The following is a 72089-nucleotide window of genomic DNA, read 5'->3' on the forward strand; positions in this document are numbered from 1 at the left end:
TGAGTCTAATTCCTCATGCTGCGCACAACCTAGCCTAAGCCCTACTTTTACAGCCATGCTTACTTGTTCCATGGCTCCCGGCAGACCTATCATCATGGCTCATAACTGTGCCAATCTTGCACCATGGCTCCCGTGTCGATTTTGCCATGTTGCTTGCGTCAACCAAGCCTCAAAAGGGCACATGAAGAAACACCTAATGATGGCGCAATAATTCTGGGAGCAGCTCACTGTACTTACACCCTTACGTGGGTTCCACAAGCAGTTCAACGTCTCAAGCAGTTCGCCAAACAAGACCTCGTAAGGTGAGGATTATTTCAGTTGTCCAGCAGTTAAGCTTTCCTCAACTATTGTCCACAACAACTACTCAAAACCTTTTATTGGTCTGCTTTCCAGTGTGAGAGGATAAACTAATTGTTCTCCAGTGCAAGAGGGTAAACCAATTCCCCGACATCCATATGGGTTTTCTTTCTAATGCGAGAGGATAAACTAATTGCTCTCCAGTGTGAGAGGGTAAACTAATTGCTCTCTAATGTCTCCAATGCGAAAGGGTAAACTAATTCCCCGACACCCATCTGGGTAAGCTCTCCAATGCGAAAAGGCAACATGGCTGAAAAGATCAAATGCTTAAAGATCAACTAAGCAGCAAATGGTTAGGGGCAGCAGCCACTTTTACACTTAACAGTTCGCTCATCCGACACTTCATCTTTAACAGCTCCGATCTTGGGAGCTCTATCATTGACTGCTCCATCTACGGCAGCTGAGAAATCAAACTGAAGCAGTTTCCTCATTTTTGGCAAGCAGCCCAGACATGGCAGCCCAAACGGTTACCCATGCCACGCCACTTCCTCGGCCCATGCCGAGCCAATCCTTTGCTTTAATCAAGCCGAGCAGCACAAGCAATGACCATTGCCACACTGCCTCCTTGGCCCATGCCGAGCCAACTCCTGGCCCTTGCCAGCCGACGTGCCACACCACCTAACACCTCCAAAGAAGAAGACAAGGAGAATTAAGTTTTTCTTACATCGGTGCGGAGCGAAAAAGACAAAGAAATCAACGGAAGACGATTCTTTGCACGGGTAAGCAAAGAAGAGTGCTAGGGGAGGGGGAATAAATATCCTCTAGCTTTCTCTCTTTCTTGTAGGGATAAATAATTGTCCTTCGAAGTTGATTTAATTCCTTACTTAAGGTAGGCTTAAATAGGCTTTGGAGGTGATTTATTTCCCTTTCCTAGAAGAATCTAATTCCAAATCCAAGAGATAATCTGCATCAAAGTTGGAGATCTCTACACCTGCTGCCCTTTCCTGCGAGCAGCCTAGTAGGTGTGGGGGAATTTGTGGAGCCAAAAATAATCAAGAGACGATACGTGGATTTTTTGGCAGAAAGGACAAAATTACCCTAGAGGAGCATCGGAATTCCCACGCGCGAGCAGTGGACAATCATCCCACAATCAAGTTAAAAGTGCCCAAAATAGGTATTTATTCAAAACCTATTTCATCCATCTTCTCCACAAGGTAGCCCCCAAAACATTCCTTTTAAATTATGTTAATTAGCTAATTAATAGATTTATTACCTAATTAATCTATTAATGGCTAATTAAATTACCAATTAACTACAAAATACACTCAAAAACACCAAAGGGCCGGCCACCTTCTCCCCTAAGGAGGCCCGCCATGCCCTATATACACTACCCTATTTTCTCTAAAAACCTAGGTATACACTCTTGCTAAATACTCAAAATTCTCTAAACAAATTTCCCTCAAAATTCTAACTTTGGCATCGGAGGTTCTTCGGCGAAAGCCCCCCCCCCAATTCATCTTGGGCACGTGAGGATATTGGCCTTGACCTAAGGTGTTATTTGTTTTGTAGGTGCAATTTTGTCCAAGCACAGGGAGGAAGAAATTTTCATCCACACCATGCAATTCACAAAAGCTTACAAAGTTATGTGAGTTAAATTCACACCATGATCTGTACGAAGGATCTGAATGTACTCGCTAGATTCTTTTTCAACTCGAGCCTTAAAGCTTTTAAAAACAATGAAAGCTTCAGATTTCTCTTGCAAGAAATAAACCCATGTTTTTCGACTATAATCATCAATGAAGGTAATGAAGTACCTTTTGTTTCCATTTGATGTTGGATTGATTGGTCCACAAATGTCTGAATGAACCAACTGTAGGATTTGTTCAGCTCTCCATGCTTTTCCTTGTGGGAAAGAATTACGATGTTGTTTACCAACAATACAATCTTCACACATTTTTGTAGGACAATTAATCTTAGGCAGTCCATCCACCATGTTCTTTTCATGTAAGGTCTTCAAGCCTTTGAAACTCAAATGACCATAACAAAGATGGCACAACCATGTTGGATCTTGCACTCTTGTTGAAAGACACTTCTGAACATCATACCGAATGTGTAGAGGGAACATACGATTGGCTGTCATTTTTGCTTCTGTTATCAGGCCCTTCTCTAGATGATGAATTTGATACCGGCTTTGTTGAATGATGATGATATAACCCCTCTCTTGCAGTTGGCCCATACTAATGAGATTGCTTTTCAATTATGGGATATAAAACACACTAGAAATTGTCTACACAGTGTTGTTTTTCATATTGGAATTTGATATCCCCTTTCCCCATGACAGAAATGCAAGAGTTGTTCCCAAGCTTCACAATTTCTCTGAATGTCTCATCCAAAGTAGAGAACAAAGACTTGTTTCCACACATGTGATTGCTGCAACCCGAATCTAAATACCAAGTATTACTTGATGAAATCTTCATCTTGTCGATGTAAGCCATCAAGAGCATTTCTCCTTCAGTCTAAGTGAAATTCACCTTGGTTTCCTTCTCTTTGTCAGGGCATTCATACTAATAGTGGCCAAGCTTGATAGCATTCCACACTTGCCTTGTCAAACTGTGCTCCTTGAATGTAAGAAAGTTGGCGTCCTCTACCTCTACCTCTTCTTCGAAATCCCCCACTTCCTCTACCTCTTCCTGGAGAAGTAGTTCATTCATAAGTAGTGACCTTTTAAGGCTTGCTCCTCCATAACATGGCTAGTCATCCTCTGCTCATGAACTAACAGTGAGCTTTTCAACACATCAATCGAAAGACTATCAATATCATTCGATTCTTCAATGGAACATACCACATAGTCAAATTTGCATGTCATTGAGCGAAGGATTTTCTCAATGACTGCAACATCTTCCAAATGTTCGCCATGAATGCACAACTAGTTTACAATTGACAATGTTCTTACAAAGTAATCATTAACTGACTCTCCTTCCTTCATGTGAAGAATTTCAAACTCTTTGCGAAGAGCTTGGAGTTGTGCACATTTCACCCGTGTAGTGCCTTGGTACTTCTTCTTCATCAAATCCCATATGTCTTTAGCAGTGTCATTCTTAAAGATGGTTACGAGAATGGCACGATGTATTGCTTGAAACAAATAATTCTTTGTCTTCAAATCCTTCAATCTCTGATCCTCCAACGTCTTTCTCTGTGCTTCTGTCAAGACAGTCTCACTAGCAGGCTCAGCGATGCCAGTTTCCACGAGAGTCCAGTACTCCTTGGATCGCAGAAAAATTTCCATCAACATACTCCAATGATCATAGTGACCATCGAAGCATGGAATCGCAAGTTGCACAAAGCTGTTTTCAGAAGCCATTGAATATCTTGCTACGGCAAGAATGAAAGCTGCTGCTTTTTCAAGTCAGGCCCCAGTGGAGGGCTCTGATGCCAATTGTTATAAAACTAAAAACTGTGTTTGCTGCAGAATGAGTAAAAGGAATGCGATACTGATTCATTGACTTGAAGTCTAATTAAATACAAATGCTAATAACTGAAAGCTAGAAAATAAAGCAACATCTAATCTCACGACTAACAACTCCTAATAATCTGGGATTCTCCTAAGGAATAGGTAAAAGCAACAGACTTCCTAACAAATAGGAATTTATTGAAAACAAACAACTAAATATCTTAACAGGAAGGTGGTGGCATGAAGAGCCGAAGCTCTATGCACTTCTCGAAAGAATCGCTTCAAAACGCGTTGATAGATTGTGGTTACAGATATGAAAATATATGGGAAAGCCAAAGCCAATTTTAAAGAGCAGGAAGAGGATGGAAGAAAACCAAGGAGATGGAAGATGGGAGAGGGGAGGGAAAACTAACAATCGGAAAAGAAAAAGAAAGTAGGGGAAACTGATAGCCACCGACCTTGGCCTGAGCTAGGGCTGGTGGCAGAGAATGGATGATTGATTGGGAAGGTGCTTCACACACAGGTGAAAAGAAACTCTCACACTAAGGGAGAAAAGACCTCTCACGAATGAGAGAAAAAGCATATGGGGAGTGTACTGCACTTTTCATGTTGAGACTTTCACATGCATGCACACCCTCTCCCTCTTTCATTGTGTCGCTGTAGCCACCGTCGCCCACTTTCTCACTTCGTCACCAACGCTTTCACCATCGTCCACTCTCTCGCATCGTCTGCCACCATCGCCTTCACCATCTTTATTGCCATCGTGGATCTATCTCTCTCCTCTTCTCTCATACTCCGAAGATCGCCATTGCAATCTCGTCTCTCTTTCTCTCACATCTCTCACACAACCATAGTTAGGGCTTTGGCATTAGTTACTGATATTTGAATTGGAATTAGGGATTATCTTTATAAATTAGGGCTTGGATTGGATTTGTATTATTCGCTTAGTTTGTTTAATCCTATTCTATCAGTGTTTTTGCGGCTATAGGATTGAATTTATAATTTTGTTTGATGAATTGAAGGTAGTCATTCAACTCACAGTTGCCAATTACAATCATAATTGAATAATCGAGTTTGCAATTACAATCACCATTGCATGCAATGTGAGATCACAATTCTCGAATTGCATGCTCCTTCATTGTAGTTTTGTAATTTTTATTGTTATCGAGCACGAAGCTCGTCCAGTATCTTTAGTTTTATTGTGATCTGCAAGGTAATTTTTTTACTTGAGCTGACGAATAGGTTATTTGTGGGTTAGTTTTCACGATGAATCTGGAAAACAGGTGAAGAGTGAGATCCGATGAAGAACGACAGTAGGTTTCATATAGCTTTTAAGGTATTTTCTTCTTTGATATTATCTTGTGTTTTAAGTAAGGATTTAGAATGCATTTATTTATTTATTTTGGGCGCAGAGCACCCTGGTCCTAGATTATGACTTGGTAGTATGAATTGAACGGCCCATAGATTATGACTTGGTACTTCTTTGGGTCTTTGCTCGGTCATTGTTGATTCAGATTCTCTTGAATCTATCTCTTGTCTTGCGGGTTCTCTTGATAAGGGCAGTTGGGAGGCTTTCCCTTCTTTGGTTCGGGTCAGGCGGCTAAGTGGGGCGTTCCAGAACTGTCGTTGGTCTTGGGTGCCAAGATCAACTAATCTGGCGGCGCATTGCCTTGCGTCAGTTGGTTTTTCGGAGATGTGTGACTGTGTTTGGGTCGACCGGCCCCCATCTTCAATGGTTCATATTTTGAATAAGGATAGTCTCCCATGTCCTCATTGAGAGGTGGTGGCGGTGCTAGGGGTGACGCTAAACTTGGTTGATGTGTCTTTACTGGTATCCTCTTCATCGTTGTTCTTTTAGTTGTGCCTTGCTGGGTGTTTGCCTCCTTATAGGCTTTCTTGTACCTTTTGGCTTTGACCTTCGAATGCAATTCCTTGTTCCAAAAAAAAAAAAAAAAACAGGGCCCATTTTCTCTCTTAATTTTTTCTTTATTAATTAATGGAAACATTAGGAGACTGATTGCTAATCGGACTTGGAGCCTATAGTAAAGCCAATAAAAACAGTTTCAAATGAAAATTACAGAGAAATAGCAAAAATCATCATTTCTATATGATAAACATATAACAATAGCCCGTATGAAGAAACAAATCATTTTTATATTATAAACGTATATCTATAGTCCTATAAACCACAATGTCAATACTGAAAAGAAAACTATTGTCTACCAGATGCCGTTCAATTCATGCTACCAAGTCAAAATCTAGTACCAGGCGCTCTGAAGCCAAAAGAAATAAATAAATGCATCCCAAATCCTTACTTAAAACACAAGATAATGTCCAAGAATAAATAAATGCATTCCAAATCCTTACTTAAAAGACAAGATATTGTCAAAGAAGAAAATACCTTAAAAGCTATATGTTTCCCTCGAATAGTTTTATTTCCAGTATTGACATTGTGGTTTATAGGACTATATATATACGTTTATAATATAAAAATGATTTATTTCTGCATAAGGGCTATAGATATATGTTTATCATATAGAAATGCTGTTTTCATTACCTTTATTATAGAGCTTCTGGCCATAGACTCCAATCCCAATTAGAAATTCATTCTTGTAGTGTTTTCATTAATTAATAAAGAAAGTTTTAAGCAGAGAAAATGGGCCGTTCAATTCATACTACAAGTCATAATCTAGGACCAGGGTGGTCTGCACACAAAAGAAATAAATAAAAGCATTCCAAATTCTTACTTAAAACACAAGATAATGTCAAAGAAGAAAATACCTTAAAAGCTATATGTGACCTGCTATCGTTCTTCATTGGATCTCACTCTTCACCTAATTCCCGAATTCATCGTGAAACTAACCCATAAATGCCCTATCGTCACCTCCAGTAAAAAAATTACATTACAAATCATACAATTAAGGGAGGAGCATGCAATTTGAGAATTATGATCTCACCTTGCATGCAGTGGCGATTGTAATTGCAAACTCGATTATTCGATTATGATTGTAATTGGCAACTATGAGTACTGTGAATTAGGGCTGGGCACGGGCCGGGGCGAGCCGGGCCGAACCTAAGTTTGTAGGAACCGGAGCTTAAACGAAACGGGCCGGGACGGGGAGGGGATTGGATTTTCTTGTATAGGAACCGGACATTACCCGGCCCGGTTAAAACGGGCCGGTTCGGGCGGGTCCACGGGTACCCATTTTTTCTTTTAGCCATAGAAGGGACGACCTCAACGAGGTCGTCTTCCCCACCACATACGAGAACAAGCAGCACAGCTGCACATCAAGCAATAAATGAAAGCCCAGATGCAAAAACAACAAATCAAACCCCTTTAATCATGCACACAGACAAAACCAACCACCAAACAATGATCAAAACATCAAAATTGAAAAGAAACAACAATCAACATATAAACAGGAAAAAAAAAACAGAACAGAACCCAGAACTCGCAAGGATGATACTGTCCTCGATAGTGGTGGTGGGTGGTGGTTGTCGCGTCATCTTCGTCGATCTGGAGCCCACCATCATCGACGAGCTCGCTATCGTCGTCGCGCCATCATCGTCCATCTTCTATCTCTACTATCCCTCAGGTCCCTCGGAGCATCTCCGATCTGGATTCTGGAGCCTCATGTCATCGTCGACGCCATCTTCGACGACCGGAGTCGGGAGACAGAGACATCAAGTTGGGATTAGGAGAGATGAGCGAGAGAGATAGCATCGCCGACACCGCCTCAGTGTAAACCCTAGTTCTCAGGCCCACCTCGCGGTACCCTAGCTCATCGACGGTGAAGCCTCAGTGTAAACCCTAGATCGAGGTCTGATGATGATGGTGGCGGCGATAAAGGAGATTCAAGGAGATTTTGCATGTTGGAAGGTTGAAGGAGATTCAGGGAGGAGAGATCGAGGGAGGAGAGATTGAGAGAATGGAAAGTTGAGGAAGTGAGTCTGAGAATGAGAGTCTTGGGAGTCTCGGACAAGAATAAGAGAGAGAGAGAGAGAGAGAGAGAAAGAGAGAGAGAAGGTGAAATCAATGGTAGGAAATCAACGTAGGAAATCAAGGTAGGAATTAACGGTCCGGGCCGGGGGCCCGTATTTTCCCATTTCTGTACCCGCCCCGCCCCGTTATTTACCTGTACCCGCCCCGCCCCGCCCCCTTTTGAATTTACAATATCTGTACCCGCCCCGTACCCGCATTACCCGCCCCTACCCGCGGGTCCAGGACCCGTTTGCCCAACCCTACTGTGAATTGAAGTCAACCAAACTTATAAAATCAATCCTATAGCCACAAAAACACTGATAAATATGATTAAACAAACTTAGCGAATTATACAAACCAATCCAAGCCCTAATTTATAAAGCTATAATCCTTAGTGCAATTCGAATCTCTGCAACCAATGCCAAAGCCCTATATATATTAGATGAAAATTACAGAGAGATGACTGAAATGAGCAATCTGACCTTTTGACGATTTCAATTGAGAACACGGCTGTTAAGGTTTCAAGTTTATGATTGACTAGATACATGACTTAAAAAGCTAATAGATGATTTCCTTACAAACAGTATGTTTGGATTAAAAGTTAACTTTGGGCTCAAGAAAGGAGTTGGCCCAAAAGGAGGCCCGAAAGGGAAGATAGCCGAAGCCCAGTCGAAGCCCAGAAGGCAGGAGAAGGCCTTTTCTGGCTTGATGCAGCTCATGAAGACCACTTGCTTACCTACCCAAAGGCCAAGTGGTGTAGGCTGGTCAGCTACACAGCCCATAAAGTACTTTATGGTGGCATTACATGTAAAATAGCTGATGAGTCATCACCCTCAAACCGTATTCGGGCAAAGCTGCTGCTACCAAAGGCCAAGCCGAGTTGTCTATATAAGAAGAAAGAAAATCAAGGATTAAGGACACTCAATCAAACAAACAAATGCAAGCACAAACTCTGCTCAAAGCCAGATTTGCCTTCAAAACAAAGCTGTAGTCAGCCTTCATCCCTTTCGGGATAAACCTCCATCCCTTTCGGGATAACCCTCTCTTCAACCTTTTGTAATAGCTCTGCTACCTTGTTCAACCTTGCTGTAGTATCGATTCATCTTTTGTAATCTCTCTCTCTACCCCTCTAAGCTTTCAGACCTTTGACAAAACTACAAAGATAGGGACCTGCAAGACGAGCAACCTTACCTGACCTTCTTTGCTTTAGTTTTGTCTTTTCAATATGTTGTATACTTCCAGTTATATGCAAGTTATTTCTAGCAACATGATTATTAAGAGGCTTTCTCAGTACTTGAATCCGATTTGAATATATCGTCAGTGTTCAAACCAGATCCAAGTCCTAAGCCCTTGGGCATGTAAATCTGATAAGTTAAAAGTCCTTGGCCTCAAGGCATAAAAAAGAACCTTATGTGGACTTAACCCATCCACGACAGTCCTTGATAAACGAGAAGTCCGAAGTTACTTGGGGCGCAAGTAATCAACCTACCTTCTAGTTTTCTTTCTATTATGCCATGATTATCATAGAACGCTTGAGCATGGATGGATTCTAATGGAAAGCCTCAAGGCCTACACCTAAGGCCCCACAAAGGCATCCATTTGGATTCATTCCGTTCAGCGACCTAAAGAGTCTAATTATAAGAATGAACTCTGATGGGAAGCCTCAAGGCCTACACCTAAGGCCCCACAAAGGCACCTATTTGGGTTCATCCTACTTCTTGGATTCGGGTAATCAGAAGTATAATAGTTAGAAAACTCCTACAATCACGAGAATGAATATGATGCGTTCGAGCACTGGTTTAGTTATTTATGGGAAGCCTCAAGGCCTACACCTAAGGCCCCACAAAGGCACTTGTTATAACTAACACGGTTTCTTGGATACATACATACATACAACTAAAGCACGACTGCTATTTTACATCTGCCATGCTAAAGATGGCAGTGGCACGCCTGAGCACCTAAATGTTAACCTTGATTGTGAGCCTCAAGGCCTACACCTAAGGCCCCACAAAGGCACCTCTCAAAGTTAACGATGTCCTTCTCTTTCAGCTTTGCCCGAAGAGTCTTGCCCGAAGAGTCTTGCCCGACGAGACTTGCCCGACAGCGAAGCAGAAGCCCGACAGCAGCCCTCAACCGGCGCCAACCTCCAGGGGAGCTGTGTGCTCGTCGGCCAGGAAACATCCCCGACGGAAATTCCTGCCACGAACATAGTTTTGGCATGCCCGGTGGGATCTCAAGCTTCTTGATCTTGCATGTCCAAAAAGAAAAGATAAAAAACTTGGCAAAAACAATCCGAAGGAAAGTCTTCACAAATGGCAGATCAATCAGAAAACCCTTCCTCCCCATCAGGACAAGTGGTCCTAGAGAGCCCAACTGCATCTGAGAGATCAGAAGGAAATGGAACTAGTGAAGAGCTACAGGTTACGATGATCCAAGTGCTGAAGAGCATGGAAAGAATCTCCTTGGAAACCAAAGGGGAAGTAAGCAGGCTCTGTACACTAACAGGGAATCTCCAGAGAAGACTGGATTTGAAATTCTCTACTCCAAAAGGGGCTCAAGGGAGCGGGATGAGCCAAGTAGTTATGAGAAATGAACCAATCATTCCTTTATTCCCACTGTTAGAAGAAGAAAAAGATAGGGGAAAGAAAAAGGTAGCTCCTGAAGGGAGCCAACCGGTGATAGAGCCAGTTCTGGAGAGAGAACTTCCCAGCTTCCCAGTATTATCATTCAATAATAGGAAGCCAAGCGAGCAAGAGAGAACGAGGTACGGGATGCCAGCTACGATGGGCGAAACTAGCGGAAAGGAAGGCTCCAGTACTGCAGATAAACCCCCACCTTATCGGCCACCCCCGTTGGTGAATAAAGGTAGAGGAACTAGTTTGAGGAAGCCCGAACCAAGAAGGGAAGCAAGTGCGGGCAATGACCGGAGTCCAAAAATCGAACCTGCTCTCTTTGGTCATAATGATACTCTAGCTACTCAGCAGCTGAGGGAGGAACTACCTGAGTTGAGAAGGGCGATGGCTCAAAATGCTCAACCACGAGCTCGCCCAGTATTCAGGATTACTTATCAGAAGCCTTATCCTGAATATGTTGACGAGTTAAATCCATTCCCTCTCAACTTCAAGATGCCCGCATTCCCAATATTCACAGGTGAAGATAGCAGCGTGTCCTCCAGAGACCACATCTTTAAATTCTCCAATCATTGCGTGGCGTATGAGGACAACCCAAACTACAAGTTGAGGTTGTTTGGGAATTCATTAGCAGGGTTAACATCTCAGTGGTACTCTCTATTGCCCCCTAACTTTATCGCCGACTGGGGGCAAATGGAGATGGCCTTCCATGAACAATTTTACAGAATAGAGCCAGAATTGATTATCAACGACCTAGTTGAAGTCAAGCAATACGATCATGAATCTACTGAAGACTTCATGATGAGGTTCAGAAGAACAAGGATGAGATGCCAATTCCCCGTCAACCAAGCGCAGCTCATATCGATTGCTCAAAGGGCTTTGAAATTGCCTTTGAGGAAAAGATTTTATGATGCACAGTTTAATGAGCTGCAAGAATTGATGATTGCTGCCACGAAGTATGAAAGGTTGTTGCAAGAAGAGCAACAAATGAAGCACACTTCCAAAGTTCCTCATTTCTACAAAAGTAAGGTTGCAATTCATCGGGTAGAAGTGGGAGAAGCCAGGCCAGAGCATGAGGATGGCCGTAATGAAGAGGATGTAGATGTGTGTGCCGCTAAGATGACCACACCTTTAAAACCATTGACGGTAAAGGGGCTAGTCCAGCCTGTTAATGATCAGAAGGTCGTAATGAACGATGGTGGTTTTGTCCCCATAAAACCACCCAAGTACCAGAGCTATTCGTTCGACCTATCTAAGACACCTGAGATCTATGAAGAGCTGGTACGGGCAAGAGTAATCTTACCCGACAATACTAAGAAAATGCCCAAGCCGGAAGAACTCAGGGGGAAAAAGTATTACAAGGAACACTATACCTTCAACCATTCCATAGTTAATTGTGTCCAGTTTAGGGACTGGATACAAGATCTTATAGTGAAGGGAAAGCTGTTGCTTGATTTGCCCCAAGCCAGTATGATGGTGGATACTAACCCTTTCCCTAAGGCTCCTATCAATATGATCAACCTCATTTTACAAGAGGCGGGGTCACCATTTGGTATTGCAGGGAAAGAGAATGGCCCAGGGTGTCCCAGCACCTTTGCATGAATAAAGTGCCACGAAGGGGATCAAGGGACTAAGATCAGGTCCTGAGATGGGTATCAGCCAAGGCAGAAGAAGAAAGAGGATTAAAAGGGGGCAAAGAATTGCCCAATACAAGCAGTACCAAATAGCAGAGCAGGAAGCAAATTACATGTTCATTCCAATAAAAGAGGAGTTACAAATCATCCTATTCTAAAAAATTTACATCTTCACATAGGGTGATTATTCGGGAATGATATGTTTGCATAATGGTAAATATCCTACTGGGTTCGGCCAAAACAGTATGGATATTCACAAGTTGAGACCGCGCATGCTCTAACTCCGAATTTGACTTCTCCACCCCCTCAATTTGATTTTCAAGGGTATCTAGAAGAGTTGCTTGTTCTGCTTTGAGGGCAACCAATTGTTCCTCCAGCTCTTGGATTTTAGAAGTGACAATTCTGACCCTTTCTTTTGTCTATAAGCTTTCTGCCATCCTCCGATCAATTTGGGCAGAGGTGCTTGATTCTTTCTCCATGAAGCATTTTGCCCGATTAGCCTGTCTGTCCGCTCTCTGGTATTGTTCCCTAAGGGCTCTCAAGTTCTCAAAGAAGGATAGAAAAGAATCATGTTGAGACTTTGATAGCCGACCGGTTTTGAAAGACTCGGTTATGATCTTCTCCAAATCACAAAGAGCCTTGAGGTTGAATGAAGCAGTGAAGTCCTTCCTTGCCCATTCCTGAAGGACTCGCTTTTGCTCTGAAGAAATAGGGGTAGCTGAAGATTGTCTTGAGGATTTCAACCGCGTCTCAAGCCGTCCAAGTGCTTCGAACAGTCTGGGCAACTTAGCAGGGCGTGGAGGTGTGAAAGAAGGAGAATCCTGCACTGCAGCTTCCTCTAATGAAGGAATGCCCATTGAGGGGGCAATTTCTGCCTGCCCGACCTGCTCAATTCCAGAAGGGGGAATCGCAGTACCTCCAGAAGAGTAAGGATGGGAGCGCTTTGATTTTCAGACCAGATGGGGGGGAAGCTTCTCGTGAAGCTTGCTGTAGAAAGCCAAAAGACCAGGTCAAGACATTTTGAATATGGTTTGAGGCAAACGAAAATTTGAAGAGATGAAATATACCTAACTCAGCCCTGGGGTTTCACCAGGAAGAGGACTAATTTTTGGTTGGAGTGAAGGTTCCTCACCACCAGCACCACCAGCAGGAGAATGATGAGCTGCACCTGAACATGTACCAGTGCCCTAGAGGTACCCAGAGATAGCAGTAGTTGTCAGTAAATAGAGCCTAAGAGAGAGAACAAGGGGAGAATGCTCCCATACCTGAGGTTGGTCTTGAGGAGGAGAAAGAGGTTTATCAACTGTCGGGCAAGCAAATACCCGCGAGATTGCTACCTCTGAAGCTACAGGGATCTCAGGGACTATGGGTTCATCATCTGGAACCACTATTGAAGGGGGTGGCTCGTATACTGGAGAAGGCTGTGGAGAACATAAGTAAAAGTTAGTTGGAAAGCAATGCGCAGAAGTTCAATATGGAATATGCGACTCACCAATTTACTATCTTCATCCACGAAGTGCAGCATGACTCCTGTGGATGGATCAAATTGAGAAAAAACGGTTGCATCTAGAGCAGTAGAAGAGGTCATGGACCTCAGAGGAGGGCCATGACAAGGCAAGGAAGCGGATGCTCCAGCCTAACAATATTCAGACATTAGGTCCAGAAGTTAGAAAATTATCCAAGAATCAGAAGAGAAGAAAAATCACCTCTGCAGGGTCGACCTGAGAAGGAGGTAGGCTTGTCTCTCGGGCCAATTGTGGAGAGGCTTCGGGCGAAGAAAGCTTTTTCCTTTCTTGCTGCATAAGTCAAATAATCAGATTTAGAGTTATATGAGAGCAAGAAAAGGCCTAAAGAGAAATATATAAATCATACCTCAAGCTCTCTGAGGGCAGTATTTCGCAGATCTTCGGCCTTTTTTAGCATTGCAGCTCTTAGTGGTTCCTCTTTAGAAGCAAGGATTGGTCTTTTAGATGCTTGGGGTCCTATTCACCGATGAAGGAGACAATCAGATAAGTGTGAAAGATAACAGTTTGAAGAAAAACAGAAACGTACTTGAGGATTGTTGCTTCTTTCTGCCGGCCTCAGGAACTGATGGGGCTGATAATTTAGGAGGAGCGGTAGTTCTTGCTCTCTTACTTTTTCTAGTGAGAATTGGTCGGGTGGTTTTGGGTAGAGGTACTGGATCAGGATCTGAAGTCTTAGTCACCGCCGCTTTCTTTCTCTTAGTTGCTTTGATAAGAGCTTCAGGTGTTTCTTCAGCTCCTGAATCCCCAAAGGATTCTGAGACATCTGCACCCTCCCCAGCTTCTCGTCTCCCAGCTTCTGCGGCAGCTCCATAAAGAATTGCATCATCAGCAGAGTCATCTTCGGATTCAATGACTTCCGATTCAACATCCACTGGAGCTGCAGAATTCAGCAAAAGTAAGGATAGAAGGACTTCAGAAGGGAAGCCAAATCGAGTTGAAAGAGAAATACCTATTAGAAGTGACCGATTCTTCTCTTGAATCATTTCCTTCCAATTTTCAAGTTCGCCCGAGCCAGGGTATGACTTAAGAGAAAGTTGGTTGAAAAGGCGATCGTGAGTTTCTTTCAAATCTCCTCCATACTTCTTAGTCCATTTGTCTTCCCACCAAGAAGAGAAGAGCGAGGTGCACTCAAAATTGAGAATAATGGACTTTCGGGCCGCTTGACTCATTACGTCAAGACTGCGTCGGGCAGCCCGGAATGCCACTTCAGATGGAGTTGGTAACCGGAAGGAAGTGCCACAATGGACAGAGTTGAAGAACGGGACAGGAATGGCCTGTCTAAATCCTAACTGCCTGCTGCAAAAGTTAGGATGGTACACTTCCAAGCCTCGGTCATATCTATTGCCCCGAACTCCCCAGGCCAGGTCTCTTGATTGAATGCAACTAATAAATTTCTCCCTGCAAAAAGGGGTAGCATCCTCACCAGGGGCATCTTGAAAGACTTGGTCAGAAAACCAAGGATATCTTCTTAGGACCGACGCACCCCATTCTAAATCTGACCGAGTCCTGCAAACTCTGAAGAAATAGAAGCAGGCAAAAGTGGAATGATCTATAGGGGCAGCTTCAGCCAGGATTCGGGCAGGGGCCACACCCTCAGGGAACTCCAGATTAGCAGCCCGAAATTCCGGAAAATACCATTGAAGCCAAGTTTGTATCATCCATATTGGTCCATTCAAATTGGTCTCAAATGGCTCACCTTGAGTCATTTCAAAAAGAAGATGATAAAGGTGGGAAAGAAGGAATGGACCTGTAGCTACGTCATCAAAGTTGTGAAGAGCTTCTACCAAGGGAATCCATTCAACCCTCAAGCCTTTAGATTTGTTGGGGAAGATGTGCTTGTTGAGCCAGTATAAGAGGAAATACATGTGCTCCTGATCTTTATCTACCCGCGGTGAGCCCACCCCAAAATTCTCCTTTATGAAGGGGATGAATCCTTTGAAGGAAGTCTCGTAACTCTTGAAAGTTGCCGAGTTATAATTCAAAGAGAGGAAGGTAGCGGATGAACTTGAGCTTCTAGTGGCAGAGGATGGAACCCATTCTTGAGTAACGTCCACTATCCTGCCCGAGGGCCTTGAACCAAAAACTTGAGCCATGTCAAGAATGGTGGGAGACATAGGGCCCATACGGAAGTCAAAGGTATTTGTGCCCGAATTCCAGAAAATGAGGGCAGAAGCAAGCAGTTCGGGCTTGGGAATAATCGTAGTCTTCGAAAGCATGATTAACTCATAAATACCATTATTCATCCATTTCCTCTTAAAAGTAGGCTCCAAATCTTCAATCCATTGAGCCCAGGCAGGATCATTCATCAGAGGAAAACCCCGACGATATGATGACCATTTGGAGGAAGAGATGCCCGACCTAGCCGAATAGGGATTTGGGGAAAACCAGTTATCTCTAGGCATGTTGCTCTCCACCACTGAAGGGACCCAAGAAATCCAGGCGAGACCCAATGATTGTACTCCATGCACCTCAAAGAAAAGCTCGGAGTGCAGACCTGCCCGAGGGCGATGCAGCCCATTGAGTAGACGACGAAGAGTGGCGATTCCTTCGCCAGATTCGTAAGAGGGTTGGGTTTGGCTAGATTCCGCAGTCATTTGAAGGAATTCGAGAACGGAATACCAAGGAAGATGACGAGGGCGACAAATTAGAGAATGATTTCTTGCTATGAGTACAGGGTATCGAGGAGTTTAACCGCAAGGGATTCGCTGGTTTTGTAAAGAGCTTTTTCAATCAATATTGGCGCCTGGAATTCCAGGCTAAATATTGATTGAATGGGGCACTCTTTGGATTAAAAGTTAACTTTGGGCTCAAGAAAGGAGTTGGCCCAAAAGGAGGCCCGAAAGGGAAGATAGCCGAAGCTCAGTCGAAGCCCAGAAGGCAGGAGAAGGCCTTTTCTGACTTGATGCAGCTCATGAAGACCACTTGCTTACCTACCCAAAGGCCAAGTGGTGTAGGCTGGTCAGCTACACAACCCATAAAGTACTTTATGGTGGCATTACATGTAAAATAGCTGATGAGTCATCACCCTCAAACCGCATTCGGGCAAAGCTGCTGCTACCAAAGGCCAAGCCGAGTTGTCTATATAAGAAGAAAGAAAATCAAGGATTAAGGACACTCAATCAAACAAACAAATGCAAGCACAAACTCTGCTCAAAGCCAGATTTTCCTTCAAAACAAAGCTGTAGTCAGCCTTCATCCCTTTCGGGATAAACCTCCATCCCTTTCGGGATAACCCTCTCTTCAACCTTTTGTAATAGCTCTGCTACCTTGTTCAACCTTGCTGTAGTATCGATTCATCTTTTGTAATCTCTCTCTCTACCCCTCTAAGCTTTCAGACCTTTGACAAAACTACAAAGATAGGGACCTGCAAGACGAGCAACCTTACCCGACCTTCTTTGCTTTAGTTTTGTCTTTTCAATATGTTGTATACTTCCAGTTATATGCAAGTTATTTCTAGCAACATGATTATTAAGAGGCTTTCTCAGTACTTGAATCCGATTTGAATATATCGTCAGTGTTCAAACCAGATCCAAGTCCTAAGCCCTCGGGCATGTAAATCTGATCAGTTAAAAGTCCTTGGCCTCAAGGCATAAAAAAGAACCTTATGTGGACTTAACCCATCCACGACAGTCCTTGATAAACGAGAAGTCCGAAGTTACTTGGGGCGCAAGTAATCAACCTACCTTCTAGTTTTCTTTCTATTATGCCATGATTATCATAGAACGCTTGAGCATGGATGGATTCTAATGGAAAGCCTCAAGGCCTACACCTAAGGCCCCACAAAGGCATCCATTTGGATTCATTCCGTTCAGCGACCTAAAGAGTCTAATTATAAGAATGAACTTTGATGGGAAGCCTCAAGGTCTACACCTAAGGCCCCACAAAGGCACCTATTTGGGTTCATCCTACTTCTTGGATTCGGGTAATTAGAAGTATAATAGTTAGAAAACTTCTACAATCACGAGAATTAATATGATGCGTTCGAGCACTGGTTTAGTTATTTATGGGAAGCCTCAAGGCCTACACCTAAGGCCCCACAAAGGCACTTGTTATAACTAACACGGTTTCTTGGATACATACATACATACAACTAAAGCACGACTGCTATTTTACATCTGCCATGCTAAAGATGGCAGTGGCACGCCTGAGCACCTAAATGTTAACCTTGATTGTGAGCCTCAAGGCCTACACCTAAGGCCCTACAAAGGAACCTCTCAAAGTTAACGCTGTCCTTCTCTTTCAGCCTTGCCCGAAGAGTCTTGCCCGACGAGACTTGCCCGACAACGCCCGACAGCAAAGCAGAAGCCCGACAGCAGCCCTCAACCGGCGCCAACCTCCAGGGGAGCTGTGTGCTCATCGGCCAGGAAACATCCCCGACGGAAATTCCTGCCACGAACATAGTAGAAGCGCTTGCAGACATATAAGCTTCCAGAACCAGTTCTTTGCATAGGTGGAATTTTGCAGATTGAGCTTCTGGGTAGAGTTCAGAGACAAGAAATTGATGGCTTGTTCTATAAATGGTTAGCTCTACGTTTATTTTCCAAAGTGTAATTACCATCCCCGAAATGCTCACCCCCACTGACTTTTGTTGATTTGTTAATGACTATCTTGATGAAATTATTTAAAAGGTGTTTAGGCCCAAAATAATAATTTGGGTCAAGAGTAACAAAATGGGCCAAGACTCTTGGACTAACGGTCTTCCGGGGGTACCATGGGCCGGCTAGGCATCTTGTATAGTCGGTTTCAGTCAGATCCTTTTGCGAGAAATATTGATTTGGATAAAGACGAATGTTGAGTCCTTATATCACCAGGGTGTTAATACTGAAGGCATTAGGAGTCATGGGATGAATTTGGTTCATTATGAAAGTGGGTTCAAAGACCGGATTGAATTAGGATTAGCCGAGTCCTAGTTAGATTAGGATAAGGAGTCCAAGTCCGAGTGTGGTTCTAACTCGGCCAGGAGCAGGTTCACTGCTATAAATAGAAGAGGGAGCGCACCATTCTAAGCAGCTCCAATTCAACACACAAACTATCCTGCGCAAACTCTCGCTCTACGCGAAACCTCTCAACAACCTTGAGATTTTTGTTTTCCTTTTTTGCCAACACATATTCAGCTTGGATAAACAGCACTGTGGAGGCAACTGGCGACACCTTCAGTTTGGATAAACAACATTGGTGCCATAGAATCAGCCGACCGAAAAGCACCTTCAGTTTGGATAAACAACACTGCGTCGAGGCCAACTGATTACCTATCCAAGTCTCGGTCGAGAAGGATTTTCGAATCCTTATTGGTAGAGGTCATTTCATTAGCATTCTCGGTGAAGTGATGTGTTACGAATTTCTAAGCTCGGCACATTGAATGCCGAGTTGCTTATGATTGGTTATTCACAAGTGAGTTTTAGAGTTCGACATTCTGACGGCCGAACCACATTCACCATCAAGACATACATCTCTTTTGAGTACTTGTGTCCATATAGTTTGGTGCCAGTTCGGTGTGCCTATACTCTTACGAATATAATCAACATGACCGAACCTGATACCAACGATCCGTGAACTTCACAGAACTAGCAACCTTGTCTTCAAGCTCTAGAACCCAAAGGTTGAGACGTGTTCCTTCCTCGGCCGCATTCGCAAGATCAAGAAATCAGCAGCGCGCCCAATACCAGATCAACACATTTTACTCCCCGGCCGAGCTCGGCCGACAAGTTGGCACACCCCGCACACAACCGAATGACGTAATTAGCTCATTAGTTACTCGGCCTGTGCGCCACGTAGGCTTGGTAGTTTTTAGGGTCAACAAAAGGAAAAACTTAAAAAGAGAACTGAGTAGTATTGTAGAATGTTACAAGTATTTCTCTACCGAAAATATGTTGCAATTGTTTTGATTACAAATTTACGTTGGGACTCTTTTCCTTTAATTGGTTAAAACTTTTCTTTGACTGTGAGCCACGTTAAGCTTGTGATAATGCTGATTGAGTAATGTTCTGGTGATGGTAATAGCATCACTCTGTTTCTAATTATTCAATCTTACGTTAATTAACCCAACAATGACACGGATACTACTTGGTAGCTTGTGATTTTTAGTTTTTTGTCGAAAGCTTGTAATTTTACAAGCTTAATTTTGCAGATTTTGTATTATCGAGGGACCTAAAATGGTACACGACTTTGCCAAAATGGAGTTGCAGGAGATCCAAGATAATATACGAAGCTGATGAAACAAGATTTTCTTGCATATGGAAGATGTAAGCCCACTCTTTTCGTATTAGCACGTTGTTGCATATGATTGCCACTTTAGACAGACTTCGTTTTAATTTTTCTTGCCAGAAATTTGCTTTGTGTGAATCGTTTCCTTGCGATTGGCTCATTGTATGAACTCAATTCATCCCAAAGAGCCTTCAACTTGGTGTAATAGTCTGAAACAGATTGTTGTCCTTGTCGAATTTGATAAATCCTTGAATTATTTCCTTGTGATAATCGATCCTCAAGATCCTTCCATGCTGCTGATGCGGATTTGCAGTAGAGTATACTGCAAGCGATGTTGCCTTGCACAGACTGCCAAATCCACGACAAGGCCATGTCGTTGCATCTCTGCCAAATTGGATATTTGGCATCGGTGCTTGCAGGGCTTTTGAGTGATCCATCAATAAACCCAATTTTGTTCTTGGCGCTAAGAGCGATGCGCATAGAGCGGCTCCACTGACCGCAGTTGCGTCTATCAAGGAGTTGTGAAACTAAAACAAGACTTGGTGCATCTGAGTGGTGTAAGATGAGAGGATCGGATGTGTGAGGCACCACCTCTTTTGGTTTTTCATCGGCCATGTTGGCTGCGTTTGTTGGAGAAATTTTGAGTTGTGTTTGTAGCAGAAGTGGAATGGGCTTCTAGAGTCACCAAGATTGGTGATCTGATGCCATAAAGAAAGTTAAGGTTCTACCATAAAACCAATTGGTAATATGAGGAGTACCTCAACCTCTTATAAGCTCATGCAAGTTCCCTCATTCCATCAATGTGAGACTTATTCTCAACATTGTGAATTGTGAGTATGTTGGTTGTTTTATAAGATGTGTGTTCACAATGCTAACTTATGGAATATGATATCCTTATTCAGTATTTGGCTACTTGGGAATTGATAGTTTTGCAGAATGCGTTATCCGTACTTGGTTGCATTGTAAAAGATTGTGAATTAAGAAATGTGTTTTATTTCAAGATTTATGTTTCTAACACTATTGAAATATGATTTTAATTTCTATTGTTTTGGTTTATCTTGTGCTTTTCGTCACACTTGTTGAAATATCTTTTCTCTGGTTGTTTCCTTGTTTTTACAGTTTCTGTTGAGCGAAAAATAGTCTATTTGTGCTGATTATATGCTAGTTAAATATGATTTCAATTTATATTGTTTTGATTTATCTTGTGCTTGTCGTCCACACTTAGTGATATATCTTCCCTCTGGTTGTTTCGTTGTTTTTTTTTTTTTTAATAGTTTCCGTTGAGTGAAAAATAGTCTGTTTGTGCTAATTACATGTTGATTGTATATGTGGTCTGTTTTGAGGGATTTTCATCATTGAGTGACTTTGATTTCTACTATTTTCAGTGAGTAAGGGATGAAAGGGACATAGAAGAGAGTATATAGTGTTTTGCATCGCAATGAGGCTAGTGATGAACTGACAGAAGTGGGAGATATGATGTCGAGAATGAAACGGACCAGAAAATTATAAAGAATCGGAAAGAAACATTTTTAGTGTTTGCTTAGATGAATGTTGTGTAAAAATTGAGCGATTATATGGTTGTAAAGGATTGATTGATGAAATGACAACGTTTCAATGATTGTATGATATTTAATAGCATTTTGCAAGTGTTATGCAAAGATGCTTGTAGTATTTGGGCAATGCTATGGATTATATAGAAGTGCTAGGAGAAACAATAAATGCTATATAAAATACATTTCATAATATATTTTTTTATAGCAATTGAAAAATGCTATAGAAAGTGTAAACACAATGGTCTAGTATAGCATTGGCAAAAAAGGTGAACTGCCAATTTAGTCTTTAAATTATCACCTTATTTAAAATTAGGTGCCTAAACTATTTTTTTTTTTTTGAAAATTCTGTCATTGAATTATAAAAAACTGCCAATTACATCCTTAATATTATATTCGAAGCTATTATATTCAATTTTTCGTCAATTTAAGTCATGTTACTTGCAATGTGTACATGTTATACACATTGAAGGGTAGATTAGTAGTTTTTCAAAAAGAAGTAGTGTATGGAGTTAACTTTAGAGGGTAAATTGGTAGTTTTTCATAAGAAATAGTGTAAGTTAACTTTGGAGGTTAAATTAGATGTTAGATTCGCAACCTATATGAAAGGTGAAGGGCTCTTAGGCTAGAAAATGGCGGTATTGCACTCTAAAGTATGTCAAGTGACTTAAGTTGACGAAAAATTGGATAAAATAGCTTGAATATAATAGTAGGATGAAATTAGCAATTTTTAATGAATTTACGGACTTATTTTACCGAAAAAAATAATTCAAGGACTTAATTTTCATTGAGGTGATAATTCACGGACTAAATAGGTACTTCACCCTAGGAAAAAATATGAAACACTTTTTATAGCATTTATTGAATGCTATAAAAAAATGGTTTCTAATGTAACAACCAGTGGCGAAGCCAGGAATTTTCGGGGGAAGGGGCGAAATTTAAAAAATTTAGGGTCCCGAAAAAATGTGAAAATTCATTCGAGGTCTAAGTCCAGGATTTGCAAGAAGATTATTTGAACTACCCGTAATATTCATAGGAGAATTTGCACTAACTGAAATATTCGAAAGAGGATTTGGACTACTCAAAATAGTCGAAGGAGGGTTTGAACAACAATATTATTTGAAGGATGATTTAGCACTGTTTCTTGTTGTATAGTTCTATTATTTAACTGTATAATTAGCAAAGTTTTAAAAGATGATGAACATGACTTTACACTTAGGCAAGGACCTAGGCAAATTTGAATAAATTTATTATGTACCGTATAAATAATTGTCTATTTATTATATAGCTTATAATATCCATAAAACATTGATTATAAAACATATAATATATAAAAATATTGACAAATTTTCTTGATTACTTTGTTGAATTTGATGGTAAGAGGAAAAAAAAATTACGAGTTTGTAATATTTTACAAAGGGTTTTTATCACAAATAGTCCCTGACATTGGTCAAACACATCATTTTGGTCATTGACATTGAAAATCAATAGAAATGGTCCTTGACATTGATCAAAACCATCACAAATGGTCATTCCGTTAAAAACTTTTTGGGCAATTTTCAAAGCTTTGTAATTCAATCGTTTCTTAACCAAATTCGACCCATGATATATCAAAATGAAGATAGGAACGTGTACAACAAGATTATACCTATTTGGAAGCCCAATGGTTGCCAGAGATGGCCAGAAAATAGCCTCAAATGTGACTGGTCAGCAAAAAAACTGGAAAACTCGCCTGAAATGGGGTAAACTTTAAACATTCATAACTTCTTCAATAATCAACGAAATCGAGTGATTCAAAAACGAAAATCATACTTCTCGATGAGACTAAGAGAATAGTATCTATTTTGGCCGGAAAACAACTCGAAATTGGCTAACTCGAAAATGGTTAACCAAGTTTGAGCCATTTTCCGGTCAAACCACAGTAAATTAGCAGTCAATAAAGGTACCATTCTCTTTGTCTCGTTGAGAAGTATGATTTTCATTTTTGAATCACTCAATTTCGTTGAGTATTGAAGAAGTTATGAATGTTTAAAGTTTACCCCATTTCAGGCGAGTTTTCCAGTTTTTTCGCGGATCAGTCACATTTGAGGCTATTTTCCGGCCATCTCTGGCAACCATTGGGCTTCAAAATAGGTATAATCTTGTTCTACACTTTCCTATCTTCATTTTGATATATCATGGGTCGAATTTGGTTAAGAAACGATTAAGTTACAAAGCTTTGAAAATTGCCCAAAAAGTTTTTAACGGAAGGACCATTTGTGATGGTTTTGATCAATGTCAGGGACCATTTCTATTGATTTTCAATGTCAGGGACCAAAATGATGTGTTTGATCAATGTTAGGGACTATTTGTGATAAAAACCCTTTTACAAATTATTTTTTGAAGCTCATATAAATTTATAGTGGATTTTAAGATAAATAACAGTGTCAAACAAGTAGCTTAAAAAATATGGTAAGAGCGGTCAAATTAATTGGACAATAATTAAAAAAATAAAACAAATTCCAATATAAATCAATTAGGCAAGGCAATTTGATTGGCCAATATTAAAAAAAAAAACAAATTGTAATTCTCGAAAGTCACGTGAGGTGGGATGGGAGAGAGAGAAAGTCTCTCTCTTCTTCCTCTCTTCTTCTTTGTTAGAAACAAGCCAGAACTTCATTTCCAGTCTCCAGAAGCTGCAAAATGTAGATCTTCATTCCTCCTTTCTTTGGCCTAGGTTTTTTTTCTTTTTTTTTTTGGAAAAAAAGAGAGCCCGCGATCAGCATGTACTACGATAGAGCAGGGAAACCCAAAAGGCCAAAAAATCAAATGGAATTTCATCACTTCCGACGTGATCGGAAAGGTGGAACCACCCCTCCTGGGCTTGATTTCCGACAAGGGGAGGGGCGGCCGCCACTCCTCACCCTCATGTAGCTTAGCCACTGGTAACAACCGAACTGCCCGTAATGAATTTCTTGCTCTAGATAAAACCAATGAAAATAATCAGAACTGTACGTTGTCTTGATAGTTCACTAAATCTCACCAGGAGTATATGTAATGTAGTAATTCTTTAAATGATGTCGTTATTTTAAGGGAAGTACGGACCATATCGTGGAATGCATTCCCCAATATGCTCTCATGATCAAATTATCTATTTTTATGTCTCCTCTTAGTGACCGTAGTTGAAAAAGATTAGATTAATTGAAGGAGAGATAAAAAATGAATGGATAATATTTCTTCAGTAGTCATAATTTGATTGTATTTCTTGGTATTTTCAGGCTATTTTAATTGCAAAACATATTGCCACGACTTCTAAATAACTATTCGTTGTAATATCTCCCTCTCATTGTCAGGAGACAATGTTAACCTCGTATTTTTCTTTCCAGAAAGGAGATCAAATTACCAAGTTGCAGCAAGGAAGCTGTCCGATAAACAAGAGAACTTGACAGTTAGCTGAAGACAAGACTATACCGTATTAAAAAAAGGCGATTGGGAAGCAACCAGTCGCTTCTGGCGAAGCTTCCGTAAGCCCGACCACTACATGGTGGAGAGGTGTCTAACGGGCGGTGGCAAACTAATATATGCCTTTCTTTGATCGTATTAATTTGTAATTACCAATACTTTCAGGTATTGTACTTGCAACAAACCACCACTTGTCAGGTACCATAAATTTATCCAAATTTTTACATCGTATACAGGTTGTTTATCAAATGGAAGAAGATCAGAAGCCATTTGTTACTCAAAATTTGTATAGTTCATATATCATAAGTGTACTTTCTCAAACAACTTTCACTAGTCTCCTTTTTTATTGGTCAATCAATAACCACAAAAAGGTCGAGTATCAAAAGTTTTCCATTTCTGACATGTTAACTGTTAGAAAATCACTAGATCCTAAAAATTTAAACTGTCGGAAACTGGGTCAACAATGTTTATCAAACTTACACCATTTTCTTTTTCACTTGCATGCTAATTCTGCACGTGGTGTGGCAAAGCAATAGGGTAAGAGACATCTTCACTAGATCCTAAAAATTTAAGTTGTCATAAAATGGGTCAATAATGTGTATCAAACTTACACCATTTCCTTTTTCACTTGCATGCCAATTCTGCACGTGGAGAGGCAGAGCAATAGGGTAAGAGGTACAAACATATAAGTGCAGTGCCGTACCACCCTACACATTGCAAACAAACAAAGAAATTGCAAACATGAATTGAGCTCATGACCGACCGCTTGCAAAGAAAGCTCTGATACTATGTTAGAGCATCCCCAGTGAGAGGTTCTATATGTGTTAGACAATAGAATCCTAGTCAAAGTAATAGATATGATTGCAATCCTAATTGAGATTGTATTCCTAGTTTGTAGGGATTAAGCCTTGTAGAGCAAGGAATGTACTTGTATATATTTCTTATTCACGTATCAATGACATATACTTTTACCCTATACATCTTTTTCTACATGGTATCAGAGCAGGCTTCATAACCCTAGCTTCTTTTTAATATTTTTTTTTGGCAGCCTCATCCTCCTGCCGTTATTGTTCTTGTTCTTCCATCATGGGAGATTCCGATTCCAGTACTCCTTTTTATATTCACCATTGTGATCACCCTAACCTTGTTCTTGTTTCCAAAAAATTAAATGGAGACAACTACACCACCTGGGCACGCGGCATGGAGATCTCTTTGAGCGCCAAGAACAAACTTGGCTTTATTAATGGTGACATTGCAGAACCATCCTCCTCCGAATACCCTGATACGGACGCTGCCTAGCGTCGCTGCAACAATATGATTCTTTCATGGCTTCTTCATTCTTTGGAGCCTGACCTTGCCGAGTCCGTCCTCTTTTCCACTACTGCCAAAGTCGTTTGGGACGACCTCCGTGAACGGTTCTCCCAAAGCAATGCTCCTCGCATTTTTCAACTCAACCGTGACCTTGCCACTATCTCTCAAGGCACTTCATCTGTTTCCGCCTACTTCACTCGTCTCAAAGGCCTTTGGGATGAACTTGCCTCCTACAATGACCACTGCACCTGTTCTTCTGGCACCAAGAACGACAGACAGCAACTTATGCAGTTTCTCATGGGCCTTAACGAGTCTTTTTCGGCCGTTCGCGATCAAATCCTCTTGATGAACCCACTGCCCACCGTTCACCAAGCATGCTCCTCCGTGTCTTAGGCAGAGAAGCAACGTTCGATTGTTTCTCTCCGTTCAGCCGATCAACCTGCAGCAGCCATGACGGTCCCGTGCTTCCTCCGACCGTCCTCCTCTTCACTGCACTTATTGCAACTATGATTTTCACACCCGTGACACCTGCCACAAGCTTCATGGTTATCATGTTGGTCATCCTCTCCATGGCCAACCGTGGAAGCCACCCCGTCGTTCTACATCTGTTGGTTCTTCTCACAGCAACAACGGTGCTGCTCTTCCTGCCCGTCACACCCATGCAGCTAATCCTCGGCCCACTACTAGCTCCCAGGCCCACACGGCTTCAGTCCCTCCATCAGCCCACCACGTGCAAAGGCAGCCCACACTGCATGATGTTTAGCTTGCTATGCCACATCTCTCGGCCGACCAACACTCTCGAGTCCTTGCTGCCCTAACTAATGCTGCCGACCCTCCTTCGTCTCCTCAGGCTCATGCTGTTTTTAATAAGGACTTTGCCAAAGGTTTGTTTCCCGTAGCTTCTCGTCTTGGTCAATGGATCCTTGACAGTGGAGCTACAGATCATATTACTTCCTCTGCCTCATGTTTGGTTAATACTTCTCCTTCACAGTTGCCACCTGTTTCTTTGCCTAGTGGTTCTACTGCACCTATTTCTTTAACTGGCACTCTCCATTTAAATTCCTCTATACATGTGAAAGATGTCTTATGCGTCCCTAATTTTAATGTGGACCTTTTATCGGTTGGTAAGCTTACAGATGGATTATCGTGTTCCGTAACATTTTTTCCCACTTGGTGTGTTTTGCAGGACTTGGTTTCAAAGGCGATGATTGGTGTGGGTAAGCGACGTGGCGACCTATATTACCTGGTGGCCCTTGCCTCTTCCCTTCCCTCCCGTCACCCCCTCTGCCATGTCATCACCATCCCGTCTTCCCTGTGGCATAGGCACCTTGATCATCATTTCTCTCCTCGTTTGCAAGTTTTAGCTTCTAAATTTTTAAATTGTTCTTTTGATTCTAGTCATGTTTGTGATGTTTGTCCTTTGGCGAAACAAACTCGTCAACCTTTTGGTTTAAGTTCAATTTCAACAACTTTTCCTTTTGCTTTAATTCATTGTGATATTTGGGGTCCGAATCGTCAATCTTCCCTTTCTGGAGCTCATTATTTTTTAACCATTGTGGATGATTTTTCTCGCTTTACGTGGGTCTTTCTCATGAAACATAAATCTGATACTCAACAATTAATCAAGGATTTTTTTGCTTATGTCCATACTCAATTCCATACTCATATCCAATGCATTCGTACTGACAATGGCGGCGAATTTCTTTCTCTTCGTCCTTTTTTTTCCGCTAATGGGATTTTACTTCAAACTTCTTGTGTCCATACCCCTCAACAAAATGGCGTTGTTGAACGCAAACATAGGCACCTCCTAGAAACCGCCCGCGCACTCCACTTTCAGTCCCATCTTCCTCTCAAATTTTAGGGTGAATGTATCCTTACCGCTGCTTATTTAATCAATCGTCTTCCCACTCGTCTTCTGCAAAATAAATCTCCCTTTGAGATCCTCCATAACAAAGTCCCCACCTATGATCACTTCCGCGTCTTTGGTTGTTTAGCCTATCGTTGCATCTTCCTTGGTTACCCTCCTGCCCAAAAGGCATACAAACTATATGACCTAGCCACTCACCGCATCTTCACCAGTCGGGACGTAATTTTCCATGAAGATTCCTTCCCTTATACTCTTCCACCCACCCATACCGCTTCACCCACTCCTACCCTACCTCTTCCTTCTTCTCTGGACCTTCCTTATCCCCCACTCCCTGTCACTACGTCACACCCACCTACTACACCTCATGCCACTTCATCCCCGACTCCCTCTCCTGACGACACATCCCATGTCCATCCTTCCGCCACTATAGCCACGGCCCCACCTGCTCCCTCCACCACTTCCCCCTCTAGTTCCACCCACCTACCCCCGGACCCCACCACCTCCACGCTCACCTCTCCTTCTGACCTTCCCCCTACCCCTCGCCTCTCTTCCCGTACCCATAAAACCCCAACCTATTTAAAGGACTATGTTTGCTCGCAGGTGATTCTGCCACCACACCAATCTTCCACTTCGCAACCCAGTTCTATAAAAGGTACGCGATATCCCATTTGTAATTTTATTTCTTATCACCGTTATTCTCCCCAGCATCTTTCCTATATATATTCTGTCAGTCAGAATGTGGAGCCCTCCTCATTTGCCGAGGCTGCCAGTGATCCTCATTGGCGTCGTGCCATGACTGATGAGCTTCAAGCATTACATGCTAATGGTACTTGGACCATGACTACCTTGCCACCTGGCAAAGTTCCTATTAGTTGTAGGTGGGTTTACAAATTGAAGTATAATTCTAATGGTTCTATCGACCGCTACAAAGCTCGCTTAGTTGCCAAAGTTTACACTCAGGCTGAAGGTATTGATTATCATGACACTTTCTCTCATACTGCTAAGATGATTACGGTGCGTTGTCTTCTCGCACTTGCTGCTAGCCAGTCTTGGTCTCTTCATTAGCTTTCTGTTAATAATGCTTTTTTGCACGGTGACTTACATGAGGAAATTTATATGTCTCCTCCTCCTGGTCTTCGGCGACAGAGGGAGAATCTTGTGTGTCGCCTCCATAAATCTCTATATGGTCTTAAGCAGGCTTCTCGCCAATGGTTTGCAAAATTCACTACTACCATTCTTTCCGCTGGTTTTCAACAATCAAAGGCTGACTATTCATTGTTCACCAGAAAGTCCGGTACTTCTTTTACAGCATTACTTATTTATGTGGATGATATTCTGATTACAGGCAACGATGTCAGAGCTATAGATTCTCTCAAGACTTTTCTCCGTGATCGTTTTTCGGTTAAAAGACCTTGGTGAATTAAAATATTTCTTGGGTATTGAGGTCTCTCGATCTCAACGTGGCATTTATATTTCACAACGGAAGTATGCATTGGAGATTCTTAAGGATTATGGTTTTCTGGGGGCACGTCTCATTGCTTTCCCTATGGATGATACAAAATTATCTGATCAAGGAGAACTTCTCAAGGATCCTGAAAAATATCGGCACTTAGTAGGAAGGTTGATTTATCTTACCATAACTCGGCTAGATATCACTTATTACGTGCATGTTTTGAGTCGGTTTATGCACGAGCCTCGTACCTCTCATATGGATGATGCGCTTCGTGTTGTTCGTTATTTGAAATCTACTCCAGGTCAAGGTTTATTATTTCGTTCTGACAACCAGACCAAGCTAGCTGCATTTTGTGACTCTGACTGGGCGGGTTGTCCTATCACTCGCCGTTCGACTACTGGGTATTGTGTTTTCTTGGGAAACTCTTTAATTTAGTGGCGAACAAAGCGATAGAAAACCATGTCGCTTTCATCAGCTAAGGCAGAATATAGGGCTATGGCAGGTGCTTCTTGTGAGTTAGTTTGGCTTTGGCATTTATTGAAAGATTTGAACGTTTCTTTAGAAGGTCCTTCTGCGTTATTTTGTGATAATCAAGCAGCATTGCACATAGCCGCTAATCCCGTCTTTCATGAGCGGACTCGTCACATAGAGATGGATTGTCACTTCATACGGGATAAGATTGCAGATGGCACTATAGCAACCAAATATATGGGTACGGCACACCAGTTAGCAGATTTGTTCACTAAGCCTCTTGGGAAAGACAAGTTTACAACTTTGATGTGCAAGTTGGTGTTCTTGACATTCACTCTCCAACTTGAGGGGGAGTGTTAGATAGAATCCTAGTCAAAGTAATAGATATGATTGCAATCCTAATTGAGATTGTATTCCTAGTTTGTAGGGATTAAACCTTGTAGAGGAAGGAATGTACTTGTATATATTTCTTATTCACGTATCAATGACATATACTTTTACCCTATACATCTTTTTCTACAATATGGGACTGGAAAAGTGGTGGATATAGCCTATTTTAGAGCTCCGAGGAATTTTTGGAGCTTTATTAAAGAATCTCTCCCAATGGGGGGCTATATCTTTCGGGCTCCATATGTGGCTATATATATTTATTTATGTAGTAATTTAATTAAGCGATGAATTTTTTTTTTTTTTTTTTGTGTTAGCTTTTCTTAAGTTGATTTTTGGACGTGCTATCTTAAATTTTTTTTATGAACCTTTCAACCTAAAAAGTTCAAATTGTGACAAAGTTAGATTTCATTACTTATGAATCGTTGGTTAGATTAGAATCTCTCATCTCAATCTCATCTATTGAAAGAAACAAATCTCCACTTCGCCCTCTAAAATAATTTGATTTTCACGTATAACACAACAATTTATCTAGCACCAATTGGTAAATTAGTATCATACAATTTTGAAAAAAAAAATATTTGAAAATTTCACCCATCAATGCCTATGAACGTTAAATCAATTTGAAATTTTCATTCTTATGGAATTTAAAACAATCATTAATTAGCGAAATTGCAAGAAAAATAAGTAAGAAAAAAAGAATTAAAAAAAATAATAAAAGGAGAGTATAAGTGTATTCGCAAGTAGATGAAGAGTGATAGAATTTTGCTTACATAGGTTGCTACTTTTTTTGTGGGACCCCTGTTTTTTGGGGCTAGATGTAGCCCGATTTTATGTTACTCAAGAAAGGAAGTTGCTAGCCTCAGTAATGGATCTAGCCTCATTTTCCGACTCATTGGGGATGAAATTTCTCGCTAAAACTAGAAATGTGGTAGCCTTATAGAGGATAAGGCTCCCATTGGAGATGCTCTTAGACAACTAGACTTCAAAAACTAATCAGTTAAAGATGAACCACCAATATATTTCAAGCTGACAACATTCTCTTCCTCACTTGAACTAAACCTACACATGAAGAGTCATACCAATAGGGGAACAAAGACAAGTATATGGGTGCAACACCCACCATACACTGGCAAGACTAACAAACAAGTTGAAAACAAGAATCCAACTCTTGATTACTTGCAAAGAAGACTTTGATAATATATTAAACAACCCCAAAATGTCAACATTTTAGAGTCAAGTTACTCTGATACCAAGGGTTAGGTCAGAGTCTTGTTCACAATTGGAACGGTTGGGTTGGGGGAACGAATCTGATACCATGTCAGAATTTTAGAGTTAGGTTTGCAACCTTGAAAATAAACTTGAATCGTCAAAAACTCTCTAAAGCCAAAGTGCGTGTGTTCTCGCCTCTTTAACCCTAATGCCTAAATATCTTATTTATACTAATACAAAATAAAACCCTAAAAGGTCTTAGAATAAAACTAGGAAACATAATAAAATAATAAAACAGAAAATAAAAGGTTTCCTATTTGAACTAAAATTCAGAATTCTCAGAAAATTAGTCTTTTGACTGACCAAATTAACTCCGATTTGGTCCTAAAAGGTCTCTTTTGAAAGCTGAAGACGTCCCCTACAAATCCTCAGAAGGAATCTCCCTCAAAACATGCCATCTTGACCTTTAAAATGCCCAAAACATCCAAAAATATCAATCTGGGAAAGCTGTGCGCTGGGCCTTTATTTCATTGCCACGGTCAAACGACTTGGTAGAAAAATCTGAAATTTTGACACAATCATCTTGAAAGACTCACGAACATCCTCCAATTAGAATCACTACAAAATTCATCCATTTGATCAATTTTTGCTTCAGAGGAATTCGAATGTCCTACATTGAAAATATATAACAAAGTATCAAAATTCTATCAAAATAACCAATAAATTATAACTAAGATTAGGGTAAAATATATAGTATAATATCGACTCATCACAACCCACTATTAATAACACCGATTTTATTCTAACTTTACAACCTACACACTGTTGGCGTGAGTCAACCATTTAGTTTAGGAATGTAATCGTATAATTGATTCCTTGTATAATTGGGTTTCTTATTTCCTGTTATGTGGGATGTTATACAACTATATATTTACCTCCTAGAGAAAAGAATAAACATACCATTCAAATCCTAAACATTTTTATCTTGGCATCAGAGCAGGTTCTGACCTGTCTCTTCCCATAAACCCTAGAAACACTCAAATCCATGAAATCACAAACCCTGGTGTTCGAAAAAATCTAGAACCCTGAAACCTAACCTTTGTAGCTTTGGAAACAATAAAGCTGCAATAAAAACCAACAAATACAAGTCCATGCAATGGTAGAAGACAAGAAAATTAGTGAGATTTTTCTCTTGCAAACCATGTCTATTCAAAGTGATTCTACCAACATCAGCGGCCTCCCATTCGGGTTTCGATTGAGCAACTCGAATTTCAAAGGTTGGTCGAAGATGATGGAGGTCCATGTCTCGAGCCTTGACAAACTAGAGAAGACAGTACCTGGAATGGCTGTTGTGGCAACATGCCAAAATTGGCCCAAACCCAAACCAGAGGATGACGCTGCTGGAACTGGAAGAGCTGCTGTTGCAGTGGGCCAAACTGGGCCCAGGACAAATGTCTCAATCCACGGTCCAGAAGGAAAATCAGCCACTGCACCAAGTAAGGATACAAGCCTAATGTCATCTTTAATCAAACAGATTTTAATGGATGATGGTTATGATGACCCAAGTAAAATTGGCACTACATTCACAACATACACTAAACGAGATTCTAGCTAGATAATTGACTCTGGGACTATAGACCATATGACATATTATGAGTCCTTGTTTCACTACTTAACCGTGTCATCCAAGGAGAATGTTATCACAGCAAACGATGAAATTGCTCCAGTTACAAGAGTGAGTTCCATCACCCTTACTCCATCTCTATCTCTGTATAACACTCTTCTTGGTCCTTCATTGTCGAATCATTTACTCTTTGTTGGTCAAATTACTGAACAATTAGGTTGTGTTGTACTCATGTTTCCCACTTTTTGCATACTACAGGATATCCAAACATGAGTGATCATTGGGCATGATACTATGGGTTGGTTTAGTATTGTTGTGCTTTGAAAAAAGTTGCTTATGCTATGCTGTGAGAATAAGCAGCTGTGAAATAAAGTAGAAGAGTGTTTGGTAAACTTTTTTGTACAAATGCTTTTGTTAAAAATAAATAAATAAATAAATAAAAAACAGTATGATAGTGTTTGATAAACTTTTATGTAAAACAGTTATGATTGTGTGAAATGACCAAAAAGGGTATAACATTACATGTGCTATTAATTTAATTTTCTTAACAAATAAAGGTGATTTACTAAATGTACTTTATTTTTAAAAGAAAAATATTTATAAACTTTATCTTAAATATTAATTAGTATAACAAACTACTTCAATTGAAATATTTTAGACTGAATAGCTATGATTCATTAGTACAATATTGTTAATGTATTTGAAAGTAATCTAATTAGATGCATTCATCAAACTTGCCGCTATTCTATTTCTTAATGCCTCTATCTCATGTGATCCTTCAACTTGATAATTTTGGTATTATTCATCATCATCATCACTACTATCGCTCTCTTCACAAAAGTCCCTGGGGTCATCAAAATGACGATCACATTCAGAATACCTCCCTAAACATTAAGAATAATCCAACATTTAATAAGAAATCATAATCCAACATCCAATAAACACAAATTACAAGCAACATTCAACACATAATCTTAATGTAAAGTACAAACTGCAGATAGTCCTAGTTCATAGTTTTAGCTCCTTATTGTTGTTTGTTGAACATATATTTCAACCAAGTCAGCTGGACTTCAGGATCTTTCATAGTGGCAAACACCTCTCGCTTCTCTGCACTACAAAATAAACATGTATCAAACAACCATAACTCGCTAGGTGGCTCAAAATCAAGCAATTGTGCAATAGACGCTATCACTTCCGCAATACTACAGCCTATATGCAACGGCCTCATCAATGAATTTGCAGAACTCCTAGTTTCATAAGCTTCAACAAGACGGTCAATTTGACCACAAAGTTTTGTAGCACCTCCAATTTTTTTCCCTTTCTTATCAACCTTCTTCTTTTGCAATTCTCCTTGGTTAGCCGCTCTTTTTTTCCCTTCGTAGTAGCTTGCCTTAGATCCTGCATGGTCTCACTTTCTTCCTCATCATCTAAATCAATTTGTCCTATAGATTCCTCTCGTCTTTGGTGGTAGTACTCCAGATGAAGGTGTCCAAGCATGTTCACCAGTAGCAATTGTGTTCGAGAACATCCTATCTAACTTGTCCTCCATCTCAGGACTAATGCCCTTTTTTTCTCAATCTTCCATATTCTTTGTTTATCTACAAGTAAAGAAATAATATGGTTAATACATATTGCATGATATTATAATACATATTAAAAGATAAATACACAAACCTGAATTTTATTATTCCACCACTCCTCAGAGGCATCAATTGTACCTTTGCTCGAATTCCACCCTAGGCCAATTTCTTGATGCATACATTACAAAATATAGATAAATTGTGGGCATTCCATGTAGTTGTAGGATTTGACAAAGATGCCTCCTTCTTTGCCATCAATACCAACTAGTGATTTGTATATATATATATATATATTAAAACAAGAACAGATAATATTGTAATATAACCAAGAAATAACCAATCAAAGCATTATGTACATGAAAGCAGGAATGAGCATACACGGTACACATGGAGGCACCACATGCTTGGCCATAACGCCACTAATCAAATAAACTTGTCATTGAAATCACATGGAGCATAATGTTCCAAATTCCAAATTATTGCAAGAAGTAACCAACATGGAATTTTAGATTCACCCAAATCATAAGTCTGCAATCTAAGCAAATTCCAAATTAAGGCTGTTAGATTGAAGAATCTGACATGGATGAATATAGGGTATCTTGAACAATACCCTTGAGAAGCCAAGTATCTTTTTTCAATTGTTCCCTCCCCTACATCTCTTATCATTTGCCCTGCTTTTGTCTACTCAGAATATAAAGGCCAAATCCAGTCTACTAGTCTCTTTTTGCCACATCATTATACTGTGCTTTATCCAATGTGGTGGTTGACATGTTGCCTTAAGATAAATGGCGATTGGTCAAATAAAATCTGGCCTCGAATGTATCTTCCCAAAACGAAAAATGTCCATGTGTGAAAGTAGTGCGAACATTTTACATCACATTGTCAAAATTTGAACCACACTTCGAAAGCTTAAACTTGATCATTTTTCATGTTCTTAACTTGGTTTCACCCACATTTTCCCGGCAAACAAACAGCACGAATTGAACCCATGTGAAAAAACAAATCCACATTGTAGGAAACAGGTAGTGTGTTTAAGATAAAAACAAAGTACATAAACAAAAATTAAAAATAAAAAAGGGCAGAAAAAGAGGAGGAGATTTGGGTTCTCACAGTTCACCAGAGCAAAGTAGAAAGACAGCAACGGATTGAGATTGAGACTGAGAGATAGCAGTTCGGATGTTTATGCTGTATATGAGCTAAATGGTAGGTGGAGAAGGAAGTGTCTTGGAAGTTGGAACGACGAAAGCAGCAGCTTTAAGTAACATAATCCTAAATATATAATCCAAACATATATTTAGAGCAACACCATCGTTGCCAATCAAACCCTAAGAACTGAAATTGCTTCATGGATCTCATGATAATAATTAGAACCTTAATTCAAACCCCAAAACTGAAATTTAGAGAATTAATTCAAACCCCAAAACTGAAAATTAGAACATTAATTCAAACACCAAAACTGAAATTGCTTCAAAGATGGAAGGGTGGGGAGAGAGAGAGAGAAAGAGAGAGAGAGTTATGCTTACCTAATCGATGAGATCAAGCCTGTGGTCGCCTTCACTCGTTCGTTGGTTGCCAAATAAACCCTGTTTCAGAAAACCCCAAAAAAATCGGTTCATCATCCATGTTAGCTGCTAGAACCAAACCCTGAATTAAAATTAAACTACAAAAATAGAAGCAAATTGAGAGAGCAGCCAAACCCTAACCTAACTAAATTAAATTAATTAATTACAGCAAATATATTCAAGCAAATCGAGTACCTGGTTGCTCGGTCTGTGGCGTCGAGGCTGCCGGAGAGAGAGGAAATGGAGGAGGAGGAAGAGATGCAGCGCCAGGCAACAGAGGGAAGAAGGAGTGCGGAGATAGTGTTTTGCGAGAGAGCTTGCGAGAGAGAAGAGTCTGAAAGTGTGAGGAATCAGGAGAAATGAGAAAGGAGAAAGGAGGGCAATATTGGCAAATTGAAAAATTCATTAACAAAGTTACTGTACCTCCTTGTTTTTCACAATAAGCCACTTTTTGAAGCTGCTTTTTGCAGTTTTCATTTTTTAGCTTTTATTTTTTCATCTGAAACTTTGAAATAAAGCTGGTTTTGAATGTTTACCAAACACCAAAAATTCTCTCAGCTTTTTTTCATACTAGCTTTTTTTAAAATCATCTCAACCCCAAACCATACCTAAGAGGAGAGGGTTATATTATGTAGATGATGTGGTACCAGGCCAAGTCAACCAAGTGAGCAGTGGTCACAATAACAAGGTTAAGCGAATCTGGTTATGGTATCAGCGACTAGGGCATGCATCTTTTGGTATTTAAGAAAATTACTTCTGTATTTATTTAATGGCGTTTCAAACTCTGATTTTCAGTGTCATGATTGCATTCTTGCAAAAGGTCATCGTACTTCTTATCATTTAAGTTTCAATAAAAGATTAGTGGCTTTTGAGTTAATTCACTCCAATGTATGGGGTCCCTCACCAATAGCGACGTGCCACAGTATTCGATGGTTTGTTACCTTTGTAGATGATTGCACCAAAATGACTTGGCTCTATACTATGAAACAAAAGAGCGAAGTTAGGCAAATTTTCTGTCAGTTTTATCGGATGATTGGAAATCAATTTTCTCTTCCTATCAAAGTCCTTAGATCCGATAATGGTGGAGAATATCTTAATTCTGAACTATCACAATTTTCGCAAAGCGCGGCATACTTCATGAGACTACTTGTCCTCAAACTCCTCAACAAAATGGTGTGGCAAAACATAAGAACAAACATATCTAGGAAACTACACAAGCTCTTCTAATTGGGGCTCATGCTCCTCATGCCTCTTGGGCGGATGCAGTTACATATTCTATTTATCTTCTTAATCGAATGTCCTCTCTTGTTCACAACTTCCGAACTCCCATGGAAGTCTTGACGGATTATGTCACTCTACCATCTTCTCTTCACTTATCACCTCACATATTTGGATGTGTGGCTTATGTGCATCTTCACAAGAATCAACGAAGTAAATTGGATCTGTGTGCTGTTCGTTGTGTATTTCTGGGATTTAATAGCCAACAAAAGGTATATCAATGTTACCATCCACTTACTAAGCATTTCTATGTCACCATGGACGTCATGTTTTCCGAAACTAAGATGTTTTTCATCTCTGATCAAACCCACTCTACTCTTCAGGGGGAGTTGAATAGTAAAGACGAAGACGACAGTTGGTTTGATGTTATACATGAACGAGACAGTTGGCATAGTCCCAGCAGTACAAACGAGACCAAGACTGAAGACTTAGGTGTTATGAGCAACCCACCTAACTGCGTCTTACCAGAGGGTCGCGACACATCAATCCAAAGCCCAACAATAGGCCATGACATACCAGTTCAGAGCCCGGTAGTGGCCCACGACACAACAAGCCAAAGCTCAATGGATCTTAACCATGAAACCCCTGACCGAGAGACAGCTCATGCAGTAGAAAGTAATGGGTCAGTGAGTGATACCGAGACTATGCAAACAGAAAATAACCCTCATTCTCTTCCACTAGTACACATTCATGTCCCCGCGGGTACCCAAGAGGTACGTTCTCATACTCCAAATATTGTTCAAAATTCTTATATTTTACATCCTAGGCAAAACCGTGAGAAACCACCTGACAGGTTTTCTCCGGAAGGAAAAGTGAGATATGCAATTGCACAGTATTTGTCCACTCATCGACTGTCTCCCAAGTACCAAGCCATGGTGAATCATATGGTTGGGATTAAAATTCCAACAAAAGTGGAAGAGGCTTTGGAAGATCCCTATTGGGTAGAAGCCATGGGAGTAGAAATGGAAGCCTTACAAAGAAATGGAACGTCGAATGTAGTGTCACTACCACAAGGGAAGAGACCGGTGGGATGTAAATGGGTGTTCACCATAAAGCACAAGGTGGATGGATCCATTGACAGATACAAGGCAAAATTGGTAGCTAAAAGGTACACACAGACATTTGGAGTTTACTACCAAGAAACGTTTTCCCCGGTCGCAAAAATGAATACTATTCGATCCTTTTATCTTTAGCAGCTAACCTAGACTGGCCTTTGAAATAGTTCGATGTGAAGAATTCCTTCTTACATAGAGACCTGGAAGAAGAAGTATACATGGATCTTCCACCAGGATATGAAACACCGAATGAAGCAGGAAAAGTATGTAGACTCCGAAAGGCTCTCTACGGACTCAAACAATCACCCAGGGCATGGTTTGGGAGGTTCATTGAAGCAATGAAAAAGTACGGCTATAGATAGGGAAATGCGGACCACACCATGTTCATCAAATGCATATAAGGTAAAGTTACTTTGTTGATTATCTATGTGGATGGTATGGTAGTTACTGGTGATGACACAGAAGAGATAAAAAGGTTGCAAGGGTATCTTTTATTAGAATTTGAGATGAAGGATCTAGGAGACTTGAAATACTTATTGGGCATTGAAGTTTCTCGTTCTCGTGATGGTATTTACTTGTCTCAGCAGAATTATGTTTTTGATCTTCTCTATGAAACTGGAATGTTGGCTTGTAAACCAGTTGAAACTCCCATTGTGCAAAATCATCACTTGGTGATATACCCGGATCAAGTTCCTACTAATAAATAAAGATATCAAAGATTGGTAGGATGGTTGATTTACCTAGCACTCACACGTCCAGATATTGCGTATGCAGTTAGTATTGTAAGTTAGTTTATGCATGCTCCTAGTGAGGATCACATGGCAGCAGTGATGCGTATACTGAGTTATCTGAAAAGTGCACCGGGTAGAGGACTGATCTTCAGGAAGCATGGACCTATGGAGGTAAAAAGGTATATTGACGCTGATTGGGCGAGAAACATTACTGATCGTCGCTCTACATTAGGCTACTTCACATTCGTAGTAGGAAATATAGTAACTTGGAAAAACAAGAAGCAAAATGTAGTGGCTAGATCCACGGCAGAGGCATAGTAAAAAGGGATGGCACATGGAATTTGTGAGTTGTTATGGCTTAGGATTCTTCTCACTAAGATTGGGTTCAGGCCTCAAGGAGCTATGTTATTATACTGTGACAATCAAGTTGCGAGAGAAATAGCTAATAATCCCGTTCAACATGATCATACAAAGCATGTGGAGGTAGATAGACACTTCATCAAAGAGAAGTTAGATGTAAAATTGATTGATATTCCATACGTGAGGTTTGAAGAACAATTAGCAAATGTGTTAACTCATGCGGTTCTAGCAAGGGTGTTTTAAGACTCACTTGACAAGTTGAGCTTAACAGATATCTACGCACCAACTTGAGGGGGAGTGTTGGCATGAGTCAACCATTTAGTTTAGGAATGTAATCTTATAATTGATTCCTTATATAATTGGGATTCTTATTTCCTGTTATGTGAAATATTATACAACTATATATTTACCTCCTAAAGAGAAAAATAAACATACCATTCAAATCCTAAACACTTATATCTCACATGCTGACATGTATTAAGTTTTATCATTAAAGGCCTTAATATTATTAGTAGTGGTAACATTCATTTATAAATAATAATATATTTTATCAAATTTCCGATGATTGTATTCTTGAACACTAAACTCTTAAAACTTAACCTATCAGAGAAAGGGCCAACTGTGTGTACTAAGCTTACAATCACAATGTCCACATTCTAGAAAATTAGGTGCACGCTCTTAATTTGCTCTCAACATAAACAGAATTGACAGCACTTGCAAGAATAGAGAGAGAGTCTTCACTTGCAATTGCAAATGCCAAAGTTTGGAGCCAAGTAGGAAGCCCTCTCTGTCCTAATCTCATCCCTAATTCCTAGTTCCTAAACAAGTACTTGGATCCTTTCTTGTTAACACTTGGATCCCTATAGGCTACAGGTTACAGGCTACTATTTTAGATCCAATGATGTTAAGCACCACCACAGGCCAAAAAAGGAAGATTATTAACCATAGTCATTAGTGATGACATGGTTACTTAGTAATGAAGAATATAGTTAGTTGAAATGTGTTGGTAGGTTGTCATAAGGATAAGATTGGTTAGTATAGTTAGAAGGGTATTATTGTAATTAGGTTATATGGCTATATAAGGGATTGTATAGCTATCATTTTCTTAAGTTCTTTTGTATACATTTTCTCCATTTTAATCAATACAATCTTTCTGGTTTTTCTCTCTATCATCTTCATCTTCCTTTGTACCAATTCTTCATCTTTTACAATGTAGTTAATATGGTATCAGAGCCACCAAGGCTCATGCCATGGATCTTGGTGGTCGATTCTTCTTCTATCTTTCTTCATTACTTTCTTTCATTTTCGTGTATTTGATCGTTTATGCTTCCGTATTCATAGTTTTTTTACTTTTGGTCTCTGGATTTTCCTCTCTTCTTCCTTCACCTTCATATTACCCACCTTCAGCACACCGTTCTTCATCTCTGCCTTGATACTGTCAGGCTTGAACAAAGAATCATCGAGCTGCCAGAAAATACACATGTTCTTTTCTTCTGGGTTTTCTTAAATCTGTTGTGAAAAGATCCAAGCATTTCCATGGAGAACAGGAATCAAGAACCTCAATTTTTCGTCTGGGTTTCCCGAAGCAGCTTCTAGAAGCCAAGAAGGTCGTCGAACTGAGCGAAGCCGTGGATGGTGGTGGGCCTGCCGGATGTCGACCCTTGATCTGGGTGCCGCTGCATTCGTCCTTCCTTCTCCCTCAAGGCGCGCGCGATCGATGAAATCACTCTCTTGAGTAAGAAATCGACCTCTGTCGCAGCTTCCATGGCAGATTATGGCCGCGCCGATGAAGCTGAAGATTATAATCCCTCTGAAACCATTTACTGCAAATTTCGCAGACGAATCGGTTCGTCGCCAGACGGGTCTTCAGCGACAGAGCAATCACCTCCGCATCTGGATCTGGCATTCCTGATTTCTTGTTGCTTCCCATTTCTTGGTCTTGATTTCGACGTCAATAAATGGATTTCTTATGATCATTGTTAGCTGCAGTCAAGGTGTTTGACAAATTGCCCAGCTCAGAATTTTCACGAGAAGGATCTGCAGATTTTGGTTGTTGTATTTCTTTGTTTCTTCAATTCTGCACATAAGGTGTTTGTGTTTCTGATGATCTGGTGAAGACTTCCGCTGGTTTGGGTGTTTGGTAATCTGAAACGGCGTTGTGTGGGTGTTTGGAGAGTTGGTGGTGCGATTTTGGTAAATCAGGTGAATTTGTTTATTGGTTTTGTTTGATGCTTATTTCTTGAAGATGTGGTCTTTGATGTACTTTCGAGATTTAATTGAAGTGAAGTTGTGGTCTTGATGTGTTGATCTCTGCAAAGTATTAGTTTTTTGTATATTTCCTGCGAGTATCATTCTCTAAGGCTTGTCGATTTAAAGAAGAAAGTGTCATTCTTTCTATGAATCTTGGAGTTTCATTCTCCTAAGTTGCAGTATGATTTGGAGTTTCATTCTCCTAAGTTGCAGTATGATTTGTGTTCATGGAGTGTCAGTCTCCTTATTTGGTATTTTTAGTAGAAGTGTGCGATTTGTGTTGTGCTTTGAAGTGTCATTCTCCTTGGCTGATTTGGTTTCTTGGAGTGTCATTCTCCTTGGTAGATTTAGTTTCTTGGAGTGTCATTCTCCGTGTCTTAGGAGTGTCATTCTCCTTGGTAGATTTAGTTTCTTGGCAGTATCAACTATGGATTCTCAGTTCACAGTCAAAAATTTGTTGGGTATGTTCAGACCAAGACCACGAAGCATAGCTCTTTCTCCCGCAACCATCATGTACTTTGGAACATCTGTGCCATCACAGAACCACCACCAATAAATGAGAAATAGCCAACATGGCAGAATTGATGAACGATAACAGCCCCTGCAGTGTGAGCATCATCTTCCACCACAACATGGCCTGCCAACAATGTATTATATGATGTTGTTTCCGATCTTGCAATCGTGGGCAATATGACAAGATCCCATGATAAGATTGTTATTCCCAACAGTTGTTATATCACTCGACTTCGAAGATCGGTGGATCGAAGTATAGTTTCTTGCATTATACAAGAGCCATTGCAGGAGTGATTGACAAAGAAAAAGAAGTTGGGTGTGGAGAGAAGAAGAGTTTTCTTGTGGCGCAATTTTCAAGGGGAAAGGCAGTAATTGGCACCCGTTGGTATTCATTTGTTTGGGGTTTTTTGCAGTGTTCTTGAAGCATTGCAAACATCTTGGTCTTGCAGTTCCAGATCAGTTTCAGCATTCTAGCTCATTCAACCTTCACTTGGCTGCACCAAGTTCAGTTTGAGGGGGGAGTATTAACCATAGTCATTAGTGATGACATGGTTACTTAGTAATGAAGAATATAGTTAGTTGAAATGTGTTGGTAGGTTGTCATAAGGATAAGATTGGTTAGTATAGTTAGAAGGGTATTATTGTAATTAGGTTATATGGCTATATAAGGGATTGTATAGCTATCATTTCCTTAAGTTCTTTTGTATACATTTTCTCCATTTTAATCAATACAATCTTTCTGGTTTTTCTCTCTATCATCTTCATCTTCCTTTGTACCAATTCTTCATCTTTTACAATGTAGTTAATAAAGATAAGACACCAATGAGGTTGTGGTCCTCTATATTGGAAAATTATAGAGAGGAATGATCCCTGAGCCTAAAGTGGGGACCACATATGGGACCCATCATTTATGCATCTGACCTGAGAGAGCATTGTCACTCTTATGTTATTCTTTTGTTGGATTGATCTTGTGTGAAGCAATTTGTATCCTTAATTTTGCTTAAGCATGAGTTAGGATCCATATTTCATACTCTTGAAGAATGTAAAATACCACGTCGGAAATATGATAAAATATAATATAATATAATATAATGCCGAATTGTGAAGGTGAGTAAGTTGAAAACAGTGTCACCATCGATGTTGCTTAGTAGCCTCTTATGCAATAATTCAAATGAGGTGAAAGGAAGAGGGGACGCTCAAACTTTCGTCTTAGCATAGGATTAACGCTTTTAACCACCAGAGCTACAAACATAACCATGTAGTAGTACCAAATTATTCATAAATTATAATTTTGTTCCATTGCACTTCATACTTTGGCCATCATATTCATAAACATCAGTGATCACTAAACTTTAGTTTACTTCTAATTATAATAATTACAATTTTCTGGCCTGTTTCTTTTTCGGTTTCACAAGCTGTGAATCTCTAGAAACATTCTTAGGGGCCTGCAGTGTCTTCTTGCAGCTCATGATTCGCAAGCTCTGCCTTAATATGTCAATCTCTCTTTCCTTCTTAAAATGGCCATGCTCCATTGAAGCTATTTTGGATTTTAGAGAGGCAATCATTTCTTCCTTGGCTTTGAGCTCTCTCTTTAGCTCTTCCACACAGTCTTCTTCCTCTGCCTTCCAATACAGCCCATTTCCTGCAGTAAATACCAAATGTCCATTGTAAATGACATATAGGCCCTTTATCCAAAAGGATTTTCATTTTTTGGTAAAAATGGAGGCTAGTTGTAGGGCCTATTCCACGTCAAATTTCAACGATTGAAACCATTTATTTTGTACGTCTTGATTCATAGATCATCCTTACAAAAATTCATTTCAATCCAAAATAATTTGCCTATTTAATTATCACAATGAAATTTCTATGTTTCTTAGTAAACAAAGTATTCGTCAATTTTTTTGAACTCAATTAAATGTCTCAAATATTTCCGATTTAGCTAATATTATAGTTTGGATCATTAAAGTACAACATTTTTCATAAATATATTTATCTATCTATGAATTAAAAACACATTAATGAAGAATTTTTAAGATTATAATAAGTTCAGAGTTTGAATCTTTCAAATGTAACTGAAAACATATATTTGTAAAGAGGATTAGATTTAGTTATGTATACCTAAGAATCAAGCAATGTTGTAGCTAATTATAATGATGAAAAATTCAGTTTTTTTATGATTCTTTTTTCTTGTGATGAGAAGAAAAATAATCAATGTCTTCCGACGAAGGAAAAGCCAAAGACCCACCGACTGCTAAACTATGATGTTGGTTATCATTATCAATAATATAACTACGAAAATCGCCATCATAATTTCTTAGATACAACTGTTTTGTTCCAAAAAATTGAAGACTGAATGTCGCTGAAACAAATTGTAATATAGCAATTTTTCTGTAAGTGTTAATTATACAGTTTCCAGAGAGAGAGAGAGAGAGAGATAGAGAGAGAGAGTTACCAGAATGTGTCCTCTGAATGAGATCATCAAGCTCCACCTTAATAGCCAGATAAAGCTGCTTCCACTTCTCCACAGTCTCATCCCTCCTTGCTCTCTCCTCCTTCATTTGCTCAGCCAAGAAACCACTCTCCAAGAACACTTCCCACTCTTTACCATTATTCTCCCCACCACCAACTCCACGACCATCACCACCACTGCCGCCGCCACCACTACTCTTATTATTATTCCCACCTCCGACCACCATAACCCCACCACCACAGTCCTCCATTCCCCTAATCCTCTCCTCCTTCTCCTCCACCACCTTCCTCAGCATCTTCACTTCCTCCCTCATCTTCTTCTTCTCTTGCTTCCACTCAGCCTCCTTGAATGCAAACACCATCATGTCCCTCTCATATGCTGCACTCTCCTTCTTCCTCTCACACACCATCTCACTCATCTCCTCTTGAATACTCCCCACCTTTTCTCTCAACCCACCAGCATTTTTCTCACTTAAATTACCCTTCTTCTTGCTGAGAAACCCGCCCATCTACCAGTGATTTTCACACTCCCGCTTTCTTTTTTAGAGAGGATCCTTTCTGACATCGATTTTATCCAAGGGAGGGGGTTGTTTCAGAGGCTTCTCCTCTTGCTCTTCCACTTAATGAGAGCTGTGGTCTATTTTTATAAAGGGAGTTGCTAGTTAGGTGCGCACTCACTCTCACACAATGTTAATAATGTTTGATGGAAGAAGCATCAACGAGCCAATGAGTGAGGCTCGTGAAGAAGACTAGTGTCTTGTATGCTAACATTATTTGATGATTTTTACACAGATATGGGACACACATGATCTGTATGCAAATATAATTGGATTATTCCCAAAGTCACATGCAATTTTCTTATTTAGGAGCGTGGGTTCTTTATTTCAAAATCTATTATTGTTTGGTCAATATTTTGCCAGCTACTTTTAACTCAGCATTAGCCTCAGATAGCATCTATATACTGTTTGCATTAGTACCATTTCGTTCAAAAACTTTAAGCAATTATTGTGTGCATTGAAATACAGCCACCTGATATAGCATTTCGCTTCTGTTTTAACACGTGTTTTAAGTGCTCTTTCTCTACAAAAAATCACATAAAATTAATATTAGTATATCACAATTTTATCTCCACAATTTATTAAATAAAATAAATATAACAAGATAAAATACTTGTCTTTTGTAGGTGGAGAACACTCTTCGTCGATTCTTGATTAGAACAACTATGTAGGTTGAGGTGTGTAATCAATGTCCTTAAGAGTAGATTTTGCCTCTCTAAAACAATGTCTTGATGTAGCAGGTTATTACACCTTACACTACTACAAAAGGACCTTATTGTGTCGGTGGTTGGTGTCGCTTTTATAAAACATAGTGGCGCTTAAGACATTACGACACCTACTTTACATGGTGTCGGAATTACTGTTGCTTATAACCAACATAGATTTTAATATTTTTTAATAGTGGTGTCTCATTTAAAAAAACTATGTCACTTTTAACCGACATAATGTCAGCGTCGGTTAAAAGAAGACTGGTGTCGCTTTTTTCCAACATTAATGATAGTTTTTAAATATTTTCAAAGCTAGTGTCGGTTGTAGCCGACATAAGTTTTAATTTTTATTAAATATTTTGAAACCCGGTGTCACTTGTAATCGACATAAAGTTAGCGTCGGTTAAAAGAAAACTGGTGTCGCTTATACCCGACACTAGAGAAAGTTTTTCAATATTTTCAAAGCCTATGTCACTTGTAACCGACATAGATTTTAAATTTTTTAAAATATTTTGAAACCCAGTGTGGTTGTAGGTGACAGATTGGTGACCTTTATATAACCTCTAGAATAGGCTTGGCAAACGGGTTGTGTCTGTCGTGTTCGTGTCGTTTTCGTTTAACACATGTTATCTTAACGGGTTGTGTCTTGTCACACCCGTTATGACCAGTTATGACCCATTAAAAAAATATTTTTTTTCTTAAATTTGCACATACCACACATTGCCACATAAATATTACTTCAAAACATTAAAACACATTTGTTGTTTAAGTACTACATCTACACTCGAAAATAAGAGTCTAACATCCATACACTACTAGTCTATTACAAAATATTAAATGTGCAAGGATATGCAAAATGAAAGAGTTTTTGTTTTCAAGGTTGTGAAGCCTTTCTCAAAAGTTTAAACCTTACCAATGGAACTCAAAGCTTGCATGTTATTCCTCCTACAAAATCTCAATTTTCATCGATCATCATGACATAAGATTTTGTGGTATCCACTTATGTAAATATTTTAAATTGACGATCAAATTAGTTCATTGTATTCATATAGGATCAAGGAGTATAGCTGTAAAAATTCATCAAAATCAGAATTAAAATAACCGTTAAATTATGATTTTTCATTTATAACCGTCGAAAAGTTTTGTCAAATTACTTGATCTCTGAATGTTTGTTTTTTGCAATTTTTGGTGTATGCGATCTTGAAGTATATGGAAACATGTTTGATGGTTTGATCGTTGAAACTAGTTTCGTAGAATGCGTATCCCATCAAAACAATAGATTCACTAACACTTAAGAGTTTATTCATATTTTCATTAAGTATAACATAAGATTTTGTGGTATCCACTAGTGTAAATATTTTAAATTTAAGATCAAGTTCATTCATTGTATTCATATAGGGTCAAGGAGTGTAGCTGTAAAAAATCATCAAAATCAGAGTTAAAATAACCGTTAGATCATGATTTTTCGTTGATAGTTGTCGAAAAGTTTTGTGCGGTTACTTGATCTCTGAATGTTTGTTTTTTGCAATTTTTGGCGTATGCGATCTCGAAGCATATACAAACAAGTTTGATGGTTGGATCGTTGAAACTAGTTTCGTAGAATGCGTATCCCATCAAAACAATAGATTCACTAACACTTAAGAGTTTATTCATACTTTTATTAACTATGACATAAGATTTTGTGGTATCTACTTGTACAAATATTTTAAATTGACAATCAAATTAGTTCATTGTATTCATATAGGATCAAGGAGTGTAGCTGTAAAAAATCATCAAAATCATCAAAATCATCAAAATCAGAGTTAAAATAACCGTTAAATCGTGATTTTTCATTTATAATAGTCGAAAAGTTTTGTGCCGTTACTTGATCTCTGAATGTTTGTTTTTTGTAATTTTTGGCGTATGCGATCTCGAGGCATATACAAAAAAATTTGACGGTTGGATCGTTGAAATTAGTTTCGTAGGATGCATATCCCATCAAAACGATATATTCATTAACACTTAGAGTTTATTTATACTTTCATTAAGTATAACATAAGAATCCACTAGTGTAAATATTTTAAATTGAAGATCTAATTTATTCATTGTAGTCATATAGGATCAAATAGTGTAGCTATAAAAAATAATCAAAATCGGAGTTAAAATAACCGTTAAATCGTTATTTTTCGTTTTATAACCGTCAAAACGTTTTGTCCCATTACTTGATCTCTGAATGTTTTTTTTTTTTGCAATTTTTGGTGTATGCAATCTCAAAGTATATACAAACATATTTGATGGTTTGATCGTTGAAACTAGTTTCGTAGAATGCGTATCCCATCAAAACAATAGATTCACTAACACTTAAGAGTTTATTCATATTTTCATTAAGTATAACATAAGATTTTGTGGTATCCACTAGTGTAAATATTTTAAATTTAAGATCGAGTTCATTCATTGTATTCATATAGGGTCAAGGAGTGTAGCTGTAAAAAATCATCAAAATCGGAGTTAAAATAACCGTTAAATCTTGATTTTTCGTTGATAACTGTTGAAAAGTTTGTGCCGTTACTTGATCTTTGAATGTTTATTTTTTGCAATTTTTGGCGTATACGATCTCGAAGCATATACAAACAAGTTTAACGGTTGAATCGTTGAAACTAGTTTCGTAGAATGCGTATTCCATCAAAACAATATATTCACTAACACTTAAGAGTTAATTCATACTTTCATTAACCATGACATAAGATTTTGCCGTATCCACTTGTGTAAATATTTTAAATTGATGATCAAATTAGTTCATTGTATTCATATAGGATCAAGGAGTGTAACTGTAAAAAATCATCAAAATCGGAGTTAAAATAACCGCTAAATCGTGCTTTTTCGTTTATAACCGTCGAAAAGTTTTGTGTCGTTACTTGATATCTAAATGTTTGTTTTTTGAGATTTTTGCCTTATGCGATCTCGAGACATATACAAAAAAGTTTGACAGTTGGATCATTGAAATTAATTTCGTAGGATGCGTATCCCATCAAAACGATAGATTCACTAACACTTAGAGCAAGTCCACCCCTAAAGACTTTGCACCAGAGCACCCAGCCCATTTATCCACTCAAGTGAACAGTGATTGACTCTAATGAATAGTAATAGACCAATGCATCTTCACCCCTAAAACTAAATAGCCTAGTCAATTTTATTAAAATATTATTAATTTTTATTATAAAATAATAATTTGGTTTTTTATCTTCTTCTTCTTCTTCTGGAAATGAATCTCCTTATCCTCTCTCTCTCTGTCACGCACGCGCACATGGACACACCAAAATCCTCTCTTCCTTCCAAGCTTTTACTAACCTTGTTCTCTTTTGGCGTTTCATTTTCCAGACGTTCTGCTCAAAACCCAATTCAATATTTGACCGCCATGTTTTAATCTCTCGAACCCGGAAATCCCACCATGCATAACCCTTCAGTCGCAACCCAGGAACCTAGTCCGGTCTACGACCTCATTTCACAATTGGGTCGGTTCGCCTTCAGCTCAGGGCCTCATAGCAACTCCGGTTCTGATGGGCACTCCTCATTTTTGTCTAATTTCTTGTATTTCGACGCCTTTGGGGGTGCTTCAGTTGCCGGGAAGAAGTCCAAGGTTGGCGTTTCAGCTTCACTGAGCTTAAGCAGTCGCGGCGGTTTGGGAATTTGGAGGAGTGTGATGGAGTTTAATCGGGCTATACGGTTCCACTGTGAAAGAGAAGGGGGTTGATGGGGTTTCAAAGATCAGGTTCAGGCGTCGGATGGGGTTCCGGATGAGAGAGACGGTAGCCATGACGTCAACATGGCGTCAAATGAGCCATCTCATTCCTCTGTCGATTTTAGGCCGGCCTGTGGACTGGCTTGGGCTGGGTGCCAGTCTATTCCACGGGCTGGAGTGAATTGGCTGAGTCCCAGCTTGTTTTTTCCACTGGGTGCCGAGCTGTTCCACCTCCGGTGGAACTGCTCTTGGAGGTTATTTATACTTTCATTAAGTATAACATTCTAGTATAAATATTTTAAATTGAAGATCAAATTCATTCATTGTATTCATATAGGATCAAAGAGTGTATAGCTATAAAAAAAATAATCAAAATTGGAGTTAAAATAACCGTTAAATTGTGATTTTTCGTTTTATAACCGTCAAAAAGTTTTGTCCCGTTACTTGATCTCTGAATGTTTGGTTTTTTGCATTTTTTGGCGTATGCAATCTTGATATAAAACATATTTGACGGTTGGATCGTTGAAACTAGTTTCGTAGAATGTGTATCCCATCAAAACAATAGATTCACTAATACTTAAGAGTTTATTCATACTTTCATTAAGTATAATATAAAATTTTGTGGTATCGACTAGTGTAAATATTTTAAAATTGAAGATCGAGTTCATTTATTGTATTCATATAGGGTCATTGTATTCATATTGATGATTATGCCATACCTAATTTGGATGATCGGATACTTGACAATGAAAATTTCCATACAAGGGTTGGCATGGAAGAGACTCATTTTCATGAATCATTACCGTATGTGATGATATTAATTAGACTATGTATTAATTAGACTAAATATATTAATTATTTTATATATTAATTAGACTATGTTTCAATTCGTATGTGATGATATTTTATTACGTATTTTATTTATTTAAATCTTAAAATATTATATGAGATAACATTAAAAAAAAAAAAAAAGTGCTGGTTAATTTTTTTCTTTGGGTTAAACATTTTTTTTTCTTTCAAAATAGTTGTCGCTTTTATCCAACGCCATTTGTAAGATCCCACATCGCCTAAGGGAATGATCCTTATATGTATGTTGCCATCCCTACCTAGCATGAGGCCTCTTGGGAGCTTACTGGCTTCGGGTTCCATCAGAACTCCGAAGTTAAGCGAGTTCGAGCGAGAGCAATCCCATGATGGGTGACCCACTGGGAAGTTCTCGTGTGAGTTCCCAGAAACAAAACCGTGAGGGCGTGGTCGGGGCCCAAAGCGGACAATATCGTGCTACGGTGAAGTCGAACCTGGGATGTGGTGGGGGCCAGGGCCGAGATGTGACAATTTGGTATCATAACCAATCCTTAGTCGGATGTGTACCGACGAGGATGCGGGACCCTTAGGGGGTGGATTGTAACATCGCACATCGTACAAGGGTGAGGATCATGTAAGTCTTATATATATATTTCCATCTCTGCCTAGCATGACGCCTTTTGGGAGCTCACTGGCTTCGGATTTCATCGGAACTCCGAAGTTAAGCGAGTAGCGCGCGAGAGAAATCCCATGATGGGTGACCCATTTGGAAGTTCTCGTGTGAGTTCCCAGAAACAAAACCGTGAGGACGTGGTCGAGGCACAAAACGGACAATATCATGCTACAGTGGAGTCGAGCCCGGGATGTGGTGGGGGCACGGGCCGGGATGTGACAATTTGGTATCAAAGCCTAACCCTGGCCGTGGTGTGCCGACGAGGTCATCAGGCCCGTTAAGGGGGGTGGTTTGTAAAATCTCACATCACCCAGGGGAGTGATCCTTATATGTATATTCTCATCCCTACCTAGCATGAGGCCTTTTGAGAGCTCACTAGCTTCGGGTTCCAGTCACATCCCGACCCGGGCCCCCACCACAACCCAGGCTCGACTCCACCGTAGCATGATATTGCCTGCTTTGGGCCCCGACCACGCCTTCATGGTTTTATTTCTGGGAACTCACACGAGAACTTCCTAGTGGGTCACCCATCATGGGATTGTTCTCGTCTGAACTCGCTTAACTTCGGAGTTCCGATGGAACCCGAAGCCAGTGAGCTCCCAAAAGGCCTCATGCTAGGTAGGGATGGGAATATACATATAAGGATCACTTCCATAGGCGATGTGGGATCTTACAATCCACCCCCCTTAAGGGGCTCGACGACCTCGTCGGCACACCACGCCCAGGGTTAGGCTCTTATACCAAATTGTCACATCCCGACCCAGGCCCCCACCACATCCGGGCTCGACTCCACCATAGCACGATATTGTCCACTTTAGGCCCCGACTACGCCCTTACGGTTTTGTTTCTAGGAACTCACACGAGAACTTCTAAATGGGTCACCCATTATGGAATTGCTCTCACGCGCTACTCGCTTAGCTTTGGAGTTTCGATGGAACCCGAAGCCAGTGAGCTCCCAAAAAGCCTCATGCTAGGTAGAGATGGGAACATACATATAAGACTTACAGGGTCCTCACCCTTGGGAGATGTGGGATGTTACAATCCACCCCCCTTAGGGTCCCCGATATCCTCGTCGGCACACATCCGACTAGGGATTTGCTCTAATACCAAACTGTCACATCCCGACCCGGGCCCCCACCACATCCCGGGCTCGACTCCACCGTAGCACGATATTGTCCGATTTGGGCCCCGACCACGCCCTCACGGTTTTGTTTATGGGAACTCACACGAGAATTTCCTAGTGGGTCACCCATCTTGGGAATGCTCTCGCTCAAACTCGCTTAACTTCGGAGTTCCGATGGAAACCGAAGTCAGTGAGCTCCCAAAAGGCTTCGTGCTAGGAAGAGATGGGCATGTACATATAAGGCATAGATGATCCACTTCCTTGGCGATGTGGGATCTAACAATCCACCCCCTTAGGGGCTCGACATCCGCGTCAGCACATTTCTGGCCAGGGATTGGCTCTAATATCAAATTATCACATCTTGACCTGGGCCCCCACCACATCCCAAACCCGACTCCACCGTAGCACGATATTGTTCGCTTTGGGCTCCGACTACGCCCTCATGATTTTGTTTCTGGGAACTCACACAAGAACTTCCCTATGGGTCACCCATCTTGGGAATGCTCTAGCCCGAACTCGCTTAACTTCAGAGTTCCTATAGAAACCGAAGCCAGTGAGCTCCCAAAACGGATAATATCGTGCTATGGTGGAGTCGGGCTCGAGATGTGGTGGAGGCCTGGGTCGGGATGTGACAATTTGGTATTAGAGCCAATCCCTGGACGAAAGTGTGCCGACGAAGATGTCGAGCCCCTAAAGGGGGTGGATTGTTAGATCCCACATCACCCAAGGGAGTGGATCCTTTATGCCTTATATGTACATGCCCATTTCTTCTTAGCACGAGGCCTTTTGGGAGCTCACTGGCTTCGGGTTCCATCGGAACTCCGAAGTTAAGTGAGTTCAGGAGAGAGCATTCCCAAGATGGGTGACCCATTGGGAAGTTCTCGTGTGAGTTCCCAGAAACAAAATCGTGAGGGCGTAGTCAGGGCCCAAAACGGACAATATCGTGCTACAGTGGAGTCGGGCTTGGGATGTGGTGGGGGCCCGGGCCGGGATGTGACTCCATTGATCGAATTATTTGAAATACTTAGGTGGGAATTTTCCCTCTTGTATCTCTTAATTCGACGCCATGTGAGTAGTGTCAGTTAAAAGCGACGTAAAGTGACTTGGGAAGAGAAATTCAATCAGTCACTTGGGAAGATAACCGTCAGTTAGTGTGTCAGATGTGCTGTCATTTTTAACCGACGCTGTATCCATTTAAACCGACACTGCGTATATTTCAATAAAGTGTGTCAGAATCTAGTGTCGGTTATAACCGACACCAATTTTCATTAAACTGACGATGCCTGAACTTCAATAAAGTTTGTTAGGCTTCATTTAATTCAACATGCATATCAGTAAAGTCTGTCAGAAGTTGGTGTCGGTTTTAAGTGACATTAAGCTTAATTTATTTCGACACTAGTGACTTTTATTTCGACGTCATGCAGTCAATGTCGATTTTAACCAACGCCAACTCTATATCCATATTTATACCCTTTCTTCCCCATTTCATCGGTGCCTTCATTTCTATCTTTCTCCTTCTCCATCCCCACCCATGTGTCCATTTCTTCCCTCGTTTCAGTTTTTCTCCTTCTCCTTCTAGAAACTTGTGCTATGGATCAACATTTTGAAACATTCTGAGGAACTCCAATTTGAAAAAGAAGAGTTAGAAGGTGGTTCATTTTTAAATTATTATGATTATTAATTTTTGTTTCTACATTGTAGTCTAACTAGTATTATGCTTAAATTGAAAATTTATTTTTTGTTTCTTGGGTTTTAACTGTTTTTTCTGTATTTGTAAGGATCAACTCAACAAAGACGCGAACCCTCAATTCCCAGTTGGAAAGAACAACCTTGTTCATTTGATTCATCTGGAGAATGCATTAGTTATAATTCTAGTGCGTTTTCTAGACATGTAGCGGCAGAGGTTAGAGATTACAAAAATATTCCAATGGTGAGAGATTGGCGTTTGATCAAAGAAGAAGACAAGGAAGTGTTCTAGAATAGAATAAAGGTATAAATATTTTTTTTTACTTGAAGATTGTAGAATAAGTCAGTGATTATAATAATAATTAATTAGGTTGAATTTTTTTGATGAATTTAGAACAATGTTATTTTTCAAGAAGAAGATATAGTGCCAATGATCCGCCACATGACGCTTAAGATTGCGGAGCATGCACATAAAGAGTATAGAAATAAATTTAAAAAAAAAACGTATTATACAAATAAACCAGTCAAGTTTGTTATGGCGGATGAGTTTTTGTATGTTATATGTGATATAAAATGTTTGTTATGGTAGATAATTGTTATTAATTTTTATTAATGTTTTCTTTGGCCTAAAATATGTTGGGAATTATTTTCTATATAATTTTATTATTATTATTATTATTATTATTAAATAATTTTATTTTTTTATTATTAAAATATTTGGTGTCGCTTATGGACGACATCGCAAGAAATATTTCATGTATTGAGATGTTAGGTAATGTCAGTTCGAACCGACAATAGGTTTGATTAATTTATTATTTAAATTGTTGATGTCGGTTAGGATCGACAGTAGGTTTAATATTTTAATTCTTTAATTGTCTTGACATCTCTCAGAACGTAACGTCGCTTCTAACCGACATAATGTTGGATGTCACTTTTAAGCCACGCTGTTGTTTTATTTTATTTTATATTACTTTGCTTCTTGGTGGCGGATTAAAAGAACTAACCGACGTCAATACCCTTTTGGTGACGGTAGCAATGGTGTCACTTCACCTATGCGACATTGCACGACTTTATGTTGGACTTTTACCAAAAATCCGACAGTAATTGAGTTTTATTGTCAGTTTTTATACCGCCAGTGATAGCCTCTTTTGTAGTAGTGTTACCCTCCAAGATACAATAACCTATGATCCTCGTAAGCGTACACTCGCAATACTTGAATCGAGTGAACAACTTGATTCTTTCCTTTGACATATAAGAAGTGGAAATTATAATAGCATTTGAGATAATACAAGAGATTAGGAGAGGATGATGGGACTGTGTTTTAACTAGGTGGGGTTTGTCCGTTGGACGAAAGAAAAGATAAATCATTCATAAAAATTGGCGTAAGCCCCAAAGATAATATGGGACAAAGTAGGCTATACATGAAGGCCAATTAACAGCATAGAACGTTGGCCATTATAAACCAACGGTTATAAATGAGTTAATGCATCAGTTTCAGTTTTACAGATAAAAATTGAAATTAGGACTTTAAAACCAATTGAATATTAAGTGACCATGAAGAGTTGTATTTTTAAATACACAATCAATAATTTCAACAATTTACTAATATTATATCTTATATACACACTTCATTTACTCAATGGCCTTTTTTAAAAGCAATGCAGAGAAAGCTTAGGTGAAGATTACATGGTTGCATGCAAGGCACCAACTTTCTCTTGAAGAGCGATAACCATTACACCAGAAAAACCCCAACCCTTCTCCCTTCACATATATGTTTTTTTAATTTTGCAGGATACCAGTCTAGTGCTAGCCACCTTTGTATTAATCTTTGCATTTGAACTTTTCCACTTCTTAAAAAGACACGTGTCATTGTATTACAAAAACAAAAAAACAAACGAGGAAAAATAGAAAATATAATTTCAAAGGCATTAAGCCCTTGTTTGATAGAGATGATTGGCTTGGATATGACTATTCACTATATTGAATACATTTTGTTACAACCCGTAACTTAAATATTGTATTTTAATCTCAAGACGTGTGAATAACTATTTTACCCCTGAGTGGGTGTCTTAATTAATTTATCGAGCCTTGACTCGAGAATAATATTCGTGTAACTTCTTAAGTTTCGTAATCCTATTTAATGTACATTAGTATAATGTTGAAAGAAATTTACGAATCAAGATTGAGAGGACCAAATTGTAATTTTTGCAACTTTGGAAGGCAATTGAGTAATTTCACTTAAATAATTTTAAGTTGGACTGTAACAACATGTCTCTAATTTTACGGATTTATTAATTTTAACAGTGTAAAGTGATGAAAATGCCCCTAGAGATTAGATTGTTGATCTTCGTTGACCATCATTTTGTGACGCGTATGAACAACTATTTTACCGTATACTCAAAGTACTTGATGGTAAGAACACGTAGGCGCAAGCAGAATCAAATTCGGAGTTATTCCTCCTACAAAATCCTCAATTTTCATTGATCATCATGACATCAGATTTTGTGGTATCCACCTGTGTAAATATTTTCAATTGACGATCAAATTAGTTCATTGTATTCATATGGGATCAAGGAGTGTAGCTATAAAAAATCATCAAAATCGGAGTTAAAATAACCGTTAAATCGTGATTTTTCGTTTATAATTGTCGAAAAGTTTTGTGTCGCTACTTGATCTCTGAATGTTTGTTCTTTGCTATTTTTGGCGTATGCGATCTTGAAACATATACAAAAAAGTTTGACAGTTGGATCGTTGAAATTAGTTTCGTAGGATGCGTATCCCATCAAAACGATAGATTCACTAACACTTAAAGTTTATTTATACTTTTATTAAGTATAACATAAGGTTTTGTGATATCCACTAGCGTAAATATTTTAAATTGAAGATCGAATTCATTCATTGTATTCATATAGGATCAAAGAGTGTACCTATAAAAAATAATCAAAATCGGAGTTAAAATAACTACTAAATCGTGATTTTTCGTTTTATAACCATCGAAAAGTTTTGTCCCGTTACTTGATCTTTGAATGTTTATTTTTTGCAATTTTTTGTGTATGCGATCTCAAAGTAAATACAAACATGTTTGACGGTTGAATCGTTGAAACTAGTTTCGTAGAATGTGTATCCCATCAAAACAATAGATTTACTAACACTTAAAGTTTATTCATACTTTCATTAAGTATAACATAAGATTTTGTGGAATCCACTAGTGTAAATATTTTATATTGAAGATCGAGTTCATTCATTGTATTCATATAGGGTCAAGGAGTGTAGCTGTAAAAAATCATCAAAATCGGAGTTAAAATAACCGTTAGATCGTAATTTTTCATTGATAACCGTTGAAAAGTTTTGTGCTGTTACTTGATCTCTAAATGTTTTTTTTTTTGCAATTTTTGGCGTATGCGATCTCGAAGTATATACAAATAAGTTTGACGGTTGAATCATTAAAACTAGTTTCGTAGAATGCGTATCCCATCAAAACAATAGATTCACTAACACTTAAGAGTTTATTCATATTTTCATTAACTATGACATAAGGTTTTGTGGTATCCACTTGTGTAAATATTTTAAATTGACAATCAAATTAGTTCATTGTATTCATATAGGATCAAGGAGTGTAGCTGTAAAAAATCATCAAAATCGAAGTTAAAATAATCGTTAAATCGTGATTTTTCGTTTATAACCGTCGAAAAGTTTTGTGCGTTACTTGATATCTAAACGTTTGTTTTTTGCGATTTTTGGCTTATGCGATCTCGAGGCATGTACAAAAACGTTTGACGGTTGGATCGTTGAAATTAGTTTCATAGAATGCGTATCTCATGAAAACTATAAATTCACTAACATTTAGAGTTTATTTATATATTCATTAAGTATAACATTCTAGTATAAATATTTTAAATTGAAGATCGAATTCATTCATTGTATTCGTATAGGATCAAAGAGTATAGCTATAAAAAATAATCAAAATTGGAGTTAAAATAACTGTTAAATCGTGATTTTTCGTTTTATAACCGTCGAAAAGTTTTGTCCCGTTACTTGATCTCTGAATATTTGTTTTTTGCAATTTCTGGCGTATGTGATCTTGAAGTATATACAAACATGTTTGACGGTTGGATAGTTGAAACTAGTTTCGTATAATGCATATCCCATTAAAACAATAGATTCACTAATACTTAAGAGTTTATTCATACTTTCATTAAGTATAATATAAGATTTTGTGGTATCGACTAGTGTAAATATTTTAAAATTGAAGATCGAGTTCATTCATTGTATTCATATAGGGTCATTGTATTCATATTGATGATTATGTCATACCTAATTTGGATGATCGGATACTTGACAATGAAAATTTCCATACAAGGGTTGGCATGGAAGAGACTCATTTTCATGAATCATTACTGTATGTGATGATATTAATTAAACTATGTATTAATTAGACTAATTATATTAATTATTTTATGTATTAATTAGACTATGTTTCAATTTGTATGTCGCTTAAAGGATTACTCAGATTCGTAGATTGTATCTCCGTTTTTCTTTTGTTGCCAGACGCTTAGATGGGGTTTCTATTAGAACACCTGGTTTCTGTAGTGGATTACAATATGACCCATGCATTTTTATTGTTTTAGATATTCAGATTTGTAGGATCTCATCGCTGTCGTGTCAGTCCCACACATTTGGAAGTTTGTGGTACTCTATTTGTGGAAAAACCTGTGTGTATAGATACTCATAAATATGTTGATATGCTATATGATGCGTGAATGAATGCCTTGATTTTGTCTGTTTCTTTATCATATTTGCAATGCTATTCTGATACATCTTCTCACAGTTCTTGTTTGTTTGTTATTTTGCAGAAAATCGAGCAAGAGAAGCTTGAGAAGCTTGCACGTAAAGTATGATAAGAATGCTTTACTTTTTATGTCCTTTAAGAATTAAGCAATCTTAGATGCTCATCACGTTAGAATGTAAAGCATTCTTTATTTATTTTAGCAGATCACTTATGAAGGTTTTTGTATTGTTCAATGAAAGCTCGTTTAAATTGAAAAACAAAATAATACAAGTGGGGACCATACATTGGTGTGCACATATTTTATTCATCTCCTGTCCCTCTGGTGGGGACAGCCCGATAAAACTGGAACCACATCACTTGCGCTTTATAGTGCGATTTGTTGGTGTCAATTTTTATTTTTGCGTAGCTGATCACATATTTATTATGTTTATCACAAAATCAATTTGATTTATAAGTTCGGGTTGATTTATACACTGGTTGGGATTGGCATGCCGCTGCCACAATATGCTCAATTTGAACATTTTCAGGGCCCTAAACCAGAAGAGAAGCCAGCTGGAAGCTCAGGGGGCTCAGTCTCTGATGCCAAACCAAGTGCCTCTTCCTCTGGAGCATCAACACCCAAGGTATCGACTGATAAGTACCGGAATTGTGCTGTTGTAGCTGGTGTTATGACTGCTGCTGCTTCTCTCGGTTGGTATCTCAAAGCTAGTCGAAAGAAGGAAGAAGTGCAGAACTAAGATTGACGTGATTTGATATGGACTATCGAAGCTTCAGTTGTTATAACTAGTTCCGGATGTATACTGTTTTGAGTTCCGCAATATTCTCGTGACCTTTTCTGTTTCGGGAAATATATGCGTAAATGATAGGTGTTTAGCACTTGGTTTTCCAGTGCGATTGTTTTTCCATTATGTTAACGAGTTAACAAGTAGAAAATGGTGTTGAATTGTGTTACCAGGTGGGAATGTCACTGGGGCTCAAGGAGTGGTGGTAAACGTAGCGCAGGTTCGTTAATTTGTGAATTACTTGCACCACCATTATGGCGTTCTGTATTAATAATACATATGTAAGACTTTTTCGGTAACCAAACATTTAAGTTGGACTGTAACAACCCGTCCCTAATTTTACGGATTTCTTAATTTTAAAAGTGTGAATTGATGAAAATGCCCTTAGAGATGAGATTGTTGATCTTCGTGGACCATCATGTTGTGACGCGTATGAACTACTATTTTACAGTATACTCGAAGTACTTGATTGTACGAACACGTAGGCGCAAACAGAATCAAATTCGGAGTTATGGTGAAGATTTTATGAAACTATGAAACTCAAGGGTATTTTAGTAAATTCATTATCCTAGATATTTCCCCCTTATTGTTTTAATAATTTTCAGGCTCATGGGACCCACACCTCACCCAAGCTCTCCTCTCCATCTCTGCCACTCTCTCCCCATACTCTAGGAACTTTCTCGGTCTCTCCTCCCTTACTTTCCCCTCATCTCTCAAATTTCGACATAATAACACAACACCGACAGTGCCACCTCGCCTCACCAACTCTGGTGAGCTGCAATACTCGTTGACCCAAAACCAGACCACCATCATCATTTCTTCACCGTCTCAAACCCAGGCCAGGCCATAGAACTCCGGCAGTGGCAGAGGCCACTGTTCATTTATTCCCCCGACGAACTCCAACGATCTATTAACATTTCCGACTAGGTAAGGACTGACACCACTCTGTTTCATTTTAGTTTTCAATTTCTAGCTCGATTTCGAGCTTACACGTGTGTTTTGGTGACAATATTGCATAAACCAACTCGGGGAAGCTATTTTCCTATATTCTAGCGAAGTTTGCATGGTTGCAAACCATTTTTCGACCTTTTTCGGCCACTACTCAACCCTATATTGGTATATTCCTAATCTAATCTTTCATAGCATCAAATCCATATATAGTATGTTGCAAATGGTTATGATTTGAACCCAAATTGGAGCTCAGGAAGTTTTCTCGGCTAAACTAGCCCAAAAATCGACAGTTGCATCGGTGAACCCACGACCCAGAACGGGTTAACCTGACCTACGAACCAAAATCGGATCCGCGAACCGACCTAAACCCTGTGAACCATTAACCTTAACCCAGATCCGACCGGGATCCATTTCAAAATTTGGAGGGAATATTTCAAGGGAATATTTTGTTAACTTTCCAGTTAACTTTAACAGAATATTCCGTTTGAGGATGAAATAATCCATTAAAGTTAATTGTTGACCGTTAGTTGACTTTTGTTGATTTTTTCGAAATTTTCTCGAAAACCCTCCTAGACTAATTTTGATGTCTCGATTCCATTTTTGGCATCCATTTAGTGAAATTCCAAAGTTTTAATGTAGTTGACTGACTCGACTGCTAGGTTGACTTTTTGGTTGACGTCTGACTTTTTGTTGACTTTTTACGGTATTTGCCCGGGACCATTCTTAAGGTATTTCAATGTCTTGATTCCAAATTCGTGGTCCGTTTTCCCAAATTTAATCATTTTAGTTGAGTTCTACTAATGGATCCCAATATTATGCTTAGGTGCGATTATTATTGGAGACTCTGGTTTTCCTAACTCGAACGGATGTGACATCACAAGTAACTGTGAGTGGTTCTCTGCTTTTAAATATTATATATTTATTTAGTTTCCATTTATACAATTGATAAATAATTTTCTACGTTACGCTTAGATTAGATTAACGTTTATAAGAATTAGCGTATTGACGAAATTTATGAAATTATGCTAGATCTTGCAAGATACACAAGTATGCGTATTATTATGGGATGCCTTAATCGTATTTATGGCCATGAATAGTATTATGTTGCCTAGAATTATCAATTTAACGTTGCATGATCATATATACGATATCTGCTCATCTTGTGCTACACTGGTGTTAGTACTCGCCCAGGCCAAGGCCAGTATTCATGTGTATGTTCACATCTCATCATACGCACACTTTGGATCCATTGTAGGTGCTAGTGCTAGTCCTGTCCTAGATTTCTATAGGCAATTAGGACTCGTATGTGATGCGCATAGTGCCAGTCTTCATGCGATTGTAGCACTAGAGCGTAAATCATTTCTCACCCAGTCATGTTCATGTCAGAATACCTCTGCATGAACTCGTGTGTCAGCATATGTCAATGAGCATTTGATATGATATGTTCGTTTATGCGATGTGTTGTGATTACCTGACATTATATGTTTATACGAATTATTTTGAAGTATTGCATTTTAGAGATATTGCTAGTTGCAATATCATACTATACATAGTATGTTATAATTGGAAACTATACTTGTTTTAGGGCGATGGGTTATTGCATTTTTTTCGAAAATGTTTTATAAAGCTTTATTTTTAAGCCCACTCACCCTTGTTTTTCACCCCTTCAGGTTTTTGTAGCAGAGCTTTCGTGTCATTAAGGATTCTTGGCAAATGTTTGGTATAGGAGAGTAACTTCGATGATATAATTCTTATCCTACTTTTAATGTACTTTGCTTATACTCTAACATCATGTGTGAAATGAGTTCATTCCTGCTCACATGCGCACTCTTGCATTTTGTCACCTTTAGGTTTAAATTTATTCATATTTTCCACATAACTACACTATATGACTTTGTCACCTTTATGGTGTCGGCCAGCGCAGCTTGATTCGGAGTCCAGGTGGACATTCTGGGTCACGGTGTTTCAGGGACTTAACCCACACCTAGCCCACTCTCTATCCTCTCTTCCTCACCATTTTTGAAATCCCCCTCTCTAAACTCTTTCTTCCTCAACTCTCTCTAAACCCGAGAGAATAGAGCTATCACTCTCCCACTTACCTTCACAACTAAGCCCTATTTTCTAGATAATCAAAGTTTGTGGGATTAAAGGATCATAATGGTGCTCTCATGTGAGATCGATGCAGTGAAGACTTGGGCAACATTGAAGCCGAGAGCTCCATAGCTCTCAAAGCTCGAACCCAAGTGAATTATGCCTTCTTCTCTAAATTTCTGGGTTTGTGGTTTATGTTTTAAACTTTGTGATGTTGAATTACATATTTAACTTAAGGGTTTTAACCTCTATCATCATATGTGTTTTGAACCCAACCCCGACGACGAACTCTAGCGAAATGCCGACGAGTTTGAAGTTGGTGGGTGTTCCCAACACATCAAATCTCTCCCTCTGATAGATTAGGTAAAGTGTTGAACTTAATTTCGATCTCTAACCCCTGCATGCATGTTTATACTTTTTTCCCAATTTTTGACGAATGTGGTTATGGGTGCATAGATCCTTCTCGAATTGAACCCAGGTATTGAATTACCTTGCTACATGTGAAATTTTGTCTGTGAATCATTGAGGTTAATGTGCATGCAACATGTCTTCGTGTTTTCTAGAATCCGGCGAACAATTCCGAGTGAAGCTTGCGGAATCCGAGGTGGGTTCGACCCCTTCTACCCCTATTTTGGTTGTAGTTGAACTTTTAAACATTTTTAGGACAAGTTTCATGATTTTTATTATTTTTTTTAGATGAATTCAAGCTCGGGAAGCTCTGAGCAACTTTCTGGGATTTTTTTCCAAATTCTGGTAAAGCTCCGGCAACCGGTGACGGTGACCAACAGCAGCCATCGTTAACTTTGATGGCAAGACTGAGATTCCGTTAGTTCTAACCGAATCTTCCAATGGAAGAGGCATATTCCGTTATCTATTTTATATCCCTCACCGCACCGGCATGTGGCATCGACGACGAGGAGTGTGATGCTTACTTGCTGAACCGCGGCGGCACGTTTGCCTTTGACGGCGAGTGTTTCCCAGCGCGTGACACCACTGTGGTGGCGCATGGTAGCACGTGGTCGGAGCACGGAAGTAATGCGTGACAGACCCAAGACCTAACCCTATGTTTTCAGTGTTTTAAATCACGTGGTGCCCTCTATTTGTGCAAATTTGAAGCCTAAATGGTTGAATTGGACAATGTTCCATTAAAATGATGTTTTAAGCTTATCTTAGCTTATAGTGATATTCACTGGGTTGATTAAGGATCAGAAGGATTCAAGCAATGAGCCTATTTACGTGGGACATTCTGTTTACCTGTGAGTGCAACCCTTCAAAAAACCAAATGTTTTTGCATTATATATATCTATGTATATGCTTATATGCCAAATTTGTGGATGCATATTATTATGTTAGTCTCAGACAAGACTTAAGATGAGATTCATAATATCTTTAGATCATTCGTGATCTATTTTCACCACATGGTCATCATGTGATATGTCGTATAACTATCTTCGGCCGTACATTTATTTGCAGGTTATATTTGTCCTAGTTGACGCTAGGGTTGATGATTGTTATCAGTATTGAGATTAGCTAGTTGATGCTAGTATATTTCCTACTTGCTATACTTATGTTAGTGGATGCTAGCGTGATTGATTGACGGTAGGTAAGATTTCTGAACTTGACTTGATGGTTTTTCGTTGAGATTGATGAATGAGATTTTACTATTATGGTAGTATTATATTATATAGTTTTTTGCTATATATGTTTTCAAAATAGGGGTTATTATGTTTAAATGATGATTTTTAATTGTGATAAAACTGGTCCACTCACGTTTTATTTTATTGACCCCTTTAGCATGTAACAAGACTAAGGAAAACATTGGTGGGGATGAGTGGACTTGGCAGTGAGGCTTTCATCCTCTGAATTTTGGGTGATGGCTCATTTACTGCAGTTTTATCTATGGTGTAATAATTATTGCATGATTGCACTTTTGATTATGCATAACACTACACTTTGTTGTATGTATTGTGTGAAACTTCTAGCTGCTCTTATGTGGTGTGATTAATAACGGGGTTAAACCCAAGATAATAATTATTGCATGATTGCAATTCTGATTATGCATAACACTACACTTTGTTGTATTTATTGTGTGAAACTTCTAACTACTCTGATGTGGTGTAATTAATAACGGGGTTAAACTTGAGATAATTTGTGTCCCCAAGTGGAGCGGATGATAATTACTTATGCAGCAGCTTTGAATTTATTATTTCAATGAACATCTTTTAGTTCAAATTCTTGCACATCATAACTATCTTGTTATGGCTTCGTCATTGAGTTGACTTGTGACGTCATCTTCGGATGGGGTCATATAGTCACTTTAGTGTTGGCTAGCACATCACGACCTCGTATCTTGTGTTATTGGGGTTGGGGTGTGTCAGTTTGGCATCAGAGCATGGTTAGGGGAAACATACATTTGTATCGTATGATGCCAGTAATTGTGCTAATTATGTAATGTCTACTTGACATAACTATGCCACCTAGGCGTGAATATACTCCTAGTTCGGGGTCACAACAATTGATTGAGGCATTGGCTAGCTTATTCCTAATGCAAGTCGTGGTCGCACTCAGGCAGAAGTTGTCGTGAGCCATGGTGCCTACTCTCTTGGTGGTCTTGGTGCCGGAGAAGAAGCCGAGTCTTGGCAAGAGCATATGGTCAGATCCACTTAGTCACAAGGCTGGGCTATTTTAGCCCATGTGCTTGATCTTGCCCCCCTAGAGCCCAGCTGATGAGGAAGGACTGCTCTAAAGATCTTGTTTTTTTTTTTTTTTTTTTTGTATAAAAGATGACATGTGTCATTTGAAAAAAAAAAATACAAAGATTGCTAGCATTTCTCTTTTGATATATTCTAATCACTATGTACTACTAGCTAATATTCCATTTCTAATAGATCCTAAAATTACTTGGGAAGTACCTTAAAATGGGATAAATTTCTTAATCTTGGGATAGAAATAGGACATTTAAAATAGGGAGACTTTGGATGCGGTCCCTAGTTATGAATAGTCTTTGACTGAAACCTTGTTGGTTTTCAATTTTTGATCCAAGTCCCTGAAATTAATTGATAATTTATTTCTATGTACGTTACTATATTTTTTAAATTAAAAATTAAAATTTATAGTTGTTTATAGTAATGAGATTTTAAATAAAAAACCATAATTTGTGTGATTAAAAATATTAAAATATAAATATACTATTGTGTGTGTGTGTAAACATGGGTACATTCATAAAAAATAACCAAAAAATTATTGTATCAAAACATGGGTACATTCTTCAAAATGGGTACATTTAGCAAAAATAAAAATGGGTACAAATAAATAAAAAAATATGGGTACAATACAAATAAAACTTTAAAAAATATGGGCACAAAAAGAAATTAATATATGGGTACAAATTAAAACTGAAAGGAAAATTGGTACAAATTAAAAAAGGGTTGCAAATTAAAAATGGGTACAAACTAAAAATAAAAATATATGATAAAAAATTTAGCCATAAATATAAATATACTAATTGTAATATTTTTAATATTAAATGAATATATTTAGAAATAAAAAATATTTTATTATTGAAATAATTAATGATATTATTAATACAAAGGACCTTGATCAAAAATTGAAAAGTAATAAGGTTTTAATCAATAGAGTAGTAAAAATAAGGATGAAAACCTAATTACTCCTTTAAAATATGCACATGCCATGCGCACACGATGTACAACAATTGGACAAAAATAGGATTTTCCTACACCTTGAAATGACCTAATTGCCCCTTTATTTAAATGGGTTAATTTGTAAAACTAAGTTAGCATTTCTTCCTCCTTGTTAGCATTTCTTCCTCCTTGTTCGAAAATTTGTGGCGCCCAATTCTTAGCTCTAAGAACCCTAACCCCCAACGGCGTAACCCTCTTCCACCCCATTTTCAACCAACGCAACCTTTTCCACCCCATTTCCGGCCAACACAACCCTTTTCCACCCCAGTGTCCGACCGACACAACCTTTTCCATCCACTCTATATATTTAGGAGATGTTGTGCTATGCATTTGCACATCCTTTCAAAATATTTGAAAAAGTTGTTTCCACCCCAACATTTACACATCCTTTCCAAAAGATTTCAATGGCAAAATCCAAAAAGAGGTATGCTTTGAAATGAATTTAATTACTTGAACCTAGGTTTTGTAAAATTGGGAACTTTGGGTTTTGGGTGCGAATTAGTGTTTTGTATAGTTAAGTTGATGTTAATTTCTGTTGTGCATGTGGTTTAGAGGTTGGTGGAAATTAATTGATTGAAACATGTTCATTAATTCGTGCATACTGCGTGCATAATCCATGCATGTCTATATATTGGGCACGCGTGAATTCAAGCTTTATGTGCTCTATGGATGGTCTTTGGCAGAAAACATGGAAGGTGATGGTTCCTAATAAAATTAGGCTGTTTCTTTGGCGAGCGTGCCGTCACTCTCTAGTGGTGAGACATAATCTGGGAAGGCATCCAATTCGGGTTAAGAATATATGTGAATTATGTGGAGCTTCTGATGAAACGGAAGCATATATATATTTTTAACTATGAATTTAGCCGAGCGTTTTGGTATGGTACGTCATTACAAATTGATATGAGCTCTTTTGGGGCACAAGACTTTCCGGGGAGATGGAAAAAACTCTTAGACCGCGTGGGTCACGGGTAGGATGTGGATTATGTGCTACAACGAATTGCATTTGGTTTGTGGCGTACATGGAAATGTTGCAATGAAGCTATTTTTAACGATAATCGTATCATGCCTCATCGCAATTGAATTGTGGCAACGTCAAGTAACCGAGTTTTAGGCGGCAATGGACGTGGAGCATGGTGAGGGGGCTAGATGGGGATGGCAAGAAACATGGACGGAGGGAGGTAAGGCCCAGTGGGGGCACATGCCCCCTCTTATCCTTTTTTTTTTCCATTACAAATTATTCAATTAATCATTCTCATTTTTTTTTTTTGCTTTGCAGATTATTCAATTAATTATATTAAAATAATGAAAATCCTCTTTTAGTTTTTAAATGTCCCTTCGTTTTGGATAGTTTTCTCACGCACTAATGTCTAAATCTTGTTGAGTTGCATGTATTTGGTTAATTAGTACAAATGAGCATTAGATTGTCAACAATTAAAGATAAAATTAGACAATAGAGTAATAAAATTAGGCATTTTATAATTAATTTTTTCTGCATTTGTAAAAGAACTAGCTTTATTTGTCCAAAAAATGAGCTCAAATTTTTTAAGGTGCCCCCTCTTAGTTAAATTTTTGGCTTTGTACCTGGCAAGAAATGATGGAGGTTATTCCCAGGCTGAGGTCAGCGCAATGGGATGGAGGAAACCTGACTTTGGCAGGTTAAAACTGCATTCTGATGGAGCATGGAGGAAGGAGACAAGGGTAGGTGGAGTGGGTTGGGTCCTGCATGACTTTGCAGGCATTCCAAAGTTGGTGGGAGGAAAAGGTGGGGATTATTTCTTGTCATCCATTATGGTTGAGGCGGCTGCCATACGACAGAGGAGGCGCTGGAGGTGGAGTTCGATTCGGTTCAAATACTAAATAAGGAGATTCAAGCTGATGTGTTGATGGAGGTCTATTTGGTTGATATTTGGAATATGATGAGATCATTTCAATCGGTGAAGTTTATCTTTACCCTTCAACAATGCAATCGTGCATCTCATATGATGATGGCGTACATTCTTAAGCATCGCAGGAGATTTGGTTGGAATGAGTCAAGACTTAAATTTTTGTTTAATATTCTAGCAGAAGATGCAAATGTTTTTATTCGTATTTAATTATTAATATAATTCTATCCTTTGTCAAAAAATAAAATAAAAAGACAATTAGTTTGACAAATTTTTTTCAGAAACAAAAATAGAACGTCCCCGGTCCCAAAGACCACGAGCCAACAGAGAACCCAATTAATTATTTGTATGATTACATTCCTCAAATAAAACATTATAACATGAAAGAAGAGTAGCCCCGACCCCGACAACAAATCTAAAAGCAATACATGAATGAAAGATTGTGTCTTCGATGGTTCTTCTTTCCAGTGGTGGTGGCTATGGGACGATGGTGTAACTATTTGGCAGGAGGTAGCTGGTTCCTTTGTTCAAATCTAGGATTTATTTCCTTTATGATGTTATGGCTCTTTTATTGGATATGATTATGTGTTTCTTTATGTTGGGGTTGTTTTGTATTGTCTGTAAATATTTCCGTTTCTCTTTCTCGTTAGTGCAGTTATTTTGATATCGATTATAATAAGAAAAAAATAATAATTGTGTAAAGAAAATCGCTGCTAACTATTCCAAAATTATATTATCAAGATGTAAGTCTAGAATAATAATTCTTCTTTATTCATATTTGTGCTTCACTTTCATGGAAGGATAATTTGAGTCCACATCACGTTCTCTTACCATTGCAAATTCACAATCGTAATTTACTGCATCCGCATAGGTGGTCAATCCAACGGCCACCACCCGATATCAGGTCACCCCAAGAGACGACATGTGTCGTCATCTTCATAGAAGCGACAAAACGACTTTCAAAAGCGACTGAGGATTCACTACAAGAGGTCCAGGATTGGTGGAAAGTTGATCTGGCAAACGGGTCGTGTCTGTCGTGTTTGTGTCGTTTTTTTGTAACACATGTTATATTAACGGATCTTATCGTGTCACATCCGTTATCTTAACGGGTCCTTAACAGGTCGGGTTGGGTAAAGTGACCCGACCCGTTATAACCCATTATGACCCGTTAAGAAAAAAATATTTTTTTTCTTAAATTTGCACATATCACACATTACCACATAAATATTACTTCAAAACATTAAAACACAACGACAAATGTGTTTTAATGTTTTGAAGTAATATTTATGTGGTAATGTGTGGTATGTGACATTTGTCGTTTAAGTACTACATTTACACTCGAAAATAAGAGCCTAATAAACAAACATTCATACACTACTAGTCTATTACAAAATATTAAATGTGCAAGGATATGCAAAATGAAAGAGTTTTTGTTTTCAAGGTTGTGAAGCATTTCTCAAAAGTTTAAACCTTACCAATGGAACTCAAAGCTTGCATGTTATTCCTTTTACAAAATCCTCAATTTTTATCGATCATCATGACATAAGATTTTGTGGTATCCACTAGTGTAAATATTTTAAATTGAAGATCGAATTCATTCATTGTATTCATACATGGTCAAGGAGTATAGCTGTAAAAAATCATCAAAATCGGAGTTAAAATAACCGTTAAATCGTGATTTTTTGTTGGTAACCGTTGAAAAGTTTTGTCCTGTTACTTGATTTCTGAATGTTTGTTTTTTGCAATTTTTTGCGTATGCGATCTTGAAGTATATACAAACATGTTTGATGGTTGGATCGTTGAAACTAGTTTCGTAGAATGCGTATAGTATCAAAACAATAGATTCACTAACACTTAAGAGTTTATTCATACTTTCATCAAGTATAACATAAGATTTTGTGGGATGCACTAGTGTAAATATTTTAAATTGAAGATCGAGTTCATTCATTGCATTCATATAGGGTCAAGGAGTGTAGCTGTAAAAAATCATCAAAATTGAAGTTAAAATAACCGTTAAATCATGATTTTTCGTTGATAAACGTCGAAAAGTTTTGTCTCGTTACTTGATATTTGAATGTTTTTTTTTACAATTTTTGGCGTATGCGATCTCGAAGCATATACAAACAAGTTTGATGGTTGAATTGTTGAAGTTAGTTTCGTAGAATGTGTATCCTATCAAAACGATAGATTCATTAACACTTAAGAGTTTATTCATACTTTTATTAAGAATAACATAAGATATCCACTAGTGTAAATATTTTAAATTAAAGATCAAGTTCATTCATTGTATACATATAGGGTCAAGGAGTGTAGCTGTAAAAATTCATCAAAATCGGAGTTAAAATAACAGTTAAATTATGATTTTTCGTTGATAATTGTTGAAATTTTTTGTCCCGTTACTTAATTTCTGAATTTTTGTTTTTTTGTGATTTTTTGCTGATGCGATCTTGAAGCATATACAAATTGAATGGTATGTATATTTAAGCCGATCCAATAGTCATTAATTTTTAATATTTAATTTAATATATATATATATATATAATTATTATAGTTTTTGTTAAATTAATATATATAATTATTATAATATTTTTTAGGGTTATAAAATTATAAAATTAATATATTGCTTATCGTGTATCATGTTACCCATGTGTATACCGAACCAACCCGTTATTTTAACAGGTGCTTATTGGGTTACCCGATAACTACCCGAGTTATTATCGTGTCGACCCGAATACCTGTTAATTTCATGTGGTGTTGTGTTGTGTCAGGTTATCAGATCGTGTCAAAAATTGCCAAGCTTAGTAGAAAGTGACCCGGGCTGTTTATTGGGCCCGCAAAAATCAACTAAACCAACGGGAGGTAGTTGCGTTGTGCCCCATTCGGTGGCAAGGAGATGGTTGGTTTAGTTACGAAAATGCCCTGCGGACAACGAGAGAATAACTACAGTGCCAGTAGTTGATGAAAAAGATATATTTTTTTCTTTTTGGTACAAAGGAAGGCCTACAACCAAGGACCAAATCTTGCTAATTTATCCTCAACATAGTTTCCTTACCTATAAGTGTGCTGAATCCTACATTTGTCACCATGCATTGAAAATATATAAGACGTCATCAGATTAAAAAGAGGATGCAGAGGATCACAAGCCAACTCACCAAACATATATGCAATTTATAATCCGACTCAATAAATTAATGATCACTTAAAAGGAAATCATTTCACAACTATCAAGTTCACCACTAGATTAATAGATTACCTGATTGAGTTACTTTTACTTAATATGGTGGTTATGCCAAATATGAACTTGTGAGTCTTTCACTTTTATAGAATTCCCATTTTTTCCCAATGTTGTTACTTCAACAGGCTTATAACTTTTTAACTAATTTTATTGAACTTGTCATTTGGGAAATATAGGCATGTTGAAGGATGCAATTTCACATTGAAAACATGACAGAAGTAACTAATACTTATAAATGAATTGTTTCACTATTAACAACACTAAAGTTTGTTGTGATAGAACTCAACACGTGCTGGGTTGTACATGTGATAAAATTTGGACAATATCAATGTGATTAATAGTGGACCGCACACTTGACTTTGAAATCTTAACAAGGCATACTCTTGCTTAACCCTAGTTTTACCCTTACTATATCAAAATTGGTAAATACATATACTTCGCTAAGCATTCACGGAAGAGGAATTCAAAAACCAATTGGCACACAATATTCTGATCTATGTGCTATAAACAACAAAAAACCAATGGTTCGTTTGGGATTGTTTCCGGAATGG

General features: G+C 38.7%; 1 protein-coding gene and 2 long non-coding RNA genes across 4 annotated transcripts; 1 reads left to right on the forward strand and 2 right to left on the reverse strand.

The window, feature by feature from the left end:
• The first annotated feature begins 19575 nt into the window (after positions 1 to 19575).
• LOC139192676 (uncharacterized) lies at positions 19576 to 21350 on the forward strand. Its single transcript, XR_011576932.1, has 2 exons — positions 19576 to 19762; positions 21110 to 21350. It is a non-coding gene; the product is annotated as an uncharacterized lncRNA (long non-coding RNA).
• Positions 21351 to 33931: 12581 nt separating this feature from the next.
• On the reverse strand, positions 33932 to 36609 carry LOC108169798 (uncharacterized). Of its 2 annotated transcripts, none has more exons than XR_001786136.3 (5): positions 36378 to 36609; positions 36144 to 36203; positions 35731 to 35889; positions 34715 to 34788; positions 33932 to 34638 (listed from the first exon to the last, which is right to left on the reverse strand). It is a non-coding gene; the product is annotated as an uncharacterized lncRNA (long non-coding RNA). The 2 variants fall into 2 exon arrangements; XR_001786135.3 differs by having other exon boundaries at positions 34715 to 34884; positions 36378 to 36592.
• Positions 36610 to 43628: 7019 nt separating this feature from the next.
• LOC103417274 (uncharacterized) lies at positions 43629 to 45632 on the reverse strand. Its single transcript, XM_008355465.4, has 2 exons — positions 44822 to 45632; positions 43629 to 44011 (listed from the first exon to the last, which is right to left on the reverse strand). Exons 1-2 carry the CDS (start codon positions 45345 to 45347, stop codon positions 43746 to 43748), a joined length of 792 nt encoding a protein of 263 aa, XP_008353687.1. The 5' UTR covers positions 45348 to 45632; the 3' UTR covers positions 43629 to 43745.
• Between the last annotated feature and the right edge of the window lie 26457 nt (positions 45633 to 72089).

This window comes from Malus domestica, chromosome 16 (assembly GCF_042453785.1).
Source record: "Malus domestica chromosome 16, GDT2T_hap1".
Lineage (NCBI taxonomy): Eukaryota > Viridiplantae > Streptophyta > Magnoliopsida > Rosales > Rosaceae > Malus > Malus domestica.

Excerpts from the sequence above, each read along its gene's own strand:
- LOC103417274 (XM_008355465.4), bottom strand. The coding sequence starts at position 45,347 with ATGGGCGGGTTTCTCAGCAAGAAGAAGGGTAATTTAAGTGAGAAAAAT. Across the intron at positions 44,012-44,821 it reads CATTCAGAGGACACATTCTG|GAAATGGGCTGTATTGGAAG; the intron begins GTAACTCTCTCT and ends TATTTACTGCAG.